At 35.5% G+C, this 72,089-nt stretch overlaps 2 protein-coding genes across 3 annotated transcripts; one reads left to right on the plus strand and one right to left on the minus strand.

Annotated features, from left to right (window-relative positions):
- The first annotated feature begins 14,644 nt into the window (after positions 1 to 14,644).
- On the plus strand, positions 14,645 to 19,266 carry LOC103928083 (inositol-tetrakisphosphate 1-kinase 3). Of its 2 annotated transcripts, none has more exons than XM_018642771.2 (10): positions 14,645 to 15,181; positions 16,325 to 16,406; positions 16,637 to 16,669; positions 17,052 to 17,172; positions 17,271 to 17,363; positions 17,702 to 17,821; positions 17,918 to 18,094; positions 18,274 to 18,329; positions 18,421 to 18,505; positions 18,633 to 19,266. In XM_018642771.2, the coding sequence occupies exons 1-10, from the start codon at positions 14,988 to 14,990 to the stop codon at positions 18,722 to 18,724; spliced, it is 1,053 nt and encodes a 350-aa protein (XP_018498287.2). In that variant the 5' UTR covers positions 14,645 to 14,987; the 3' UTR covers positions 18,725 to 19,266. The 2 variants fall into 2 exon arrangements, with proteins under 2 accessions (XP_018498287.2, XP_048431055.1); XM_048575098.1 differs by lacking the exon at positions 14,645 to 15,181 and adding an exon at positions 15,408 to 16,202.
- A 1,986-nt stretch (positions 19,267 to 21,252) lies between these two features.
- On the minus strand, positions 21,253 to 46,474 carry LOC103928072 (serine/threonine-protein kinase TOR). The gene is made up of 56 exons (XM_048575063.1): positions 46,294 to 46,474; positions 45,586 to 45,924; positions 45,426 to 45,500; positions 44,918 to 45,189; positions 44,234 to 44,393; positions 43,966 to 44,109; positions 43,663 to 43,832; positions 43,354 to 43,558; positions 43,097 to 43,276; positions 42,377 to 42,529; positions 42,017 to 42,138; positions 41,812 to 41,911; positions 41,622 to 41,717; positions 41,250 to 41,380; positions 39,840 to 39,942; positions 39,581 to 39,763; positions 39,267 to 39,359; positions 39,105 to 39,140; positions 38,631 to 38,729; positions 38,440 to 38,538; positions 38,143 to 38,305; positions 36,391 to 36,515; positions 36,235 to 36,287; positions 35,375 to 35,498; positions 35,084 to 35,269; positions 34,343 to 34,495; positions 33,869 to 34,021; positions 32,922 to 32,993; positions 32,670 to 32,804; positions 32,502 to 32,563; positions 32,138 to 32,235; positions 31,844 to 31,953; positions 31,600 to 31,773; positions 30,860 to 30,925; positions 30,146 to 30,214; positions 29,934 to 30,044; positions 29,331 to 29,471; positions 29,107 to 29,238; positions 28,816 to 28,981; positions 28,522 to 28,736; positions 27,804 to 28,010; positions 26,396 to 26,509; positions 26,098 to 26,301; positions 25,797 to 25,877; positions 25,192 to 25,266; positions 25,038 to 25,104; positions 24,798 to 24,958; positions 24,494 to 24,667; positions 24,012 to 24,140; positions 23,839 to 23,922; positions 23,255 to 23,316; positions 23,073 to 23,145; positions 22,851 to 22,985; positions 22,199 to 22,372; positions 21,861 to 22,123; positions 21,253 to 21,483 (listed from the first exon to the last, which is right to left on the minus strand). Exons 1-56 carry the CDS (start codon positions 46,411 to 46,413, stop codon positions 21,465 to 21,467), a joined length of 7,410 nt encoding a protein of 2,469 aa, XP_048431020.1. The 5' UTR covers positions 46,414 to 46,474; the 3' UTR covers positions 21,253 to 21,464.
- Between the last annotated feature and the right edge of the window lie 25,615 nt (positions 46,475 to 72,089).

Below are 72,089 nucleotides of genomic sequence, written 5' to 3' on the forward strand. Positions count from 1 at the left end.
ATGTACTTGCCTTGTCATTGCCCAAAATGAGAAGAAAAAACTTGTTTAATCCTTCAAGGGTATTTCTTCCTATTTTGTTGAGTCACACGCCATGTGTACAATTTGTACAACACGTGGCGTATGCCATGTATGCCTTGACACGTCAAAACTTTAATGCATTGGTGAACATTTGTTTTACTGAAATTTCGATGTCTACACATATCCCATCAAAACAATAGATTTTACATATACTTAGAGTTTATTCTATACTTCCCATTAAGTAGAACATAAGCTTTTGTTGTATCAGCTATAATCGGGTTCATCTATTACATTCTTCTAGGGTTAAGGATTGTATTTGTAAAAAAATCATCAAAATCGAGACTGAAATAACTGTTATATCATGATTTTTTATTTCTAACAGTCGAAGGATTTCGTCTCGTTATGTAATCTACGAGCGTTTGCTTTTGGTGATTTTTGGCATATAAGATCTCGAAGTATATATAAACAAGTTTGATGGTTGGATCGTGGAAACTAGTTTCGTAGAATGCGTAGCTCATCAAAACAATAGATTCAAAAAGCACTTAGAGCTTATTCTATACTTTGATTAAGTAGAACGTAAGATTTTGTTATATCCACTACTGTTAATATTTTAAAGAGAGCATTAACGAAAAGGGCTTATGCTAAAGAGAGCATTAACGAAAAGGGCTTAGACTAACTTTTATTTAATGAAAAACCATCCTAAACTATTATTTTAATAAAAAAGGGCTTAAGTTTTATTCATAAGGACAAAACCCAAGCCCTTAAAAAACAAAAAATGCAGGCTCAACTAAAAGCCCAACTTGCATAACATTTATTATCCTAAAAATGACCCTGACGGAAATAACCCAAGCTCGTTAAAACATAACGGTTACTACATTCAATCCACCACTTCACCACCATTAATCGAACTAACCACCCCTACAATTTAAATTCCTTTCTGCAAAACCTAATTCCAACTTTAAACTCCAACTTTCAAACCAAAATCTACAACGACTTGTTGAGAACAGTAAATTTCGACGAGCAACAACGGCATAAGAACAACAAATTCCGGCCGAACAACAAGTTCCCGACGATCAACAACTTCGGATTGAACAACAAGCTCCTGAAGAGCAACCAGTTGCCTCCAAACAAAAGGTACTAAACTGAAATCCTTGTTTGCATGTTATTGATTCCATATAATCTATCAATTTTAAATTAGAAACTGCATTTTGATAACTAATCAATTATTTCCAAAACTAAAATTATGTGTGTTCACTACTAATTTTCAATTTCATGTTTAAGTTTAGGATAGTTCAAGAAATATTGTGTGTTATTTTTGCCTCAAATCCACATTTAGTTTGGGTTATATTGTTTTAGATCAATAGACAGTGTATATTTTCTTAGATCTCATAAAAATCGGGGGTTATTTTTCATCAATTTTACAAAATAGTTAGGTTATTACGCTTAAATTCCAAAAATAATTTTCGGTTTTGATCGTTTTGTTTTGACCCCTTTCATAAACAACATGGGTTGATTTTGTTTTGTTTTGATCCCTTTCCTTATAAATAGGGTGGCATAATTCATAAACAGTGCGGTTTATTTCACAAATAGTTTAACATATTTCATAAATATTGTGAGTTCATAAATACAGTGGATCATGTTTTGTTCTATATCCATATATAGTGTGGGATATTTCATAAATAGTTTGACATATTTCATAAATATTGTGAGGTCTATCATGTTTTGGTTACTTTCCGCCATTTGTGTGTAGTTTTTTCGAATGGGGTTTATTTTGGTACATTACATAAAATAGAGTGAGTCTATTTAGCATAGTTTCATAAATAACATACATTTTTTTTGTTATAGTTTAATAAATAGTATACTAACAATCTCCATTGTTGAAGATGAAAACAACGAAAAGACCTGCAAAGAAGGATAAAACAAAGAAAAATTAAGCCAAATAGAAGAAGGAATACCTCCAGTACAGATGCAACATGACCGTGTTTGTAGAAGCAATGAAAGTCTACAAACCTATGTTACAATGGTGTCAAGATGTCTGTATTGCACTAAAAAGGACACCATTTTGGAGTCTACTTAAGAAGTACATGGATGGGACTTTGATTATGTCAGACAGAAAGAGGATGTCCAACATGGACTTGATCAAAATCATTAACTGTTACAACCCAACAACCCAAAAGTTCAAATTTGGGTGTCATAAAGCACATGGGATTTCCAGCAATGATGTTGTCCAAATCTTTAAATTGAACAATGAAGAAATCGATATGCGGAATACAGACAAATCAACCAAATTTGGTGATGATGACCGCCTCATCAAAAAGTACTTCGTAGATGTCAAGGTTGCCAAGAAGAAGCATCTTGCAGAGACATATGAGAAAGCAATTCTAGATGAAACACCTGAGGGCACACAAGATATTACTTCACTCATATGCTGTTTACAAACTCTGGAACCTACATCACCTGAAGTTTCCTCAAAATCTGTATGAATTTGCAGCAAATAAACAAGTACAATTGGGCCAAAGGTAAGGGACTATTTGTTTAAGATGCTTGGAAAAGCAAATAAGAAAAAGATGGATGAAGGAGAAGAACCAACCATTAGTGGATGCACCATCCTTGTTTTGGTAAGTAACCAACGTAGTTAATAAAAATAACATGAATTGTTTCTTACAAAGTTTTGCACAAACTAACATCAATTACTTAATTCATATAGTACTGGATATGTTTTCACACAAATCTAATAGAGACAATAGAAGGACAAGAAAACATGATTCCAGTGATCGCAAGATGGGACATAAGCATGACATACAAAGCAATCAAGGATATCCAATGGAACAAATTTAAGTAATCACCAATAATCAATACATTTCACTTTGAAAATAGTATTTTCCAACATAAAAATAATTACTTACATATAAAATGACACCTATCTAATGTGAAGAATCTACAGCCACATATAAAATAATTACTTACATATAAAATGACTCCTATCTGATGGCATTCCTTCTCAACAGCCACATGAAGAATCTACAGAGAAACGACGACAAAAAAAGAATGCGAATAAAAGAAAGCAACCTGATACTTAAGAAGATGAATCAGATAGAGAGGACATACCATAAAAGGTACAAAACAATATCCAAACAAAAAACTATCATATATGACCAAATGACATCTATAAACAATTAACTGATTCTACAAAAAAACAAAAGGTTCGTTCAATGTGTTCGTCATACTCTTCCATAAATAATTGTGGCTTATTATGTGTTTGTTCATAAATAGTTTGAGTAATTATGTTGTAGTACCATAAATAGAGTGTCTACTTAATAAACAGTCTTAGTTAATTTCATAAATAGTGCGCATATTTCATAAACAGTGATGGTTAATTTCATAAATAGTGTCTATATTTCATAAACAATTGTTGGTTATTATCATAAATAGTGTTTGTTTTTATTCTTTCGAATCATACCCTTGCATGTATGCACATTATGCAACTTTTGAATAACAAAAAAGTCATTAATATCACACTTGGATGCATACACACACCAAAGAAACCATCAAATTCCTTCCTAGAACACTCAAATCTAATGCAATTCTTATCGTTCTTCAAATATTTCAATTCAAAACCACATTCAACTGAAAACTTCTTCAACTTATCTCGGAAATCAACATAGCATCCCCTAAAAACTTGCCCCTCAGATTCTATATAACTATCTCATTCACATGACTTATAATTATGGATACCATGAGAACCATACTTCCCTAAATGATCAGTTTCGCTAACAACAATCTTAGAGTTTGATGTATGGCAAGATGAAGATATGCTTTTTGTAGGTAACTAAACTATAGAACCATCACATTTATCAATAACCAATACTTCTATGATGGATTTTCCAACAACATCAAGAACCTTCAACATATTCATAACATCGGCATCACAATCTAAGACAAGTAGGATCTTCATTCAAAGCATATCGCAACTCAAACCAACCTAGCCTCAAACCCTTAAACCTAGAACAAATATCAATACAAATCTGATCGAATGTAGAAGTTGATGAAATAGAACTAATAACAAATAAACTACCATATGTAAACTGATCTAGTTTACAATTCTCCATAACTAATGAACAAAAAAACAAACAATTACAAATCAGTACACAAAATATTATATGCAGATAATAAAAAAAAAAAAAACAACTGTAAATCACAACAAAAACTATTTAATATTTTGTTGCAAAACTATATAAAATCGACTCTCAAAATCTGCATATTGAAGAACTCTACAATGCAAAAGCAAAGTCATTCCAGTCGGTTATTAAGTAAACTTACAACATGGTTTTTGGTTAAAAGTTAAAGTTTTCAAGTCATTTTGGTTAGTTTTCCTTATTTTAAATTGATGATCGGCGTCATTCATTATATCCTATCAGAATCAATTCACTCCAGATCTTAGGGATCAAGTCATCATGGCCATTGGGATAAGATCTTATGATCAAGAATCAAGTTTCAATTTTCTTTACTTTTTTTTTTGTGCCCCCATTCCCTAACAGACCTCTCACCAGAAAACCAGCCCTTTCCTAAAAAATTGCAACTTTACCCCTACTCCAACCTGTTGCTAACAAGAATACCCTCCAGATATCCCACACCAAAACCAATTTCACCCTCCAATTTTATCAAGACATTCATCTCATTTTCCAAGCCCCAATTTCAACCTTACAACAATGTCTTTGACCCCAACAAATTAGACCACCACAAAGCAGACCAATTGCAATCTTCCCCACTGCATCACAGCCAGTGGCAAAAGCTACACAGGGACAAGGAGGGGTGGCCGCCCCTCCCTTTGTCAGAAATCAAGCCTAGAAGCGGTACTTCCGCCCCTCTAATCCAGCCGGAAGTGATGGTGCTCAACAAGGGGTTTCTGTTGCTGCTATGCAGCAAAGTTAGATGTCGCCGTTTTAGTTAGTGATTAGAAAAATTTTAAAATATTTCTTAGGCAATGCCACAGTTCCATTTAGTTGATTACAAAAAAATTAAAGTAGGGGCCACTAGTCCTCGTTACCCCTTTGCGTTCACACCATTCAATCCTACCCCCTTTTGAAAACCAATCAGAAAGCACAGAGGTGCATTTTGCGCCTCCCAAATTTTTAATTTCTAAATTTATATATTCCTAACTCTAATTGATTAATTAATACGATATTTTGTTAATTAATATAGAATCTAATACACTAATATAGTTATTGATTATTAATTAGAGATATGAATCCTTCGAATGATTATTGATGAATGAAATTGTTGTTTAGTGTAGAAATTGAATTCTTGATTATTAATTAATTAATTATTGATATTGATTGAATTCTTATTTTTGGAATTTTATATAATTATTGGTATTGATTAATTGAATTGTTGGTTTAATTACTTAGTAGTCATATAGTATATTTTACTCTAGGATTAAGAGTATTAAGACTTGTTTTTTTTTTTTTTTTTTGAGAGCTTTATGAAAAGGATTTGGATTAAGTTTAATTTAACCAAAAATCATCATAAACTATTATTTAACTAAAATGGCTTTATATTTAATCATAAAGACAAACTAACTTATATTAGGCCCTATAAACCGTAAGACACAAGTTAAATTAAAAAGCCCAACATGCAATAAATTTTTTTTTTCCAGCCATGCCCCTAATAGAAACTTCATTCCGTCAACCCAATTCTGTTAAAAAAACTTTCCTTTATTTACAAGTATGCCACTACCTCATCAAAACCAAAATATCATTTTGTTAGAAATAAATAATAATTGTCATAGTGACCAACCAAAATCTACAAATGCACATGGAGAGAGAGAGAGAGAGAGAGAGAGAGAGAGAGAGAGAGAGAGAGAGTAACAATTTCATAGAACGAAGCAGAAGGATGAAAAGGAATGGATCACAAATCAGAAATAAAAATCAAAAGAAATTCATCGTCATTAGAGAATCAAATCGAATTGGAAAATCACATTCCCAAGCACGGAAGATTCAAAAAAGTCATGCAATATTGCCATATTGCTATACCAAACGCCATGATTCAAAGACCATTACCTCTTCAGCAACAAATTGGGCCAAGGCAAATTCGGCACCACCTACTTCTACACCCACAAGCTCACCGACACCCAATTCGACTGCATGTCCATCCCCAAGCGCAAGCTCCTCTGCCAGGGGGACTACGACGACATCTAGAGGGAGTTTCAGATTATGCACCACCTCTCCGAGCACCCAACCATCATCCAGATCAAGGGCACCTACAAGGACTCGGTGTCCGTGCACCTCGTCATGGAGATCAAGTTCGTCTCCTATAAGCCAAGTTAAATTTCATTTCCTTCATTTACAGATCAAATCCACTTTTTCTTGTTCTTTCTTTTTATTGGAATTGGAAATGGAAATGTTGATCTGCCATTGATTTGAAAATTTTAATGATAATTTATTCAACTATTTAATTTGCTGAATTGAATTTCTTGTGCCTTGTTGTGTACTCAATCATTAGGATTGCTTGATTTATACGTACATACATACATACTGTTATTGGTTGAAGTTGAACAAACATAAACCTAGGCTCCACCTACGAGGGAAGGCAAAAGAGCCATTTACCGGATATTGTATTTTTCTAAATGCCATGTTTGGAAGTTGCCAAATTTATTTATAAGTTTCTTCTATATTACGCCTAGCATCTTTTAGAATCATAAGAAATAGTGTGCATTTTCTTTAGTTTCATAAATAGTGTATAGTTTTGTAATAGTTCCAGCAATAGTGTGCATTATCTTTGGTTCAAATCCAGAATTAGTGAGTTATTTTGTTCTATTTACATAAATAGTGTTTTTTTTTTTTTTTCATAAATAGTGTGAGTTATTTTGGATTACTTTCAGAAATAGTATGTGTTATTATGTTTTAGTTCTATAAATAGTGTGAGTTATTTTGGTTCACTTTCAAAAATCGTGTAGGTTTTAATGCTGTTATTCCATAAATAGTGTGGGTTATTATGGTTTACTTTCAAAAATAATGTGGGTTATTTTGTTGTAGTCAAGAAATAGTGGTTCACTTGCAAAAATAGTGTGAGTTATTTTGTTATAGTTTAAGAAATAGTGTTCATTTTTGCTCCCTTACATAAACAGTATGTGTTACCTTGGTTCGGTTTCATAAATAGTGTGAGTTTTTTGTTGTAGTGTATGAGCTATTTTGGTTCGATTTCATAAATAGTGATAGCTTTTTGTTGTAATTCCAGAAATAGTATGAGCTATTTTGGTTCGGTTTCAAAAATAGTGAGTTTTTTTGTTATATTTCCAAAAATAGTAAGAGTTATTTTAAATAATGTTGATTATTTTGCTATAATGCTAGAAATAATGTTTATTTTGTTATCTTCCAGACACAGTGTGGGTTATTTGATTCATTTCATTAACAATGTCGTTTTACTCTTTTATGAAAAAGACTTGGACTAAGTTTATTTTAACCAAAAACCATGCTATAACTTTATTTAATGAAAAAAAATTAAATATTAATGAAAAACCTTTAAATTTAATAAAAAGGACAAAAGAACTTAAATTTTAATGAAAATGACACAATTTTAATACAAACAAATTTAAAAAAAAAAAAAAGATATGACGTGCGGGACCCGTGCGTCCATCACATACATTGTTTATGAAACTATACACTCTTTATGAAACTAGACCAATAATTATACACTATTGATGAAACATGATCAATAACTAGACACTATTTATGAAAGTGGACCTATAACTAGACACTATTTATGAAATTCAATAAAAAAAAAGACACTAATTATGAAACTGTACCAATTACTATACACTATTTATGAAACTGGACCCAATAACTAGGCACTATTTATGAAACTTACGACACTGTTTATGAAACTTACTACACTATTTATGAAAAATTCCGATACTATTTATGAAACTTACTGCACTGTTTATGAAACTTAAAGGTACTACACTATTTATGAAATTGAACGGTGCTACACTATTTGATGACTCTTCAGTTTGGTTGAAGAAAAACATTATAGATCTAGAGAGTCATCACTTTGGTTGAAGGCTATACCTTAGCAGACAAAGTTGCAATTTTGTTTGCTACTTTGCATATATATGCATACATGTTTCTCATCCTTTTGAAAAGGCATGTAACATCATACGTGGTGTAGTATACAAAAAGAATGTGAAAACCCTATATAAAGAAGCGACATTCGGCATGACCGTGAGAATTATTTGTTTCAATCTCTATCCTTCTACAAGCATCTTGATATGGTGATCATCTAATCACCCCATGTATGTGTTAAGATAAAGAAGAATGTAGTGATTATTCCATCATTCAATTTTACCGAATGTGAAAAGCGAGATTATGTTTAGCCATGTCAATGGAAGTAGGAGTGTGTTAAGATAAATAATAATGTAGTGATTATTCCATCATTCAATTTTACCGAATGTGAAAAGCAAGATTATATTTAGCCATGTCAACGGAAGTAGAATTGATCCATATGAAATATATCCATGGGTGTACAACTAAAATTTTTCAAGATCGAAGGACTACATAGTCTACGACTTTCAGGTCCATATGCCACATCTTCTTTAGCCATAGTCGTAAAACAAACATTGAATGATTTAATGAGTTCAAGCTATACTCTTACACGAACTTCAGAGCCAAGATTAACCAAAGTCCTAAGACTGGTCACACTATTTTTCTCCAAATTCTATATGTTCTTCCACAAATCCGAGCTTTAATTTAAATAAAAGTCAAGAAAACACCTTCGACAACCAAAAATCACCAAATGGGATTGCATATCCGGATTGTCGAATTCAAAAAAAAAAAAAATCACATTTGAGTAAAATTTAATTAATTAAAATGAAAGAGGGAAATTGAAAAGGGTACTAAAATTTGTGCAGCTCGAACACCTTGTCTCTACAAAACAAGAATCACTTCCCCCCTCCCCCCACAACACCAAAAAAAAAAAAAAAAGACAATTTAATTTGATGAGCAATTAAATTTGCTACAATTGTAGCTTGGTAATGTCGGCAAAGAAAATCCCACAAAATGGCTTTCAATAAAGTAGTTAGGAGAGGGCCTATGAAACAGTACCGTTGAGCAAAAGCACAAACGATGTCTGGTTTGAGGTGTTTGTCGAAGAATTCTTAGAATTTTTGAAGTTTGTGGCGGGAGATGTCCACGAGCCCTAGATTCGAATGGATTAAAATTCAACATCACAAACCTTCTCCAACTTTAATGTCCTCTGAATATCGACTTCCATCGACCCGGCAGTCAATATTGGTCACTCCGTACTGCATCGCCGCCGAGATGGAGATAGCTTAAAATGAAGTTTGGGGGTCTTATATGTAGCTTTTGCCTAGTGGCAAAGATGGAGCTGCAATGCGAGATTAAAAAGAAAAAAAAATGGAAGGTTTCGAATGTTGCAAAGAAATGGGGGAGAGAGACAAAATAGCAAAGAGATCCCTAATGAAGAAATATATTAAACGGACAAAAGTTTGCAGTCATGGGCAAAATCAGAAACTAAATATTTGGGCCATTTAAATTGGATTGGTTTATTGTTGGTTTTGTCATAACCATTAAATAAAGTTACAACATGGTTTTTGGTTAAGATTCAAAGTTTTAAAGTCCTTTTCATTAGTTTTTTTTTTTTTTTTCCCATTATGCAATTACGTAATGAAACGATACAATAAGAAACAGTGCTTAAATTCTCCTTCAAATATTCCGTGTAGTCCTCCTTCAAATATTTCGCCTTCCCATTATTAGAATTGGTAAATTATGGACGACATTACTATATAAAAGAATTTGGTTGTTGCCATTTTTTACCGTTGCACTCTTTTAATTTTACTCCTTCCCTCGAAAATTCCTTACTTCGCCACTGATCACAGCCTCAACTTTGATGGATTTCGGAGCATCACACCGAAAGATGATAAAAGCATCTTGGTATGAAAGACTCAGAAATAAGAACACAAAATTAAAAAGAATTTGATTGGGCTGGACTGGGGCTGAAGAAGATTGAGAAGATGCAGTGTTGGTGGGTGATTCGAAGAGGGAGAAAGAGAGGAGTTGAGGGGAAAAGAAAGAAAGGGGAAGAGATAGCAGTGAAAAGAGAGCCTTGTTTGACGTGAAATAATTTGACCGTTGAATTTGTCTCAACGATGATATTAAGGCGTCCGTGAGATCCTCATGGGACTGATCTGAAAAGGATCCGCATCCAAAAAAGAGGGTCAAGAAGAGAGTAACCATTTCAGAGTAACCAAATTTGGTCAAGACCCATAGAATAATCTAGGGTGATATAGCCTAACAACAAAATTGAGAAAAATAAAACTCTCTGCAATAAACGGGGACGCCAACTCTCTACAACGAATGGGGAGAGAGACTCCATAAAGTAAAACCCCTTATTTCCGAAAATCTAAGAAAATAATAAGAGAGGCAATTCCAAACATGCCCCAATTCTCATCCCAAAGGACCAAGCAAGGAAAAAAGTTAGGTCCCCTTTGGGTGAGGCAAGCAAACAGTGTACAAGCAACATTTTCTTCGATGCCTTGCTGTTGAATCCGATTAATGCTATTTTGTTTCACGTGTATCACATTTGCAAGCGAAAATAGTTAGCAACTTTTTGTTTCATTTATCAATTGACAATTATATATGTTGCTTTAACTAGAATATTGTTGGGATTATGTCATTTTCCCCTCAAGTTTGGTGCTAGTTCGAGCTATATATTTCAGCAACTCCAGCTCAAAGATACCCATATATTGATGGAGGCAGTTAAATTCTATGTTCCATATATAAGATAATGACTGATACCCAAATCGCTTTCCTTCATGATATTATTATATATATCCAGAAATTCCATCTCAAAAGGATTCCATATACATGCTAGGGTTCTATATTCTATCTTCTTTTTAGCTAGGAATATTGTTTACTTTTTCCACAAGTTAATCAAACCATTCGGAATCCATACAGCTAGGGCTAGTCCATATCTTGCTCTTATGATTCTTTGTTGTCTGTATCATTCCCATGCATGCATGTGTTCGAGTTAACATGCATTATCACAAGGGGACGACTAAGAAAACGCGTCCACACTACAGATATGTCCCAAGGGAAAGCGAGGCACGTGAAAATTGTGTTGCTTTTTCCATGCATGATTCAAGACTAATTAGGTTCATTGTGTTACTATAGCTTCATTCAACTATGTACCCCTGTGGAGTTTATGGATTCGAATGTAGGTAAATGTATCATTAAGTATAATACATACATCGCTACTACTGTTGTACGGAAGCACACACAACAACAGGTTGCCAACGGGTCCCATACTCACAAGTCGAATTGCCAATATTCCTTCCACTTTAGCCATCCAGGAGCAACGGGTGTGGGATTTTTATCAAAAGGTCTCGGCAATATGTGTTTATGGAACCATTCTTTATAAGCCACTAGATGGCTCTCCTCATGGCCGATGTGGGACAAATTTGTGGCTCTAATCAAAAGCCACCAAAGCCCAACAAACTCCTCCTGAGTCATTTCGAAATTGACCTCCATCTCTAAATTGACGTCACAATCCAAATTCATACTCGTGTAAAATTTGTAACCTCAAGTATAGCTAAAGATGATTTATCCCCGCATCTAATGCTAAAGTTCAAGTCATGCCCTCTCCATTCTCAGGTCTCTTAGTTAATAGTCATGATGGAGCCACTCGGAACAATATTGCAACCAAATATCAACGTCATATTAACAACGTTATATTGACGCATAGGTCTCAAATATAGATGTATATATCAACAATCTCTACCAATTAAATATCCACTAAAAATAAACGTTGTTAACATAATGTTGATATTTGATTACAATATAATTGTTGACGTCAGTACCCAATACCGAGTCATCTTGCTGTGCAAGCAGGGAAAAGCCGCTTAGTTTATACCAAAAACGAAAAATTCATTGAAGTTGCATCAGTCATAACCGAGGACGAATGAATACTGCAATTGGGGTTGTCGTCTTGACTTGGACATGGTGACAGACGACGACTGAAGAAATCAATATCTAAACAAGGCCTCACAGTACTGATCGTCTTATCTCATGCATAATATTAATTAATTAATTCATTATAAAATGATAGCTAGCTAAATAAAGTTGTCTTGTATCACTTAGTACTACGGTCTAGTGGTATTCCTTTTCATTTGTAAGTAAGAGGTCTTAAATTTGATTCTCGCCAAAGGCGAATTTGAACCACATTATTGCTAGCCTATTGTGAGGCTAAACCCACTCCCTTCCTCTTAGTGTAGATATTATCGTTTGTTCAAAAATAAAATAAAATAAAGTTGTCTTGCGCTGCTAGTGGTGCATAAATATATATAAACATACATACATATATATAGAGTACAATCCTCTCCGGATCTCCAAAAACGGAGCTTAAGGATCAAATGATCCGAGGTGTTGAAATTTGATCCAACAGCTACAAACAGGGGTTCCTTCTAAAATTATAATAATTATAGCCGTTTGATCAAATTTCAATAGCCTAGATCATTTGATCTTTGAGCTCCATTTTTTAAGATTAGGAGAGGATCTGTACTCATATATATATATAACATTGATATTAACAACTCTGCAGTGGACTTGTTTTTGCTAGTAGATGGCTTTCGGTTCAAGTAAACCATATTGACAAGCAAAAAGAATATTTGTGACAGCCACACTAAGTCTAAAAGCATCTAATCTAATCCAAGAGCAAAAGATTAATTATTAGCGGAATTTTTCATCGATCAGTGATCACTATTTAACTTTTTCATACAAGTTTAAGTTCGAACTGTGTAAGTATTTTCATAACAAATTGGCATCTCTACCCCTATATATGTCGAGTTTACTTTTTGTCTCAAAAGGGTAGACGATTGTCATTTGTTGATATACACGACATACATAAATGGCCAACAATTATTTTCATGTGTCTGTGAATGACCAGTAATATATACCTATATGAATATACAAGCCCCTTATGCAAAGAAATTTCCATTTAAAAAAAAAAAAAAGGGATTAGGTATGGGCCCACAACACATCGAACTTTAACAATCTGAATAGTCTATTTTGTAAGTCTCGATTCATAAATCATGCTTACAAAAATTCAATTCAATCCGAATCCATTTGCCTATTTAATTATCAAGATAAAATTTCATTATTTCTTATATCACAAAATATTCGTTAATTTTTTTAAACTCAATTAGATGTTTTAAACATTTCCGATTTGGTTAATATTTTGCAAGGATAATCTATGAGGTGCAACTTGAAAAATAGATGGTTCGGATTGTTAAAGTTCGATATGGTGTGGACCCTACAACTAATCTCCATTTTTATATAAAAATAATAATAATAATAATAATAATAATAATAATAATAAGGATCCGTTCTCTTTAAAGGTTTCCTATGAATATAACTAATAACAAGAAACATCTAACGATGGATGACCAATTTTTTAGTATTGTCATTTCGGCAAATGGAGAAAACAAACAAGAAAAAAGATTAAAAATGATGATGCTCATGTTTGGGATTAAGATAAGTAGGCCTAACTCCGAGCATATCCTCTGCCTCTTTTGCAAAGAGTATATTCCTCCTTCCTCAAAAAACATTTCGTTAATGATATGATATTTTGTACCCTCAAAGGCCAATTCCACGGTTATGACTTCCCATGCATCTTGGGCTCGAGATTACCCATGCATGCAAACTCTCCCATCCCCTAAATTATAGTAATTAAAAAATAAAATAAAATAAATATAAAAAAACCTTCTTGAGCAATATTGCAGAACATGCACAACATGTGTGAGAGTGGTAGTAGTACATACACATGTTAAGTAGTTAAACAAGAACATTTATTATTTTACGTTATAAGATGAGATTCGAGCGCTCAAGAGAAAAAAAACGCATACACACAACATATTTATATAACATAATAGTTAAAATGTCATTGATTCAACAGTTAAAGTGAAGAAATGCTTACAGGCAATTTACATGTTTTCTCCTAATATTAAAATATTGAATATTTTGCATTAGAGTAAAGCAACTGACATTTAAATATGAATCCGAATTAACTAATCCTACATTTAAATATGAATCTATTCAATTAATGGCCATTGGTCACGATAATAAGTTGTTCCATTCACTATACCATATATAATAACAGATTTCCACTCAGAATCCTATGTTTTGTCGGTTCCTCTGCGAAAGCATAAAAAAAAGAGAGAAGTTACAGGGAAAATGAGCGTTTGGCCGATTCCCACAAATCATGTTTATTAAATTTTTATTTATATTTAAATGTTATAATTATTACAACCACCGTGGTTCTGTTGTTAAGGACAAATTTTAGAACACGGCATATTATATGTTCGATTTCTAGACATGATGGTTAAAAGAAGTTTAAAATGTTTCTGTGTGTCTTTTCGATTACAAAAAGATAAACTTTCGTGACAAATCCATCGGTTAGTCATTTTCCAAAAAAAGAAATATTATATTTATACACACAGTGAGTAATGAGGCGCATCTCTCTCGTGTGTCGCCTGCAAATTGAATATTCCCTCGCAATATCCACTCCTTCCTCCTCCATTTCCTCCCTCATTTTACTCTCACTGTAGAACGAACAATTCCCACAACCCCACTCGCGCACGCGCCCGCGTGGAGCATCTGATCCGTTCGTTAACTAGTCTCCGCAGTAGGATCCACCTCTCACGACGCGCCATTCGCGCATCTATATATAGTCGCGTGCAGACGCCCATTTTATATATATACAAGAGATAAAACCTTGGTCTGAGACAGGGACAAGCAAACCAATTGTTCCTCACTCCTATCTATCTATATCTCTCCGTCCCTGTTCTTCCCGCTTCCGGATTCGTATTTGGATTTCATTTCCTGGAAAAGATTGGGAATTTGAAACGCGTGAATCGATTTCTGAATTGGGGTTCTTTCGGATTTTGATTTGGTGCCGAAATGAGGCTGAACGGCGAGCTTCCTCCGTGCTACGACGGAAGAGCGGAGGGGGAGGAGAATGGAGAAAATGAGAGAGAATTGAATTCGATCGTCAGCGTTGGGATTTCTCAGCCGCCGAAACTTGTCGTTGGGTACGCCTTGACCTCCAAGAAGAAGAAGAGCTTCTTGCAGCCCAAACTCGTTGTCTTGGCTAGGTATGTTGTATAAAAACCCACCAATCTTTTTACCATTTGCACACACTACACATTCTTATCATGTGTTTGCATATATATATATATGTGTGTGTGTGTGTGTGTGTGTGTGTGTGTGTGTGTGTGTAACTATATATTTGTATGTATGTGAAATTTTGAAGCTTTGTGAGGTTTTGTTGTGTAGTTTCCTTATGTGTGCGTATCTCTTGTTTTCTAGTTTCAGTTTGCATGTCTTTGATTTTATGAGCATAAAAGAAGAAACAAAGGAAAAAGAAAGTGGCTTTTTTTGGGTTGCAGTGGGTGTGTGATTGGAGGGGGATATGGATGTTTTTGTCTATATTGTTTGAAGCTTTGGCAATATTGATCAAGGGAAAAGTGTGTTGCTTGGCTTTTCCATCCAAGCTTCTTCTCCAGTGGGTTTTGGAATCTTGGTGTTTGGTGTTTCTGACTGAGACAAATGGGGGGAATATTCCATCACATATACCATTTTGGGGGTTAAGAGGAACCCAAAGTCAATTCTTGGTGCTTGCTTCTGTTTTCCAAAAACTTCTAAAAACAATAATGATTTTCCCACTTCTGTCTTACTTAGAGTACTTATTTACAATCTTGTCCTTCATCCCTACGTAATTGCACATATGAATTTGGGACTAAGTGGGGTGGACAATTTGCCCCTTCTTTTAGGTGCCTTTACATTTGTAGTTGAATGATTTGAATGAATCTTTTGCTACTTACCTGTTTGTGTAGCAGATGAGTTGCACATAAACAGGTTTGCTACTGTGCAGATTGTTACTTGTGCTCGAGAGTCAGACTCTTGACGAGTCGCAGCCATAAGCTTGACTTGCTATTTGTACATTTTCAAACCTTGTATAAAGTATAGGACTGCAAAGATATTACCTACGTCCTTCAGTTTCGTGATAAATTTGTCTTAAAAGAGTTTTGAGTTTTAACTCATAATTTGAGCATCGTAATTGAAAGGATTTTCTAGCTGCCTCCTGCCCTTTCACATCTTTTGAATGGTTCTTCGGTGTGTTGGTTTTTTTTATTTTATTTTGTCATTATTATAATTTTTACGCTGCTGAACCCAAGTTTTGAAACTGGTGCAAACTGATTGGACACTCGATTTAGTAAAACATTTCTGGGGTGCAGGAATAAGGGGATCTTCTTCATTGCAATTGATGTAAACAAGCCACTTTCAGATCAAGGACCCTTTGATGTTGTTTTGCATAAGGTGAGTGCTCATATGTTCTTTTAGACCTTTTCGTTCTCACCTGTGACAGTTTTTCCAATCTTAAAAGCATTTTTTCTAGTTAAAGGCTGCCTCTGGTTGTATGATTTGGACTCGTTGATCATACCATTCAATATCCCCCTCCCCTTTTGTTTTACTAATTAATTTGTTCATTGTATTTTGACAAGTATATACCATATTTAATATATCTAACAAAACTTTGTTCCTTCCAGTTGTCGGGAAAAGAGTGGTCCGAGGTTATTGAGGTTTGTCCATACAAATTCCAAGATGCTTTCTTGTCTTCCTTCTCCTTTGTCGTGTATTGGAAATGAACTTGTGGTGCTGTATGTACTTATGAATGATATAAAAGCTTGCTTTGTGTTAATGCTGGAATATTGTTTGTGAGATGGTTTAAAAGATGTATTGAATGCAGTGAGTTGGAGACTAGGAACTCCATTGTTGTTTAAAATGCAGGTTCTGGTTAAAATTTGTAAATCCTTGGGCCAAGTACAACATACCAGTTTTCTTTTGGTCTATCCTTTATTCATGAAAAGTCAATCTCATCTTCCCCATTAAACCACCTGAGCAGAGTCCTGGGAGTTTATCTGTCTCTTGTTGGTGTTTACTTTCCCAGCCTTTCCTTTGTAGGATTACAGACAAAAACATCCAGAAGTAACTGTTCTTGATCCCCCAAATTCAGTAGAACATCTATACAACCGCCAGTCCATGCTTCAGGAAGTGGCTGATCTAAACTTGTCTGACTGCTATGGTATTTTTTTCTCCTTTACTCTTTATGAAAACTGTGGATTGTATACAGGAAAGGTTGTGGTTAGATTTTCTGACCAGTTTTCATTTTGGTTCCTATAGGCACGGTTGGTGTTCCAAAGCAGTTGATTGTCACTAAAGATCCAACATCTATTCCAAATGAAGTTGATAAAGCTGGGCTAAAGTTGCCTCTGGGTACAGTTACTTTATCTTTCTTCTTGTGTGTTTTGGGCGTGTTTTCAGGGGCACTGGTTTTTTCTTTTAGTGTTAGGACACAGTTTCCTCCTCTGAATGAAACCGATTATGGCATCTACATACCAACGTGATGGTTGCACAAGGATTTATTGATATAGCCTAGAGATCCTCTGGATTTCCATGGCTAACGTTTTCATGGTATGTATAGTCATAATGATTGGCAGGAGGCAGGCTTCTTTGAACAATTTGGTAGGGGAGCTTTGTTGTCAGCTATTGCAGACTGATGAATCCTGACTTGGATACTTCAACTATTGACCTCTGTTTATTTTGTATTTCAGTTGTCAAACCACTGGTTGTGGATGGTAGTGCCAAGTCACATGAACTATTTCTTGCTTATGACAAATGCTCCCTCTCAGAACTCGAACCTCCCTTGGTCCTGCAGGAGTTTGTAAATCATGGTATAATGTGGCAACTGGTACTTGATTACTATATCTTTTTCAACCACGTTGTAGTTCTAATTATACTTTTTCTACCTCGTGTTTGCCGCATTGTAGGTGGTGTTCTCTTTAAAGTTTATATCGTTGGGGAAGCCATAAAGGTTGTAAGGCGTTTCTCTCTTCCAAATATCAGTAAACGTGAACTAGAAAAGCTTGCTGGTGTCTTCCGTTTCCCAAGGGTTTCATGTGCTGCGGCTTCAGCAGACGATGCAGACCTTGACCCTAGTGTTGCTGGTAAAATCCTTTAAAAATGTTTAATATATTGGTTGTTATAATAAAAAGATTTTTCCCTCTTTTCTTCAAACTTGTATGATTTTCCTTGCTGTTTGCAAAATGCTGTTTCAATGATACATTGCTAAAACTACCTTATTGGTCCTTGGGCCCCTTACTTAAAAATGGCATTATTGTTGCAGAACTTCCTCAACGGCCTTTGCTAGATAACCTTGCAAGGGAGCTCCGCCAACGATTGGTAACCTCTCTCTCTCTCTCTCTCTCTCTCTCTCTCTCTCTCTCTCTCTCTAGTTGTGCAATGGTAGAAGTTAACACTCGACTTTTTCTAGGGCCTTCGGCTATTCAATGTTGATATGATTCGAGAGTATGGGACAAAGGATGTTTTTTATGTCATTGACATCAACTACTTTCCAGGCAAGTACAGTTTGTTTGCATTTACTCTACATCCTCGCAAATATCTGTATCACGTCACTTAATCTACTGTATGTTGACAGATGCAAAGTTTCCATGGTGTGTATTGAATGTTTTGAACGAATTACAGGTTACGGCAAAATGCCAGACTACGAGCACATATTTACAGATTTCCTACTAAGCCTTGTGCAGAGCAAGCATAAGAAAAGACTCACTACGTAACCAGTGCAAGTACCCACTGTATATGATGTTTCGCGCAGACAGATGTAGGCCTCCTCGGAATTTGGGGAACATTCTCATCTTGCTTTGGCGTCTTTAATCACCGATTGGTACGAAATGCTCCTTGCTCAAGTAACACTCGCCTGTACAGAAGGTTCTTGCTGTCCGAGGCCTATAAATACTTGTGATATTTTATGTTGTTGCTGGGCTTAGAAGTAGCAAATGTCCCTCCTGTACGTGTGAAGGATTCAGCCCGGCGACACCGCCCCCTCTACCGGAACTGTCTGTGTTATAAAGCAAGTTCAATAACAGACGAATAAGAGAAGCTGCGTTGTCATCTCTCCTACTCTTCGTCCGAAAATTTACTTTCCGATTCGAGTCAATTGATTAGATGTTTTCTCATCTCATTGCCCCTCTTCCGACTCCCACTTCTCTGTCAGTAGGTTTCTTACATGAATTTTGATAGAAACTGCTGCTCGGTATACATTACTTGTACTTTACTGATTGATTTTTGAAGTGGAAAAGAATTGGAAATTTGATTAACATGATAGAAATCAGTCTCAATTTACGAAAATTAAATATTGGCTACATAACGATCAGATGTAGGTGATATAGTGAAAATTTGATCGTCATTTTAGCAATTGAGATTAATTTATTTCTAGCTAACTTGGAGTTCACCACCACAAGAAATTAACGGTTGCATAAATGTAGGGATGCAACTTGGGTTGGGCCAATCCGAACCCGTCCACGTCCAACCAAACTTTAAACCCGAACAAGTGGGTTTTTTTTAGTTATAACCCGTCCGAACCCAACCCAATTTCAACCCGTTCATTGATTAGGTTGAGTTGGGTTGATCATTTGCTTGTCCATCCCCAACCCAACCCAAATAACCAACCCCAATCTAACCAGATTGTAACCCATATCAATTAATGCTCATACTACACCCAAGTGAGCCAAGTCCAAAAACCAACACACTTTCTAATATTTTTTTAATAAATTACCCTTTATAATTACTTAAGCTTTTAAGGAATAAGAGGTTTTGATTAGTCAACTCATATTTGTAGTCTCTAAATCCTAAAGCCTTATAGTAAATGGATTTATGAAACTAAAGTTGGCTAGCTTTGATGCTATTGGCTTAATTTTTTTAAGAATTCTTGGAAAATAAGTTGTTACAAGATTAAACTTGAAAAAGTTAGGCAACCCGAATCTAACCCAAGTAAATCCTAACCTAATTAAACCCGAGCCCAAATAAACCCAAATGAAACTTAACCCAAACATGAGCTTGAATTGTAAAAGTTAGGTTAGGATTGGGTTGACCTTCCAACCCGCCCAACGCGCTCGAGTTGCACCCCTACATAACTAGGTCAACTTACGGAATACAAGTAAGAATCTACAACGCACTAAAATGCCCTTGTTGACGATCATTTACTCCAACAACATTTAGGGTTTCACGAACAAAGAAATATCTCACATTGGGTAAATTCTTAACCTTTCCTCCTTGTTGACGATCAAGTGGGTTAAAGTCTCAAATGTTTTTTTTCGGGTATTAATTAGGTTTGATTTGGTAACCAAATCGTTTTTTTGTTTTGCGTACGTTTGATCACAATACCTGTGCCCAGGGTTTAGATGCTTTGCGAAATTTGTGGAACATGTAAAACCGTGGCTGAAGACGGGGGAAGAAACTGTGTTAACCCTGCCGGAGCCACCCATGTCGTTTTGTGATTTCCCCGTCATGTGAGAGGTTTTCTCTCCCTGCTGTGAGAGTCTCTTCTTACTTTTCCGTTACCCCATCCGCAGCCTGCCCTAGCTAGCTTCCTTTTCTTTTTTCAGTTTCTATTTTTCCTGCTTCTTCCGCTTCGATCTGCCATTTCCTCCAAAAATCAAATTTCTCAGCCATCACTTCCGATCTCCCTTTCCCGTCCCCTTTTTTCTTTTCCCACCATCCATCTCCATGATTTTCTTCCATCCTTTTCCTACCCTTCCCACCTGGTTGTGCCGATCTTAACATCGGAGTTGTCTTCTCCTTCACTCGTGCGATTTTGGTTAGCTGGAGGTGTCGGGTTGAAGTTTTGGTATGCGGCGGTTTCTCGACAGCGCGTCGGTGGCGGCAATGGTTGCAGGAATGTAGGGTTTTCTGTTTGGTTTGTCTGTTTCTGAGCTCAAAACTGTTGGTTTGGAGTCCGTTTTTGCTTTGTGATTATCTTGTAACTGGGCACTCTTGTGTATTTTTCTCTTTGTACTTTGCTGGCCTTTGCCCTGGAACCCATCGATAAGAATAAAATAAGTTAATGGCCCAACCTACCAAATTGATATTACTAGGAGTCTCGTGAGGATAAAATAAAAAGTAAAGTGAACAGTACCATTAGCTTTTCGTTAAAACTTCCTTAATCCAATGGTAGAGGAGAAAGTACAACCACCAAAAAACAAAATAATCACCTACCATTGGACTAAAATCAAATGACGAATGGCGGGAGACTACAATTTTCTTGGTCTTGGAGTCTAGGAGAACATGACTCATCACTAAGATGCAATAACATCAAACAAATCGAGTCTCGCACTTGAAAACATTTGCACTTAATAATTTATTATTTACACAAACAACATATCCACCAGCCACCTTATACCACTGGTTGGCACATATTCTACAAGAAACACAGCATATTCCTAAGCAGGCCACGCTGTGGCCCACGCGGTATGTACAAAGAATATATACGTATACACATTATGTACAGCTGACCGCTGCTTACCAAAACGGACACCACCTGCAAGAAGCACAAGAAACGTCGTTAGACAAACGGACTTTCAGCATGACTTCCGCATCTAGATTGATTGGTTTTCAACTTTTCATCCGTTATGTAATAATTTAGCCATTCACTCGCCAAATGCTGATCGAGCGACAACGAGTGTCGGCATTAGGTGGCTCTGATCCGACCAAATTGGTGTGTCAGATGCGACATTTAGGGCATCGAGATCCCAAACCAATCATAGGTTGTCTAAAACCAATAAACTTCATACGTCAAAGCCCCATTCATGTCGGACAAGAAAGGATTGAATGAATACACATGCACACGTGTTTTAATTATTCTAAATCTATGTTTAAAGAAACTGGAGATGAGAGTAAAATCGGGAAACATCTTACCCGACATAATTTTGGCATAAATTTTCGTGAGATGATGCTTGGATAATCAACTTTTGAACTTGCAGCTTAACAGATAAACCATGTTCAACTTCTCGACTCTCTCCAGAAATCAGCGTGCTGTGGTCAATTGCATGAATAGAACTGGAAGCTACAGTGGAGGCAGTAGAAAAGTCACGTCCAGTAAGTTTATTACTCATCCGAGCCATGACAACCACAGCACGCTCATTCAAGACCTCATTAGCATCACCCAGTTGATTGACAGCCTGCACGGAAAACAATATAATGCGCATAACCAAAAGCATCATTTTGAAGCATCCCAAGCTGAATTTCTGAAATACCTGAAGAAGTTCCCTTTCACGAGCACCTCGTTGAGGGTGGGGAAGCTCTTTATTTTGAGCAGGTTCTTCAGCATCCACAACAGGAGTAACATTATTATTTCCAAGCGTTGACATTTGAGGAACTTCATTGAAGTTGAAGAGACGCCAATTGATGAGAGGATCGTGGACAAAGGCCTGAAAACAGGTAAAACTAAATATTAGCTTCCTTACTAAAGGATTCAAAGGAGAAACAATTTACTGTTGTTCGTTCAATAGGGCAGCATCATCGGTATTAACAAAACCACACCCATCCACAATTCCACCCCATTACTTTGAAATTTTAGATTACTATTGCTTGCTGTGAATGGATGCTTTTCAATGGCATTATATGAAGACCCAGCTATGGGTTATCTTGACCTGGATGTTATCACCTATATTGCTGTAAATAATAGTTCATATAACTCTTTGATCAATTTTCCTTGCAGGTTTATTCAGAAAATGGCCGATTATTATCCTAGTCGAATCGGTGACAAGTAAAATGCTTCAGAATGAATTTACCCTAAATCCTAATAAAATAATATACATATATATATATGAATATATACATATACATATACATACATATATATATATATATAAAGGCTTAATGAACACAACAATCTTGTCACCATACCTCCATCATTGCCATAACGCTATCTTTATGTGTTCGTAGAACTTGCATCACATTTTGACAAGTTGAACGGAAGTTGCCCTCTATACCACTAACTTCCATTGCTTTCACAAGCATTCTAGTCAACCGAAAGGGGACCTGAAAATACATAAATATTTATAGTGATTATATATGGAACTGTGTTTTAAACATTAACTAAAGGCACATTGCAATTTAGTGTCATGCCTTCTCAGGAAACTTTTCCCGGTTCATAGAGGCCTCAAAGCAGTCCCCAAAATCAATGTGCAAGATCTTCCCACTGTAAGCAACAGAATATGAGATGCTCCAAATTTAACAAGGGAATATCAGATCCAAGTTACCAATCCACTACTAGTTGGTCCAAATTTCATTCATCAACAGTTACATACCTATAGCGGTTCAGCATAAGATTGCTTGGGTGGCGATCACCTAAGCCAAGAAGGTACCCAACCTGATATAAAATTGAGTTAGTCCATAATTTCACAAGCAGAAACATGTGAGATGTTTAATGGCCACATTATGGTTATCCACCACCCCACAAATCCCATAAGTCAAATCCGTTCATTTTCATAGGTACCCATGAAAGGATCATCCATAGAAATTTTTTCCAAATTGGAATAGTATCATTTAATTATCATCTTTATCATTTTTATGTTTATTGAAAACATAGGTGTTATGTATTTAATATTTATTCGGAAACAACTAGACCTTTGGCAGGGATGATCTTTGAAAGATACCTAAAGATATGGTTGGAATCACCATATCACTTGGCAGTTGGTACCACAATGTGGTCCTAACTTCTCTTAAAATGAGGGCATTCTCATTCGGCAATGTAGTCTTAAACTTTTCTTAAAATCAGCGCATTCTCATTCTCATTTACATACGTATGCATGAATACTACAACGAAAAACACATATATGCTCGTGTGTGTGTGTGTCCACCACGTGTTGCTAATAACAAATAAAACACCTACCATGCTCATGACTGCTAAACTTCTCGTATAGTTTGTCCTCCTCTCCAGCCATACCTCAGAAGTGCGACTTTTCAGCCAAAGAACCTATCAAAAGCAGCTCTATACACCTTGAGAAAAGGCACTCAAAGCAACCAATAAATACATGAAGAATATGCAGTTGGTAAGAACCATACCCTTGCAAGGTCATTTCCCTCTGTATTTTGCAGGGCATACTCAAATACTTCCACTTTAGCTATGAGTGGCAAATGATCATAATCCGGAGCAAAACTTAGCATATACTTGTGTTCTTGATTTAGAGTGATCTGAAACCAAGAAAGCATTTATAACACTCCGATAAATACAACTACACCAGTCTAGGAACACACCCCTTTACATACACAGACAATGCAAGCCTATGCTAACACTCTCTCTTAATGTAAGGCTGGAGACACTCCGCTACCCCCCCTACATGGGCAGGAGATATGAACTGACCATCAGAACAGCTGACTTTATCCATGGGTATAATTATCCTCACAAATCAGCTTAAAAGGAAATACTGTCCATATATTTATAACCATGATTCTCACAGTTAACAAGAAGACGTGGTGCTATGTTAACATATATATATATAAAAAAAAATAAAAAAATAAAAAGCAACCAAAGGGAACCAACTCACCTTTCTGGCATCTCTGTACTCCCTGATGAGATGGTGAAGCGTGTCACAATTTGGAACCCAACCAATTAGTCCACTGTTTGGAGACAATGGAATGACAGAATATCGTTCAATGGAGAGATCCTTTTCCTCAGTTTTTCTTGAATTCTCCAGTAGTGTATTCACCAAACCAAAAAGCTAAAAATGTCCATGTATTATTAACAGAGCGAGGAGAAATATTAAGGTCTATACAGAAAAAAGAAATACAAACTTAGGAACCTTGGTATCCAAATATTTAACCATTATTTAGGTAAAGAGGAAGAGATACCTGCATGACGCGTTCATCTTGGCGCAAATCTTCATGTCCCTTCAGCAAGAAGGCATAATCCTCACCATCACTCCCATGAATCGTCAATTTCCTTGGTCTTTGTTTGGATGTTATGACAACAAGTTGGCGTGCAAATGATGCAATTGTTACAACTGGAGATTCTGCAATACGAAATTTATCAATTTATTAACTCAGGTTGAATGCCAATACATGTCGACTATTGTGAAATTGTGTGCTTACCAGCACGATATGTGCCAGGAACAGCAAGCTCCAAATTACGACATTCCAACAACTCTGGTGAAACGGACTAGTAACCATATGTAGAGAAAATGTCAGTGCATATATAATGACAATGCAAGAAGTCAAACATGAAAGGAGAAAAAGATGTCCTTACCTCTAAGTCCAGAGTAGTAAGACTCTGCAGCTGCTTATCTATTCGTCTAAATACATGATAATAAAGATCCCAAGCCTGATCAATGCATAATTTAAATAATTAGTATACAAAACTCAAAAAAAAAAATTGATGCCACAAACCTATGCATTGCTGTAGAGAAGCAGTTAACATGCATATTAAATCCATTAACTGTATAGTTATACAACTGAAAAATTGATGAAGAAAGTTTAACACAGTTCATACTAATCACAAATAAACAAACTTTAAAACTAACGACAAAACAAAAGGCAAGTGTAGGCTTGAATGTAAGTGAGATTAGTTGGAAAGTGTAACAGGTAATTTGTTGGAAAGAGCAGGCTCACACAATACAACTGACTTCAACAGTGGAGAAACAAAATAATAAAGGAAAACCATGAATTGGCAAGTATGTTTCCATTGTATCTAGAATAAGGATCCAACTCACACACACACGATAACAGATTGACCATTTATGACCTAACAGTTCGAAGATACTAATGAATTCAAGTCATTCTTGAAGAAAGAAAAGGCTTAACCAATTCAAAAAGTAAAACCACCGAACACTTTGCTCTAGGAAATCTTCATACCTGAGTAAGCTCAGCATCTTTCCCTGTTCTCTTATATTTCATGCAACAGTCATAGGCCTCCAGCAATTCATTACGATAAGCCTAAGATTCACACCATGGTGATGTAGTCAAAAGTTAACTTCCAGCGAAGGTTTGAAGGGTGAGAAAGTGAAACAGCAGTTTATTTCATGTAGGATTTAATACTCTGATTTGGCGTTTAATTTCACAGTTAATTATTCAAGAGGTTGGAAAATTAATGTTGACTGGCACAAGATACAGAAATGATTTTAAAACCAAGTGCAGCTAAAGCGAAGAAACCAACCTCAATGAATGCTCTCTCTTTTATGGTGGTTTTGTTCTTTTTAGCTCCTTCCTCAAGCATTTCATGCAGTGGCTCCAATACTTTTAGCATTCCTTCAATGTTATGTTCGCCAAAATACAGGCGACTAGCTTCTTCCAGAGCCTCATGCCACATTTCATGCCAAAGTATTGCAACCCGGATTAGTTCCTTTGACACAAGCTGTGCCTGTAGCCAAAATCAACTTTCTGTAAGGGTTTTCTATTGCCAAACAGGGAGAAAAAACTTGGAAAGTTGATGGAAATTAAATTGAACTATTCACCTGATCCACAAGCACACCACTATGCTGTCGAACTTTGTCAACCACTTCTTGAGCTGCAGCTCTACGTAAATTACTTATTGATTTACATGCTACAAGAAGAGGGTACATAAGAGCCTGCAAAAGGAATTGAGTTACTATAGTACTTCAGCAAGTCTCAATTATATAAATTGTTGGCATTTATAGTTGCTGCAAGACATGCTACAGGAACTTCACAAAATGAGACGGATAGTACTATTCACACACCCATTTTTACCTCCCACACACCCTTGTTAACTTTTGGCCATTGATCTTCTTCAATTTATTTGATCCAGCGACCATAAATTGAGAGGGGTGTGTGAGAAGTAAAAATGGGTGTGTGGATAGCACTACCAATGAGATTTAACGTACAAGTTAATTAAGGAGCAGCTATCACAATTGCATACAACATGAAATTCGACAACAGAAGATTGAATAACCATATAAGGCAGCGCAAAGGCACAACACACTTGGAGGCTACATCTCGTATATCAAGTGAAATCCATAATTATAAAGTAAAAAGGAGTCACTAAAATAAAGAACTAGTCTGACTGAAGAATGCTTTAGCTCATTTGTGTAGGTAGTTGACGGTTTTAGTTTCGGCTTTGTTTCCCTTATGGTATGTTTGGGTGAGAGATCTGTAGTACAGCACAATAAAAGATTAAAGGGAGGCACTTGAATAACTAATACATTTTGAAAGCGAATTACACATGACTACTTGAAAAGATTCATTCGTAAATTCCTTGTTTATGTCTTTCTAGATCAAGTGGTGCATTTCAAATCCTCCATCAATGTTTTGTAGTTCATTTCTAACCGATTTATCCTAAATCCCTTGGTACTTGCAAATCCCTCATCTTGTCCTTGGTAATATTTCAATTTATTGTATAATGTTGTTTCTTATCAAATAACATATACATGATTAGTTTTCCACTACACATTGTGAAACTCAGACTGAAAGTGGAATGCCATCCAAGAATTTGTCATTAAAAAATACCAAAAATCAGTAGAATAATATTCACATGCTTGATCTCTGTTCTTTTATCAGTAAAGTAGATAAAACTCAGACTGAGAATGGATCACTTTGTGTTGTGAAGGATTGATGCAAAAAGACAAATGACAAGGCCTCTCCCGCCCCTTCACATATAACAAACAATGCAGGAGATAATCAAGGATAGATCCTTTTTGAAGCACATGCTAGTTTTAATTGACATATTATGGTAAACGAACAAATACAAAAACACGCGTACGAAACTTCAAATAAAAAATCAATGTAAGAAATTTTACTGGTACATCAACATCTAGCCCTACAAACCAAATTCGCAATCTTGATATTCATAAAATAGTACAAGTACAAAATCATCAAAATACAAGTAAAAGATCATCAAAAGCATACCTGTGGATGACTTTGTCCAATTCGCACCAAAAGCGACTGTATCAGTTCCCTCACAGCATAGTTATTCGAATGTATCCTGGCGATTATTTGAGGCAAAACCACCAGCCATGTGTTAATATTAACATGTGCAAACCCTTTCTGTAGTGCCATTTGCACTTCTGCAGTAGCTCCATGGTTGAACCACAACGTAAGAAGACGAAGAATATCCTGAAGCACATAACAGAAATTATATGACAAACAATATTTGGGAAATAATACAGATATTCCAAATGAGAATAATATCTTTCCTTTTATGCTTTTATCAGGATATACAAATGCATAGTCAGATATCTATTACAATCCTCACAAATCACAGATAGCAGAAGATACTTAGATTCCCACCACATAACCCAATTTTCACAGCATGAATGCCTTTCTCAGATTATAGAAATCGCAGTTTGCATGCAAGAACCTGAAGTTGTAAAGCCATTGAAAATTTGCAATACATAGAAACCAGAAAGTTATCAAAAATTACTAAATTTCAAAGAAAGCAGGTGATTTTGTATAAAAGAGAAATTTTTAGAACAGAAATCAAGTGAAAAGCCCAGCTCTTCAAAGGCAGTACAAAGACAAATTGAACACAATCATACAACATACCCAAATCTGGCTCAGGCTGAACAGGCAAGTCCAGAATGGCATTCGTGTTGCAAATAAGGCTTGGTCAAGTAACAATATTTACCTGTAAACTATCATCAACACCTTTGGTATTCGCTGAACATGCTATTGAGTGAAAATATCCAGTGACCGCTGCAACAACAAACTGTGACGCGACACTTGCATAACCTCTTACAGTATAAAGTGACATCACTGCTGTATTAAACAGTGCCCACGTGTGCCATGCCTTGGCCCATTTATTGGCACATTGAGTTGCAGTGCGGAAGGCATTGAGAATTTCTACACAAATTATAATTAATCAACAAAAGATTGATAATTTCTGCAGCCGTTATCTGGAACTTAGATAAGCAAAAAATACCTTGTATAGAATCATCATCCAATCCAGGAGAAAGAGCCCAATTCCAGGCTCCCAATTTGAGATACACACGGGCAATAAGTGGAACACTTGGACTACTAGAGCTCATCAAGCCAGTCGGTGTAACTGGTTGAATACTGGGTGGACTTGAAAGCTCTATTGCCAAATTCTGAACCACATTGCAACAGACAAACAATTACACAATAAGAAATTTTGGAAGTAGGTAGTGCATAGGTAGTTGAAGCAGAAGTACTCGCTCATTAGTGCTTACACAAAAAGGGAAACATTTTCTACCTGTAGCCTTGCAAATGCTTCCTTGCGCTTAACATCCTCTCCAAGCGACCATTGGTATTTCAAATATGCAAGCATCACTTGTGGAGGCCCATCGTACCGCAGGCTTTCATGAGTAACATCTTCAGGATCATACTGAACACAATTTAAACAATGTTCAAACAAACAAACAAACAAAATGAGAATAAATGCAAGCTAACATCCTTTGATAATTATGCATCACCAACCTGTAAGAGTTTGACTAAAGTAGATCTAGCCTGACTAATTCGCCCACTTTTCCGACAAAGGGAAGCAAACTTAAGCCAAGTGTCAACATCTTCTGTCGGAGGTAGAACAAGTGCTCTAACTGCTAAAAGTACCTGCCATACCTGCATATTCAAGTATGGTCGCATTTAGAAGTAGCTGATGCAGCCAGAAAAGTTTCAGTACACCAACCATGAGATGTGTATTGGCATGCATATGTTCTTGAGCTGGTGTTAATTACTGATAACCCCAGTCTAATTGTACGGAGGCATGAAACAGAACTTGATGGAACAATCTAGTTCTCTTAGGCTTTTCTGGAATAGCAGCAATTACACAACTACTTTCTAGTATCTACGATATCAAGATTGTAAATACTATACTATATATTCACACAGATGCACAGACAATTTCATATTAATAAAATACATAAATACTGAGTTTTACTTTTTTTCCCAGCCATGACCAAGTAAATATGGCCATGTCAAACCTCATAGAAAAACAAAAGTAAGGGCTGCAGAAGTTTAACATAAACATTATCCTTTCATATTTCAGCTATAAATAACTAATTATAAATAAAGCATGTTCACCTCAACATTACGTTTTGCTCCTTGTATCCGCTCATTCCACATATTGCGAATAAGGGCCCGTCGTCCTTCAGCAACAGGGTTTCCCAAAGGAAGTGTGCAATAATCAATTACCTGATTATAGATTTTCACATTAAAATTCATGCAACAAATATATAAGGGAACAACCTCCTGCCTCGCAACCCCTCCCAAAATAAAAAAAACAAAGAGCAAACCTCCTCAAGTTCTGACAGCTGCTGAACACGGACCATATTGTTATATGCACGTTCATAGCTCTCCAAAACCTACAAAGTGAAGAAAGTCAATAATCACAATATCCGAAAGGAAAAACTATTATATGCGGAGTGCTACTGTAGTAGCAGCATATTACATCGCCAAGATAATGATATCGAAAGTAATTCTGCTGAAAATGGAATGTATGGCTTTCTCAGACCAAGTTTTTCAAACCATATAACATCAGTAATACAAACATAACTTATAAACATAACACACCAATATTATTATATAGTAAAAACTCCTCTTAACAGGAAGAAACAGCCAATCAAGTGCAAAACATAAAGGAAAGACAAAATCAAACCACCTGGAAACAAGCATATCGAAAGAGGTAACAACTTTGTCCTCCCAATCTCTGCACCTAAGACTAGAAAATCCAACATACTGAACACTTAGACGCAGACACGACTCTAACAATAGATGTCATTATTTCCTCTTCTCCTGTATATAGGCCGTTTGTAGTTAAGCACAAAGGTCCCAAACTGGTAAAGCTCAGATCAGACAGACAATATATTAGCATTGAAATCAATATGGTCATTATTTCTAAATCCCAACAGAAGGCTTTAACCTCAGCATGTGAAACCCAATCACATCGACTCGTAGACATAACACACAAATGAAAGAGTTAATAAAGAAAAAAAAAATAGAAGACTCACCAAAGCAGCAAGCTCTGTTGCCAAGCATTTCCTAGCTCTTTCAACATACTCGCGTGCTTCATCATACTGTGTCCGGAAACAATAGAAAACAAAATAGAACAAGTCAAATACAATAAGAAATAAAGAATGTTCCCAAAGTGTTCAGGCACCCTTTACTGGTTGCTACTTAATATATCCTTTAGCTACATTGAGAACTTCAAATGTTTCTCCTCTATAAGCAACATATATATATGTGTGTGTGTGTGTGTGTGTGCACTGTGCACAAATAATATAAAAACTAAGAAGCTGACTTGACTGCATAACAAAACGTGAAGTTGGAAATCCTCAATGATCACAGGTCCATGATGGACAAGAGACATTCTGTTTCATTCAAATAAGTGGTCCTTCTAACCAGCAAATACAATGTATTATAGTGTCTAATCTCTAAATAAAAAGTTCAACTAAAGTAGATTTTTTGCATATATTAAAACAAGCTATATTGACTATTTATTAATGAAAAGCATAAATGTTTCCAACGGTTTTAATATTCTAATGGCTTGTAAGGCTGATCCTTGCTGATTCACAAATATTCTTACTCAAGCTAGGTTTAATAAATATTAGAGAAAACAGTAACACGAATATTCCATGACCTAAAAAAGGTGATATATAACTTTTTTTTTTAAATGCCATAAAGTAGAATCTATCAATAGAATTATATATTAAATTATCAAAAAGTAGATTATAGGAAAAGTTAATTATACCTTTCCTCTTCGAACTAACAAAACAGCTCTAAAGAATGTGCCATTACTGCTTCCATCACCACTAGCAGCAGTGTTCCCCAAGCCCCTAAGTTTGGTTTCATCACCATCATCTAACCGTGACACATATTCTGCCATTTGATCCCACTCCCCCATGTTCCAAGCAGCATTAGCAGCCTAGCACAAACAAATTTGTTAAATTAGGGAAGTAAGGACATCAACAAGCCATGTGTAATCACAAACCAACCATTGGTGCCATTTCCAATCGAGCAGCCGGTTCAGCTGGGGTCCAATATTCCTTGCACAGGTTGTTAAGCTCCTCCCATTGTGCCAAAGCAGCAAGGCATCGCATCCGACCTAAAGAAGCCACCAACACAAAGCATATTCAAAATGCAAGGAAAATTGATAATATATATATAAAGATAAATGGTCACAAGATCCTAACAGATATAAAGATATTTAATAATATTAAGCAGCATATTTAATAGCACATTAAATATAAAGCAGCATCCAAAACAACAATAAAATAAGCAATACAGACCTAAAGTGGCATCCAAAACAAGATGTGGACTCGACGCTTGAGAGGCTTTTGCTGTGTAGGCCTTGAGAGCATCATCCCATCGCTGCAACTTCTCATACCTAAACACGTACAGAGATGCAGTCGACCAGGTATTATGAGTCATAATCTTCTGCAATGTTAGTTGAAACTAAAGTTGCTTTCTTTAAAATAAATGACAATTCAGCAAAGGGCATGGAAAAGGCACAACACAATTACAAAAGAAAATTTCATTATTTTCAACGGAAAAAAGGCTCCTGAAAATCCTATTGTCAAAGAGTGGCAGGAAAAAAAAAGGGTTTGTTACAAGGGAAAGAAAATTCTTGGAACGTTTACTACTGAAAGTTACCATGACTCTTTGAGTTGGACATCCATATTTTGTTGGGCAAAGGTCAATATTCCAACTGCAGCCTGAGAAAATACAAATTTATTCATAAATGGCAGCCAATATTCACAGAAACATCAAACCTCAAAATATAGTACGGAAGTGGTATAAAGATTTTCTTTTCCAGAGAACCTCATGCTGGTGTAACTGGTTGTTTATATGTATAAGTGCTTCAACTACAGCAACAGGGTTGGCATCCATCTTCTTGGAGCGCGCTCCTTCAAATTCCATTTCTTTGTAATGCAATGCCTTTGCAAATGCACGACACTGAAATGTAAAATAGATAAGCAAGCATACATGAAACATGTAAGAGAGAACAAAAAACTGGCACCACCACCACCCAACCTCCCCCAAAAGAACGTAAAAAAATATATATAACTACACCTTTTCTGCAAGAGCACCAAGCAGGCGAATGTCTATAGGAAGAGGCTTCTCATCATGTTCCATGAACTCTGCCTTCAGACACAATTAATTAAACAAAATCAACAAAAGTCAAACCAGAGAAACAGAATCTCATGCAAGAGAAATTTGATGCAGGACATAGTTTCCTTTCTTTTCTTCTCCTTGTTTCATACAGAACCTCTAGTTGTTGAGTTTGTGTGTGTGTGTGTGTGTGTATGACATACAGAACATACATGATTCCTTTTCTTCTCCATGACATATATGACATTTAGACTTAGAGCAGAAATATGGTGATGGTTAACATTCCTAATAGAATTTTATTTTTCATTATTTATTTGACAAGTGCTTGTCTAATTTTTTGTATGTTCGAATTTGAACTGTAGGTTTTTTTTATGGACACTTTTGCCCATGAGATCCCAATATAATATTTCTCTCACTTAAAATCAGTCCCACATAGATAGCTTGAACTCGACTACAAATGTGTGTGTGTGTGTGTGTGTAGGAGATCCTTTTATAAGGGAAAGTAAGAGATCACATTGGTGGGCCCAACTTAAATGTTATCTGATGATGCAAGCTGTCTATGGTTAAGGATCATTCTTACAAAAAGTCAGCAAAGTTTGAAATAGTTTTGTTATCAAATTATGATCAAACAAATAGACAAACACGCTGTCTCCAATACAAACTGAACTAATGGGGATAAATTGATAATAATCATGTTATGCATAACATTTGTTGGCAAAATGTTACTGACGCGTTCCTGCTTTAACTATAAATGGACACCCTCAACAGAGAAAACTATATACATTCGTACATACAAATATGTAAATGTAATCATGCAGCAGAGGCTTTAAGCATTCCAAGCTAATATCACATGATTCATGTCCTGTTACATTGATTTTAGGAGTAATAATATAATGAAAAAGATATACCAAATTAAGAAGTGTTGCCAAAATTTCAGGAGGTATATTTGGGGATGAAAATGCCATCTCCAAACTTCGAACTAACTGTTTCTGACTAGTCTCATTCAGCTGTGCCCAACAGCTGACAAAACCAGCTGCAAATAGCTCCCGCCCAACAAATGGCTACAAAAAGCAGGATATCAGAGCCCAAACTCCAAAAGAAGTAATATAAAAATAAGTAAATATGTAACACTCATCATATGCTTGTTTCCCATGTTTTCAATATGTTCTAATAATTATAATCTATGTCTTTCTATTTTGCAATTTGTGTATCCCAATACAATTATGTATTCTTTTAAAGTATAAGTTGACATTTATTTATGTCATATAACAAATTTAATTAAACTTAAAAAAACAACCTAGGCCCCGCCCATACATCTAGGTGCTTGGCCCTTTGCCTGCCACCCGACTAGACCCTAACGCCATTTAGAACCTTGGTATTACCTGCAACTGTGCAAGCCTTGCACAGGTTCGTAGGGCAGGAGAAGGAGATTCCTTCAGAAGTTCAATACTAAAATGTCTCATCCATTCTGCCCAATCTTCTTTGGTACTGCGCTGAGAAGCCTCCCCAGCAGTGCGTAATCGACCATCATTGACCTGTATATAATTTGTAGAAGTCAAAAATCAACTTACAGCCAAAATAAAATAAAAAAATAGTAGCATAAATAAATAAATATGCATCTCAAAGACATAAATAAGCAGCACAGCAAAACAGGAACAGTTAATACTAGCATTGAATAAAATATAATAGATCATTTCATAATAACCCTAGCCAATACCAATAGCAAATAAAAGGAAAGATTGTCATGTTTAACAACCATATTACGTGCTAAGTTAGATGAAATTAGCATCAACGTAAAGATTCACCAATTACATAAACAAAAGTTCAAAGAAGAGTTTCTGCAGTAATATACCCTATGCACTGTGTTTGACACCAACCTCTATACTTGCAAAACAGTTGCCACTAAATTTGAATTGGCTACGCAGTACACGATCTGCTCGACATGTCATTCCTAATAAGTAATATTTACACCTAATTGCCTAGGAACTGCTAGCCACTGCACTCAGCATGTTCATATATCTAAATACGATCTCACAACATTGGTCTTCCAAGAAGTTTTGACTGCAGCAGTGAGAAACACTATTGCACACAACTTATAGAACATGTAGCCACGGGAGAGATACCTGATGGCCTCGAAGTTGTTTCTGCATATCTGACCCATTATCATAAGGGTCAATCTCTAAATCATTCCAACGGTCAGTAATAACCTCTACTGGAAGCCGTCTGCTTAATCTTTGAAAAGTTGTACTCCCCAAAATTAGAGGTTCACGTCGCTTCAACCGCCCTTCAATTTCCTCGAATTCCTTATGCTGAAATGAAATAACCTTTTTCACTTGAGAAGCAAAAGTAAGAAATCACAAACAATTTCTTTTTAAAGAAAAAATAAGGCACTAAAGGCAGGGAATGAGGAAGACCCTTAAACGATATTTCAGCAGAAGTTTGTGTATTGATGGGATAAAAATTGTGAAGTCCTCCCCAAGGGCATGAGCTAGACAACAAAGGGCATCAACAGCATCGTTCCGGAGCTCATCATTCTTGCTGTAATACAAAAGTTTAAACTGCTATGATTGGTAGATAAGTATTCCACGGTACTAAAGATCCCAGATCAGTCTTAAGCCACAGGTTATAACATCAAACAGAAGAAAAGGTTCTCCCAAATTATTCATAACGTAAAACCATTAAAAACAACCTCAGAAATATTCAGGGGATACACACCAAACAAGAAGGAACTCATGCATACTGATCCACAAGTCACCGCCCCCCACCCCAAAACAAAACAAAAAAACAACATACACACAAAAAAATTGCAAAGCTCGAAAAAGTGAAACAGAACTCACATCCTCAACTTTCAGGCAATGCAATCACAGAATCAGAGTGACAGAATGAGCATTAAGTTAAAGAAAGATAGAAGTTTAAGTCCTGACTTTCAAAGTTTAACCATCCATATTATACATTACAAAATGGTCTCAAACAAATATTTATAAAATAAATATACGAGAATTACAATGAAATGGAAGCAAGCCGTCATTAATTGGAATTCACTTCAAAGGAAGGGGAATCTGTTCTAAAACAAGCAATAGTAGCCAAAAAAATAGATTTAGTAGTTGCGAAACACCCAGAACAAAGTCTGAATCATCTAGAAAGTTTCAACAGAAAAGGAGGATGTGTTTAAGAAACTTGAAGATAATTTTCAACCAATGTCTAAAAAGACCAACAGTTGCACAACAAGATCGGATCATAAAGCTAATGGACAGGTGATGAAAAGGAAACGGACCCATCTAAGACTAGCTTTAAGTGATGCACGAGAGAAGATATGTGACCAGCAACCTGAAAAATAATAATTACACATTACAATCAACATGTTGTCCAAGAACAATATATCCAAATATAACTGGAGTAAAAAAAAGAGAGTAGGGGGTGTGATGACAACCTGCACACGAGGGATCAGTTTCGTCAAAGTTTTAATAGCAGCACGTCTTATGTCCACAGAAGCATCAACTTTAAACAAGCGAATGAGTGCAGGAAGAAGAAGATGCATATGTTCATCCAATGTTCCTACATTTTGAAACTGAAATGAGTCTATACAGGTTGGCATATATATACTCAAGAATAGCAGCTTCACATTTTCATCATGGTAAAAAATGTTTAATAAAATGCTTTTTGAGCTCCAAGCCTCCAACAGAGGAAACCATAATGTTCTTTGGAACTTAAAAGTCCCATACAGCCAGCCTGAGCAACCTTTGAAACAAAAACCCAAAAAGTCTTTGTATTTCCAAATCTAAAAAGATAACAAGCAATTTTGCACAATCGGTTAATCCAAATAGAAAAGGCATGATAAAGCTATCAGTTATAAATGCAACATTATAAGGTATCTAAAAATTTGATGCCCATTCACTTTAAATCTCCATCAACATCTGATGACTAGTCTATTTATCAGAATGCAGACACAAATTAAACAAATAAACCCAGAGCCTTGTGCTTATAGATGGAAGGCTTTCTTCCATCAGTCTATAAACTTCATACCCAATCACTTTGAAGTTGCCAAGGTCAGTAACTACTCATGGTCAACAATTACCTTCCAAATTGTTAACCAATAGTTGAATACCACTTGATGCTTATTCTTAGATTGCAGAATTCGAATCTCAAGTTGTGCCTATATGCAGTAATTTTGCTCTCAAGACTTTGTAGTTACCAATGGAACCAAGTTGTTCCAAATTTTTAATATGTATCTCCGACAGCTACATTAATACAGCTTATGAACAAAACAAAGGTACAGTTTTTTTTAACAAGGAATCATATTATCTTCAGCAATTTTCTTTTTAACCCTGCAGTTATTAAGTCATCCATAAATCAAATCCACTTACTCTCACTTTACCATGATTTAAAATCATGCATTTAAACCGCCTGGACATGTTTTTCATACCTCTCATAATCAACACAAAGGAACTGTACAGATATAATAGGAGCACACATTTGCCCACTATTTTGGGTTCCATCTAGATTCTTGAGTAAAAAAAAAAGAAACCAATATTCAAGCAGGATTTTCAAATATGAATATTCTATTCGTGAATGTTACAAAGAAGGGGTCAAATTTTCTATGTCTTGCACGTATTTTACATGTAACTCACTAAATGAAATTCCTTCTTTTTCATCTGGTTCTTTCTTGCACTACTCTTGGAGAACTTGCATATCTACACAACCACTACTTAAATTCAAGCCACCATTTATTTTTTTTAAAAGGATTTTCTTAATAAAAGAATGTACAAAAAGTGGATAAGAAATCCACCAACTAAAATCAAACCTAAAGTACTAAACTAGACCTCTCAAATAGGACTAATTTACAAAAATTGAACTTGAAACTAACTACAGTTGCTAACCATCCAGCATTATAGAAGAAAGAATAATCCCTAAACTCAGTCGAAATAGATGCCCAAAGGTTCCCCAGTATCTAGCTTGGTCCCATACTTCACCTACTCCCACTCCCATAAAATCTTCCAAAAATCTTCTATTACACTCCATCCAATTCTTCAAGTCGCCAATTTAATTATCAAAAATCTATGATACTTTCATATCATTAACAAACTAATCCAGTCTTACAAGGACTTTTCTTATGAGACTTGAAATATAAGTTTCAAATATCAATAAATATCAATATATTAAATGAAAAATGAAGAGTACTAACCACCAAACACTTCAAGGGTACGGAGGATGTCCAGAACATAAGTATAATCGTTATACCGTTCTGCATCACTTAGAACTTGAATACAACATGGAAGAATATCAGGAAGGTACGTTCGAAATTCATCATTGAGAGCCAAGCAAAGCTGCTCCACCAGATGCAGAACCTGAGAAAGATTACAAGAGAACAGAAAAAAATCACAATGGAAGTTCTTTTTAAAAAAAGTACTACAATTTCAAGCACAAAAGATCAATCTCATTATACGACCAATTGTAACCAATAAGAAAAGGCCAAACTTACTGGATAACCAGGTTGAGGATGGCCAGCAGCAGGAAAACTGAAGGTTGACCATAGTTCTGAAATTAGAACGAGCAACTCATGCAGATATTTCCGAATATGCTGCACAGCACATCATACCATATGTGATCATCAAGAAATCATCCACAATCATCACATGTATGAAAACTTAAAAGCCGTCAAGACATTTATACCTGACGCACAATAGACACTAGTGTGCCAAGCTTCCATGTTATAAAATCCTTTAAAGCATCATCACATGTCCGGACTATATGTAAGAGATCAGGCAAAACCTACAGATAGGAAAAATAAAGACGCACCATTTAAAGCCAAAAAGAAAAAATCAAAAGTAAATGCACCAGCACATGAACCATCGATAAGCTAAATAACAGGTCTAATTCGAGATGAAAATGGACAGTAGAATAGTCATGATAAATGAATCTTGTTTCTTTTCGAAAAATTGATAAATGGAAATGCAAAGGCATGAAACTTAACATGTATTTTGTACAAAAAAGGAAGAGAACGTTAACACAATTCACATCCATCAAACTAAGATTTAAAAGGAAAGTACACGTGCTTTTCTGTACACCTGCATTCACACAAATGTTAATACATGTGCGTAAAACCTAAAACGAAACCAATCACAATTGAAATGTTTGTACACTGACCTTTGGTAAGTATGGAACACAACCAAGACCCATTGACTAACCTCACAACAAAAAAGATAATATTAGACATAAAAAACTACACAAATGGTAAGAATATCAAAATACAATCTTATAAGAAGAGTAAATCAAAAAACAATAACCACATGACTATATGTTAAATACCTTGAATATGAACATAAGAGATCCGACCACCTTTAGGTGGTAAGTAGCAAGAGAAGGGTCCCTAAGTATACGCATGAGCGAGTTGATTGCAACCTGCGGTCATAACATTGTAACACAACGACAGTCATTTATCATATTGATGTGCACATTATATGAATGGATTTTAAGTTGTGGATCCAATCACCATAGTCCATTGATTGTGTGGACAACGCAAACACAATCAGCGACCATGAGGAGCATCATTGTAATCAAATATATATTTATACACATCCATATAATAAAATACAAAGGTCCTAGCAGGTTTGATGTGCTACCGTAGAATAATAGTCTTCTGAGGTTGCAAATGATGGCCACAGGTCCATAGGCAATTCATCCACAGACTGAAAGTGTTGACCAGATTCACTCGCATTACGGGTAACATCTCCATGTGACCCAGGCAGGCTTTGTTGATTTCGTTTATGCACATGAGGGTCTAGAGCACCCATAATTCCGAGAACCTGGTGAAGCCCAAGAACAGGTTAACATAAAAAGTTGGCTACGGTTAACAACCAAGCAATCTAATTAAGAAGTTACCTTTAGTACTTCACGTCTTGTAGACCATGCTAATTCACCGTTCAGTAACTTCAAGAGCAAGCCAAGTAACAGTGGATATTCATTGTATGGAGTTATGACATACCTGTCAAAATCAAAGAACAAAGGTTTCCTAACACAAACCAAAATATAATACAGGACTTCACAAAACCCGATGCCAACAAAGTATCTCAAATCAATGCTCCATGTTACCAAATATGTGGACCGAGTCTATCTTCTATGGTTCACAACGCCCAAAAGTAAGTTGAAACATTATATTCTAATGGAAGTGGTTGGCCATGCACACTATTCTAAAAATCCCAGCCTGGGCACTAGGCAGCTAGCCACCACCCTGATTAATCCCTTGGTATTTCAAAATTAAGAGAGAGCGCCTAAACCTGTTTAGGCGCCCACCTTGACGGCCTAGGCACCCGCCTAGCCCGTCCAGATCCACCTAGCACGCGCCTAGGTTGCAACTCTCACTCAGACAGAAAATAGAAAACTTTCATTTTGCATTTTGTTTTTTTCAATAAATTGTTAAGAGACTTGTTGAATACTTAGATGAAAACACATTATATGTTTGTTCCCCATGTTTTCATTATGTTCCAATACTTTATAATCTATATGTCGGTTTACTTTGCAATTTATGTATCCCAATGAAAGACACTTATTTATACGATATAAAATAAATTTACTTAAATCCGCCGCCCAACTAGCGCATAGCATCTTTTAGAACCTTGACCACGCATACATCAATTTCTGGAACTAGAGACACAACCCTTGTTTTACCATCTACCAATTCTCCCTCTCCAGCAAACAAGCTTCTTAAAACCAAAGAGATGCAAGTATAAAGCAGTGACAAACCGACTCCAGTAAAATAAGGTAATCCACTGTCTTCCTAGCTCACTACAGCACATGCAAGACCTAATGCAATATTATCTATTATCGGCTCATACCTCAAGGGAAAGACCCCTAATTTAAGGATAGTACTACGTCATCTAACCATGGTTGGTGGGCTTCTTAACAGCTTAATATTTGAGGTTGGGCATAAGAGATTTGGTTGCCAAGAAATCTTTGGTTTGGAAGGGAGGAGGCATGGTTTGCATAACCTCACATACTAACTTGAATATTACTAAAACAACTCAACAAGGTATCAGAACCTAAGAGTAGTGGTGCTACCTACCCTATATTCATTTCTTTTTTACTATATTGACAAAAAGGAAAATGAGCCCAAAGTTTAAAGACCAAATTGAGAATTAAATATTTATTCAATCAGATACTTGCATCAAATAATTATATAAGCATAAGCCTCAGTGAAGCTGTTTCTAACTCAAGATTAAAGATGAAAATGAAAAAAAAAAAAAATACATAACAGAACCTATCATAGAGCAATGTAACAAACACAGTGCATACCCAGTGCTCTGTACAACTTGACCAAGAGTAGCGACAGCCACTTCCCGTTTGGTGACGGCTGCTCCATCCAATAAAGCATCAACAATTAAAGGCATAAGCTCAGGAATGTATTTTCGCATTGCAAAACCACCCTAGACAGAAGTCAAAAACAAAACAGAAAACACTATTTTGTATCAGCACAACACAAAACAATTTTATAACAAAGAAAAAATTTATTTCTCGATTTTTTTTGTATTGCCACCAAAAAGAAACACATTTTCATGTTCCTCACCAACTATGCATCAGACACCTCAATCCCACCACCTACCAACCTTCAACACACATAAAACAAATAAAAAAACACCATGATAGGTTAAAGACAAATATACCCACCACTTTAGCCAGATCCCCAACAGTTACAAGAACTCCACTAATAATGCCATTATTTGCGTTCACACCAGTGCCATCAGTAAGTCTTGCAACAAGTGCCTGAACAATCAGACATTACTATGAGATAGGGGGAAAATACAATTAATTAATGATAAAGGACTAAGATAAACAATCACTAAATGACTTATTAAACCTTGTGTATCGGAGCAACGTATGGAAGTATTAGTCGTTCACAGTTTCGTATTAAACAACCCAGTAACTTCGCACTTTCTTCCCGGCATTTGGTATCTGCACTGCTGACATAGCAAAACAAGTCAATATCTGACACTTTGACAGTTAATTCTAGCATTGATATCCATAACTGTATGTAACCAAAATTGATAATCCTTTCACATCACCTCTGCCCCAGGTAAGTCAACAACTGTATCAGATGCCGACGAAGTGCTGGAAGAACATAAGCAGGGTTTTTTTCTGACAACCTCCCAGCCACAGAAATTGCAAACTCTCGAACATCAAAATCCTATAACAACATTTTTTTTTTTTAAGATGGGAAACACAAAGGAACAGAAATTTTCACAAACTCTATTTCACAAGTATACATTCCAGCAAAATCATACATCAAAACTGCACAGTTATATGGTAGAGAAAGCAAACTAAAAGAAAATAGTATCTAATATCACATGCATAAGCAGCAAAGCTTATGCTTCCAATATAACAGATTAAGTCATGAACACATCTATCCAGGGTAAAAAAGACACCTCATCATTTAAAGCAGCAAAAACTGCGCTCAGACTATCAGCCTGCGCCAAAAAATCATCAAAACCTCTATTCCCATGAAGGGAGGAAAATATTGAATGACGAACAATAACATCAGCATCTGCAACAGCTTCACTGAGAAGCTTTTCCACAATCTGCAGAAAGGCCGATTTCTAGTTAACACGCATATACCAAGAACGAGAAAAAGAAAATTAATACTACTCAATGAGATTTTGAGACTTCACATGATACATTACTGTAAAGACATTGACAAATTATAATTACAATAGCAGACTGTAAAAAAAGATATCCAAATTCTTTAAGTCTAATGCATATCTTCAAAACATGTTTTGTGTAATCACATATTACAGAAGGCAACATGTCCACTAGAACCGATCTAAAATTTAATGAGATACAAAACATTTCTAAAGAGTATTGCCTTCTATAAGCCTCCAAATTGCAAAAAAAAGTAAAAAAGGAATGTCCCCACAGCCAATGGACATCCTTAATAGTTGTCATATGACCCATATCAGCACATTTGAACTGGAACCTAGAGGTAGGTGTTTATAGGCAAAATACGGAAAGACAAAAAAAATTTCATTATGCTAAACATACTATTGAATATGCTAGATAAGCACAAAATTGGTTTTACAGTCTACAAACAGTTCAAAAGAAACACAGGTTGGAATGTTTAGTATAAATTTTAATGTACAAATACAAACCTCCTCAACAAGACGTCGTCGCTTTCCCCGATTTGCCCTACCAGAAGCATATTGCATACCAGAAAAGGAATTTGCAACTAATCTGCAACAACATAGGGCAGCATCTTTCCGGATGGCTCCATCATCATCATCCAAATATACAACAACTGATTCTCTTGCAAACTCAAGAAGGTCATGGCCCTAATTCATATATCAGCTTCTATGTGAGATTAAAGGTGTATTTGGGATTCACAATGGACAACGGTATTCACACAAACCTTGAAATTAAAACGAGCTAAAGTCTGCAAAGCAAGCTGCACAAGGGCTGAACCACTGAGGTCTGACGCTTGCTGAGTGACGTTCATTAAATTTCCTCTACCCATGCCAACAGCCGACCTTCCCTGAGACTGGTGCGATTTTGAAAGAACCGCCGAAATGCAGTCAAGTAACCGATCTTGGATGGTAGGAAGCAAAGATGTAATACTGAATTAACAACCAATTGAACAGGGAACCAGTCAGTGCACATGGAAGACATAGACTAATCGTCAAAATTGCGCAAGGAGAAGCTCTTGAAAAACCCAGTGTACCTGGTAGTAATTTGCTCAAGTGCCTCAACAAGCGTAGGGGAAAGGCCAGCAGAGAACATAACATCCAAAAGACCACGAACATGAGGTTCCATAGCTGGCCCCATTGCTTTTGCTATGTTTCCAACACAAGCCAAAGCCTCAAGAGAGGGTCTACCTCTACGTGGAGCAATCTGGAGAACAAATGATTAATACCAGTCACAGATGTGTCCACTATCACAATTATAACTCAACCTGCAGCCTACATACACAACACAGCAGAGATAAATATGATGGTGAGGACCACAATCACTCCAATCGACATACCGCATCACGTAAATGAGATGTTATTGTCGGCAAATAATGGACAAGTTCCCCGTCCAAAGCACCAGCCATCTCCCCAAGGGCAATAAAACCACTGGAGCGTTCTGCCGGTATTCGCAAAACTGCAAGAATATGATTCATACATATCTGCAAGAAATAGCATATACTTACACATTTAGGATGACGGAACAGAAAATATAAATGAAACAGATTTCGCCCAAACCATTCTGCCCACCATTTACAATATAATAATAAAGGACAGTTGACAAACCGTTAAGTAGTTTGTGACAAATCGATCACGCAGAAAATGAGCAATTCGAGGTAGCAGCGAAGTTATGCTCAGGCGAACCAGCCTGTCCCGGTGCTCAAGATATCTAAGGACAATTTCGGCAACTTCCCTGTACCTAGACATCATAAATTCACCTGTATTCCTGCCCAGATGAAATTAACATTTTTAAACTGATGAAGGAGCAGTTGATGGCTGGGTCAAAATGTCAAGATAGCACAAAGTAACACAGCACATGTACACTTTTACAGGACTTAAAATAATTTAGGTTACTTGCTCGCACATTGCAACCACATGTAACCATTTTGGTTTTCCTAGGCTCCACCTAATAGAATAGAGTCACTACTACAACAGGGTCACATAAAATTCTTGCAAAACCTTTATTCAAGCCAACAAGAATCCATTACACATTCGTATAAATGAATGTGCACAATAACAAAGTCTATTCCAAAATGGTAGTTAGAATTGCATGAACATATGTTCACCTGTCTCTTGAAGAACTGATCATCAACATGAGCTAATATGCATTTTGTACAGATGTGGTAGGGTTTCACTTACATTTGGCCAATCTTGTACATATGATACTTCTAGTGAATGACAATCATATTCACATTAAAAAAGATAATAGAATTACAAATGAAAATTATCATCCCCACGAACTCTACCAACCTTAAAAGTTCTCCAACTGCAAGCAAAGAACCATGTATGCTGTGAATGGAAGCATTTTTACCCAACCCATCTTGGGTAGCCTCAAACATACGATAATACCATTGCACACGCCAGCGTGTCTCACGTTTCTCAATAACACCAAGGCAAGCACGTAGAGCTTCCACAGCTCGCTCTCGAATAGGCAACACTGGATCCCTCAAAGCAACCCAAATAGCATCAACAAATTCAGGTACATGAACATTGAACACTGTTGAAGCATTTTCTGCCATTTCCTATAATAAGAAAACATAGAGTTAACTATTTCCTATATCAAAATCTAATGAGAATAGCTAAAAAGAATTTTAAAGTTATAAAGTAAAAGTTCTATGATATGAAACTTTTTTTAAGAGTAGAACTTTGATGGGATGATATGAAAAGTTTCTTCACCTCTAAATGGAGTGTCCTCGGAGAAACAACCTCAGGAGCGCTAATAAATAAATGAGTACAAAAGTAAAATTGTTGCACTTACTTTCAAAATCAAGACAGCAGCAAAACGGCGATACTCGACTCTATCTCCCCGCAACCAATCCAGAGCAATTTTTATCTAAGAGGACCAAGGCTTATCAGATACTTTACTATTCTAAATCATATTCTTTCATGTCAAGGGGGTACACAAAAATGCAACAAACCTGGCGTTCCACTTCATCTGCAGTCATTGCTCCCCCTGCCCTAGCAAGGTGGCCCAGAACTCTACTAGCAAGGACCAGAATATCAGGATCACGCTTTACCTCAAAAACAGTCCGTATGTAATTAGCAAACTTCGAAACCTTGGAGGAATTCTCTCCCAGCGCCACATCTATCAACTCATCAATAGCTCTTAGAGCTCCCAAATTTTCTGCAACATCACTGCTATCCAGTAGAGATGAAATTCGATCATACAACTGATCCATGAAACGCGAAAATGCCTCTCCGTTGAGGTCACGGGCTTCTTCTTCCAGATGCTTCTTCAATGCTAATGAAGCCCCATCCTAGGAAACAACACAGTTTAAGCAGTTTAAGTCCTCTGTTATCAAACAAGCATAAAAGACAGCAACTTTTCCCGGTAATCTTCGAAAACCATCGGGCCCTTGAAACTATTAGCGTTGCTGATTAGAGCGAGTGAGAAAGTTATCGAATTTGCCTATAGTGAGTGAGGTGTGCTTAAAATTGGCCTATTATATTAGCTCCAATAACACTAACATAATACGTAACAAATCGCACAATTAATAGCTTGCACTATCCACTAAACCTATTAGTTATCCACTTAACCTATTAACAAGAAAGTGAAAAGTTGGAACGTCTAGGGAACCAAACAGAAAATAAGAAACAGAGAGGGATAGAGAGCACAAAGTACTTACCTTGGGGCTTCCACGGGTGCAGAGGTCAGCAAGGATGCGATTGAGCGCGTCAAAACTTCCTCCACTGGGTCCGGCAGAGCCGGGGCCGCAGAACCTGAGGGACTGCCCCGAGGCCGCCATGTGTCTCAGGCTCCCCAAACCCTAAAAGCCCCAACTTCTCTCTCCCACTCCCTCTCCCTGTAGCAATCGGATCTTCAAGGCATCGAAGATCCGCCGAGAGAGCGATGGCAGATTGATTCTTCCGCCGGAGACGATGGGAAATGTAGGCGTGCGAGTAGTTGCGGGCGGGCTAAAGCGGGGAGAGAGTACCAACAGCTCTCTGCAGATTACGCTTCGAATTAACGCAATCGAAAGCGAAAGGAGTAAAAAAGGGTGGTTTGGGGGGTTTTGGGGTGGGGGGCTTATTTGCGGCTGTGCGTGTAAATCTCGTTAATTCTTGGGTTTTGTGAACGCTCTAGACCGATCACGCTCGTTCATTACACCGACTCAAACTTTCTTGCATTTTTTATTCACTTGCTATAAAGGGTAAAGTAATTTTTTAATACAAAACAGTTTTCGTTTCAAAAAAGTTATTGTACACTAGTCCTGTTACGAAAAAAATATTTAGTTCTAAAAGTTATTGCAGAATTTACATTGATTAAAAACAAAATCAACATTTTCTAGTCCAACACAATATTTTGGGTATAATATGTATTAACATAATTAATTATTAATCTCTAGCTGCACGCATACGTGACAACTTTTGTTTTTTTTTTTTTGTCTATAATATTTTTTTTAATTTTAGTTATTTTTCTTTATGAAAATATATTTTAGAAATACTAAATCAGTAGATCGGGGTGTACTTTAAATTGGAATCGTGTCATGGGGGTGTAATGCGCCAATTTGTCCACTATTAGACTATTAGCAAATAAATTTATTTCTAGAAAAATAATAAACTTACTAACCACATATAATGTGCAGGTGGTAATTGACTCTTTTTATTTTATTATTTAGTTTTTTGTCTGATAATTATATTGTTTTTATTTTTATTTTTTTAATAAATAATATTATCTATGCTAAAATAGAGGGGTTGATCTCACGATATTATTTTTATTTTTAATTCTTTTAATTTTAGTTAATATTGTTTCCATGTAAATATATTTTAATAAATAATAAATTTACTAACTACATAATAGTCCCATTACGTGGTTTTTTTTTTTTTTAATCATGATGGGAGAAGGACAATTTTGGGAGAAAGCTTTACCCTTTTTCCCTTCTCTTTTTATTTACTAGTTTATGCTTTTCTCTTTTTATATACTAGTTTATGTTCTCACACAAGTGTTTGTGAAGTTTTTTTATTTTTGTTTTTAAAATTGAAGGAGAGATGAGAGTGAGAGAGGTTTAAAATTAGAGGTGTTAAAATCATTTGTAGGTGAGGTTTAGGCAAAAAACAACAAATATTGTTTTGTGAAATTACTTTGATGCTCTTAACTTTTTTTGTTGTGATAGAAAACTAAATAGTCTTTTTGTCACATCCCTGCCCGGGCCCCACCACATCCTGGGCTTGACTCCACTGTAGCACGATATTATTCTCTTTGGACCCCGACCACACCCTCACGGTTTTGTTTCTGGGAGCTCACACGAGAACTTCCCTGTGGGTTATCTATCTTGGGATTACTCTCGTGCGAACTCGCTTAATTTCAAAGTTCCAATGGAACTCAAAGCTAGTGAGCTCCCAAAAGGCATCGTACTAGGTAGAGATGGAAATATACATATAAAGCTTACAGGATCCACTCTTCTGGGCGATGTGGGACGTTACACTTTTCACCTTCTTTTGGTTGACAAAGAATATTCTATTAATATGTAGTTTAGATATAGATTCAAGTTAAATGTAATGTAATTGGCAATTAGTTGCAAGTGTAACTTAAACGACAATGACATTACCATAATTTGAAAAAGATTAAATTGAAAAATCTTCGAGAATATTTTGCATCTCCTCTCTAATTTAACTAGTATTTTTTTGGTGGAATAAATTTATACCTTTGATGAACTATAAAAAAGTAGAACCCTATTGAATGAATTGCCTTTATGTCAAATAAATGAAAAAAATTGATGTTTTAGTATATAATAGAAATGATGCAAACGTGTTGCTATAGATTATAAATTATATGGAAGATTATATTTGCAAGATATGAAAGATTGTGTGGTAGAAGATTAATACTACTTATATTCAAAACGGTGAAAAAATTTTACATATAAAATATTTAATCAATTTAGCCCACACCTTCTACACTCTAAACCAACCAAAATCCAACACAATACCAAGTTATGTTTGCAGCCTCTATTAATTAACAACCTTTAGGGTAAAAAAAAAAGTCCACCCCAATTGAGATTACAACGCACCTAATAAAAAACTCTGATTATAAACATCCATCAAATGATTTTACATCAGTCCCTAAACTTGTAAAACATGGTTTTTACGCAAACAGAACAACGAAAAGTAGAAAATGTTAGAACCAAGTGGTTTTCTTAGAGCTATTATACTACAATTACCTTGTACTCTTGTAAGTATTTTAAGTGTTTTTAACCCTACTTTTGCATGACACATCCCGACCCGGAATGTCCCCTAAGACCCCAAATCGAGTTGTGTTGGCCGACACCTGGAAGGTGACGAAGTCATAAAGTGTGATAGTTTATAAAATGTCAATAAATTTGAACCTAACAGTGCCTAAATACCAGAGTGCGCTACGAGTGGGAGTGAACCCATTTCACACACGATATCAGAGTATAAGTAAAGTACAGTAATGTGGCTAAGAATCATACCCTTAAAAGTAGCCACCAATACTAAGATTAGCCATATATCCTCGTCAATACGAACTCAGCAGTTAAAACCTGAAGGGGCTACAACACAAAAAGTGTGAGTAAACAGTAAAACCAAGCTTCCCAAAACTATTACCTTTCTATCAGTAATAACCCCTCACTGTAATTCCCTTATCGTTTTCTATAGGATAGTACAACACACACACACACACACACACACACATATATATATATATATCCACCTATGCTCAAAAATGGTCAAAACCACGAGTATGTCATGTCCATAAACTCTACAATGCATTAACAAGTAGGCCAAATGAACTTAATCAACATAAAATGATACATCAGCCAGAATCACCTAATGTGACACGTACGACTGTACTCATCTCATCAATCAATACTAACATCTAAGTCGGGAGTCATCTCTAGTGACCTGTACGACTTATCCATATCTCATCAAGTATCCCTGCACACGAGTCGGAACCACCTCTGGTGGTCTGTACGACAAGATTGGGTGTAAATAAGTACGCTCAAGTGCTATGATCACGTGAAAACTAGGCGAATAATCGCAGGTCACCTACGAGTCGGAACCACCTATAGTGGTCTGTACGACAGGCCTATGCACCTACCTTGAGTCCAAGGTGAGCGTAAGGTGCGGGAGGTGAACATCACGTGAAGGACTGTGCACTGACCACTGGCGGGAGCACTAACACCGGGGTGCAGGTATCCATATCTTATCAATCAATACTAGCATACAAGTCGGGAGTCACCTATAGTGACCTATATGACTTAATCTATAACTCATCAAACATTCCTGCACATGAGTCGGAACCACCTCTGGTGGTCTGTACGACAAGATTTGGTGTAAATAAGTACGCTCAAGTGTTACGATCACGTGAAGACTGGGCGAATAATCGCGGATCACCTACGAGTCGAAACCACCTATAGTGGTCTGTACGACAAGCCTATGCACCTACCTTGAGTCCAAAGTAAGCGTAAGGTGCGGTAGGTGAACATCACGTGAAGGATTGTGCTTTGGCCACGTGCGAGAACACTAACACCGGGGTGCAGGTCTATAAGCTCTCAATGCATCTCAATATAACATGTGAAACTCATGGCAACCAGTACGACAATATCGGAGTTGCCTAACACATAAATGTAGTCATGCTATAACGCAATCGATTCAACTAATACCATAAACTCACCTGAACTTATCTGGGTGTCCTGCGTTCACCTTTGCACTTGAAAGCATTCCCAATAATTATATGCAAGTAATATACATATGGATATACCATGATACAATATAATACTCAACCATGTCGTAGCATTTTCAATTATAAACAATATGGTGTGAAGTGTACAATCAATAACGCCCTACTCCCGAACTATTTATTTTCAGGGATAATTATCCATGACAAGCCAATTAACACTAATTGAACTAACTAATTCACAAATCTAAAACTTGCCTTTACCCTTCGCATTACTCAATTTCCCAAATAAGGTTTTTGTCTCAAATATATTATGGCTGCAACTAATGTCTCGTTAAACTGCCTACGTACCATAAACAGGGATCAAGTCATTCGTAGTTCATATAGTACTTCAAGCATTCACAATAATTATATATGAAGGTAATATACCTAATCAATTTAAAAGTGTCGATAGAACTCTCAATAATATGTACGATAAAAAGGAAAATATCCACTCACTTGGAGTCCACGCTATGATTCTTTAGTGCACATTTCGAGGCGTCCTAAATGATTGGTTCCTGTGACCAATTATCAAATCACATCTCAGAACTCTTATCCATAAAATACGTAATTCACATAAAACACAACCTCAACGGCATTCTAAAATAGTTTGAGACCCATTGACCACAAGTCAACAGTCGATCAAAGATCGACGGGAGGGTCTACAACCTTGTATAACTTGACCTGAAAGATCCGCATATCAGATTTCCAATCCGCAACTCCAAACGATCCACAATATGTTTCTAGAATAACATATTAAAATTTCATTACGATCCAACGGTCAGATTTCCGCCAATTGCCTAAAACAAGTGGCCGTGAACATTTATTTTACTAACTTACAAATCCAATTCAGGAAGATCTGTAAGTCGGATTCTCAATCCATAAATTCCTATGATCTTTAAATATTACGTATTATAATGTATCCAATTTTGGTGACAATCCAACGGTCAGATCGTCGATTTACATTTTTATCAAGTAATGTATCGTAACGAATTTAGGTTCCAACGATCAACCTACATCATTCAAATGACAAAACTGAATTCAAGACATTCGACATAGCCTAAAAATAGCATTGGCGGCTCACTGGCCACGCGCCGCCGCGGGTGGCAGTCGGCTGCCCCGACTCGCCGGAAAATCCAACTATTTCCAAAAATTCTCAAACTTCACAGAAATGAAGATCTCAGTGAGTGGAGCAACTTTCATTCCTGCCACGAAGTCCAAAAATGGACGAAAGATGGTCAATTTTTCCCACAAAGCTGTTGGGTGCCTAAAACTTCCTGGTGTCGATTCGTCTTCTACAGTGGTCCAATGGGGTCAAGGTTGGTTGGGTTTTGCTCCTGGGATGATGGGCTACAAAGCCCAAGTGGTGGCATCGGCCATCACTTTGCCGATTTGCCGAAAAATCAAAAAGGTTGCCCGGAGCACCGTGAGAACCGCCAACTTTCGTGGCCTCAAACCGCCACATACCGTGGTTAATCAAGGTGGTTCTTGGGTGGGTTTTGTAGAGGGGAATGAGAGCTTCAAGATGGTGGTGGTGGCGTCGAAAAATTCCATCGGAGTTGACCGAAATCGGCCTTGGAAAGTGGGTGGTCACACAAGTCGGGCACGGGTGCACGGGAAGCTTTCCCATTTTTTTTTTCTTTCTTCTTTCTTTCTAATTGGCTGCAGGCTTTCCTCCTCTATTCTAATTGGTTCCTTGTCCCTTTAATTTAATTGGTCCACTAATCCCCCAAGGTGGGAATTCAAATATTTAAATAACCAATTTCAAACGTCCATAACTATACCATTATAATCTGGACTCGCAACATAAGTCATACGTCTCTCTAGACGATGGTCAACATAAGTCAAAATCTTTGTTTCTATGGCATTTTCGTAAATTCACGTTTTTAAAATAAAATAAAAACATAAAATTTGGAACGGGTTGTCACATTGCAGGTGGTAAAAATCTCATCACTACACCAACACAAATCTAAAATTATATATATATATATATATATATATATATATTATCTAAATGTAAATCAATTCTTAGCTAATGACATGTTCAATTCCTTATTTCCTCATATGATTATGTAGCAATAGGATTAGTAAAATCATTAGTTAATTAACATGTTTAAACACCCACAACTTTTCCATAAACAATGTGAATGCAAAAAATATATTCCAGATATGATTAATTATCAAATTTACAGAGTATAATTTGTTTCTTAACTTTTTTTTGTTTTTGTTCCAAAAAATAATGCAGTATGTTACATTGCCTTGCAAGACAAAAATCGACTTGCCTTAATGGCTTGTGAAACATTGGATTCCACTTATGTTCCAATCGTTGTTAGAACTATTACATTATAAATTATAATGTCCAAGTTAGGGGTCATGTCAAACCTGATTAGTACAAAATCATTTTAGGATGATCTTGCTAAATGAGAACAAAAGTTAAAGTAGTCTAATTAGAGTGAACAAATTATGTTTCATTATTTATTCTAAAGTTGGAGGGGAATTGGCATGTTCACAGCTACAATAAAAAAAAAATGGCCCTCAACTTCTCTTATTTACAAGAAGGCCATTAGATTGGGCTGATATTAGGGTTTGGCTGTTTTGGGCTGCCTATCATATATTTCTTGGGCTTATATATTTAGCCAACAAAGACCCAACCCTTTGGGAGCCAAAATGCCCACACTGCCCATCAAAGCACAAATATATGGTCGTTTGTTTTGTAAGAGGTAAGGGTGGGATCATATTTTTCGTCTTTAGGGTTTCAAACGAGTGGATGGGTTAGAGAGACTTTCATTCCCTTTGTTTCTGAACCAAAATGAGGTCAATTAGACCACACCATTACGGGGAGAGAGGGGTAAAGACAGAGCGAGAGATAGAGAGGGGTAGGGAGAGAGAAGGAAGGCTTAAGATGTCGATGAGCAGATCTTTGAATTAGTGACTTCGAGGGTGCCAATGAGAGAAAGCAAATGGGTCGTCAGGATTTTGGGGAGAGAAACAGAGAGGGAAGAGTGAGGATGGTGAACAGCTGTCGTCCCTCAGTCCAAGATTCATTCCCGATCCTCTATGCTCTGTTGCACATTCAGATAAGTCACTTTTTCCTTTTGATTTTGTACTAAAATCTAAGTATTTTAATATTTATTACATTTATATCTACTTGCATGTTGTGATTGAGAGGCCATAATTATTTTACAAATATTCCTGTACTGTTTGGTTAGGTTAGGCAGCATGCTTTTCTATTTTTTTTAATCGATTTGGGGATTTTCTGCTCTTCTGTTTATTTATATGCTCTTTGTTTTGTTTCTCACTCTCGGTTCCTCTGTATTTTTGTTAACTGTTCAAAGGTCCCTTTTGTTTTTCTTTTTAGTCGTTTAAATTTTGTCTATTATTCTATATGGGCTTCCATTTCAATCCTAGTGTCCTTAAATTTAATGGAATGTTGTTAAATATTTTACATGTTTTAGGTCGGTTGTTTTTAAATGCTGCATCAGTTATCTAATTTGCTCGAAATTTCCTTTATCTTGCAAGAAATGTGTTGAGCTTTACTTTTTAAGTTGAAATTGGGAAGCTTTTTTATAGTTGGCGTGTCCAAAACCTGAATTTTATTATTGGGTTTTCACTTCAGTTTTAGTGATCCATACATTCCCTTTTTTCCTTTACAACTGTCTGAAACTTCTTAATTTTTAAAGCCTCTGTAATTGCAGTAGTAACTTTGAATTGGTTGTTCTAGGGTTTTACTTCCCCTCTGATTTGAGTGATAATCCTAAATTGGATTTTTCATCACTCCAATTTGATTGGAAAAAGTGATTTCTGTATGCATGTATCTGTATGTATATATGTTTGTATATATGTGTGAGTACAAGTAAAAGTGTACATATATATATATATGTCTGTCTGTGAATTTATATGCATGTGTATATATGTATGCACCTATCTGTGAGTATGCATGTATGCTTCTATCTGTGTGCATGTATGTGTATATGTTTTTGTCCAAGAATCTATGTGTCTATACATGGGTATGTATCTATGTATGCATGTGTGTATGTACATGTATTTGCATGTCTACACATGGGTATATATGTATGCATCTATGCGTGTATGTACATGTATATGTATGTATGTGTCTGTGTGCGTGTAAGTTGTGCATCAGCTTCTTTGTTGCCTAATTTTAATACGATTTTTTTTTCAATTGTTTGAAGATGAGAAGACTAATTATTCTCTTATTTTTATGGATTGCAGGAAATGTCCTGTCGACTCGGGATTTTGGTTTGTAGGTTTCATTCGCTAACCCTAACTTTTTAATGTTGTGTAACAATTACTATTTGTAGATTCATTTGTTGTATTGTTGTATTGAATACTTTTGTATTCTTCTACAAAAGGTTTTTCATTTCGTATTTATTGTTGGACAACAATGGGATCAATTAGGAGTCTTTAACTGTTTGTAGATTAATCTACATTTCGTTTCTCGTATGTGTCTATCTTTTACCGATTGGTTTTAAATATGAATATGTGTGATTGTGTTGAGAAGGGTTAGGCCCGAGCCAAGCCCAGTGCCACCGGGGCGGTTGTCTAGGGCCCAAAAACAAAATCCAAATAATTAGGTTAAAAAAAAAAAAACAAAACAAAACAAAATTTGTCCAGAGCCCAAAATAGGGGCTAGATGGAAAAAGTCCAAGTTTGACAATAGATGGAACGGGCTAGGTTTTGGGCATAAAAATATATAAAAAATTAACATAAAAGGGACCACTCGTCCCCCAATTAACCCTAACACATTTACCATTTTTCCTGATTCCCCACCCCACTTTGTTTCCCCACTGCCCTGTTGTCTCTATTCTTTTCTCCCAATTCCATTGGCAGCAAGTGCAGCATTTTGACTCCCAAAATTCATTGTTTCCCGATTCCCAACTACAAGTTGCTGCGCTGCAGCTTCTTAGCCCGCCAGGTCATTCTCAACAACATTCACCAAGCCTTTTGAGTTTTGAGGTAGACCTAATTTTTAAAATTTGAATTATTAATTCATAATTTAATATAAAATTTTGCAAGTGACATAGAATTATATGATAATTGATATATAGAATTGTTCATTGAGAAATTGAATTATTTGATTTCATTCCAAATCTAACTTTTTGGTTTAATTTTATCAATTTTTATAATATGTTAGACTATGTGTTAGTGCTTTTATAATATATAATAATGTTAGTGTTTTTATAATATATAATATATGTTGGAATGCTAATTTTAATAGGAATTTTTTTGTTATATCATGTGCAAGTAATTTTTGCAAACAAATTATTGAAGCCATATCTTTTAGAAAACAACTTAATGGTAATATAAAAAAATAAAAAAAGGCAAAGGATAACGAAATTGTTGAAAGTTTAAGAGAATCTTTTAATAAATTATTTTTGTACAAAGAATGAGCTGGTTGAAAATTTGATAGAAAATAATGTTGGTGAAGAGCCACAAAATATTGTTAGGGAGTCTCATGATCATGACATTGGTAGTTATGTGGAGGAAGATGTTAATGACGCGTATCATAACCATGAAAATGGTGGTGCTGTAAAGGAAAATGTTGGTGATAAGTCTCAATACTATGAAAATGGTGATGATGTGGATTTAAATGTTGATGATGATCATACTGGTGTAGAGGAAAATATTGAATCTCCTGAACTTATTTTTCATTTAAACATTTATGATTCAAGAGTTTGGAATGGTTTTAATGTTGAAATGAGAGATTTGTAGAAAATAGACCAATTCGATAAACTAATCTCACTTATCCTAAGGACAAACTCTCTAGAAAAATTTCCTCACATTACTATGATCGAAAATTGCGAACGGGTGAAATTTATAATAGGAAATGGCTCGTGTATTCAAAAGAGTTGGATAAAGTCTTTTACTTTTTTTTTTTTTTTGTCATTCTTGATTGTACTCCTGATGCAAGTCATGTGGAACAAATGACTTTAATTGTGTTGATTTGCCAAGTAGGTCAATAAATATAAGAGAGTATTTCATGGAGTTTTTAAGTGTGGAAGATACAATTGGACAAAGACTTTTAAAGCAGTTGCAAGATGTCCTAAATCTCTTGATCTTGATATTGATATTGATATTGATAATGTAAGGGGATAAGGTTATGATAATGGATATAACATGAAAAAAAAGCACCAAGGTGTCCATAAAAGATTGCTAGACATAAATCATAGAGCCTTTTACATGCCATGTGATTCTTATTGTCTTAATTTAATTGTTTGTGATATGACAATTTCATGTCTTAAATCAAAATCTTTTTTTGGAGTATATCAATGCATGTATACGATATTTTCCAACTCTACAAAGTGTTGGAATATTTTGCTTGAACATGTTGATGATTTAACTTTGAAATTATTATCAGCTACTCGATAAGAAAATCACATTGACAGTGTTAAAGCAATTACATCCCAAGTAGCCTAGGTTAGAAATGTTTTGTTTAAGTTGGTGGAAATTATTGAAAATCCTCAATTGAGTATAGATGCAGGATGTTTAGCATCAGGAGAAGTTTCAAGTTTTGATTTTGTATTAAGTTTGATTATTTGGTATGATATTTTGGTCAAAATTAACATGATGAGCACAAAATTACAATATGAAGACATGCATCTTGATGTTGCTATTAAGACATTGGAAGCACTTGTTAGTTTGTTTAAAACTACAGAGAAACTAGTTTTGCTTTAGTCATGAGTGATGCTAAAGAAATTGTATTTGATTCGGAAATTGACCTTGTTTTTCAAACTAAACGTTATAAACCTAGAAAAAGATATCATGATGAAGTTGATGGTAATGAGCAGGAACAACAATCTACAAACAATCATTTAGAACAAATTATTTTCTTGTTATAATAGATGTTGCTCTTCCACAAAATGGGTGGAGCATCTATCTATTTTCTTTATATAATGAAAAATCTTCTGGGACAACAAAGAACATAAATAGATATTAGGTTTTTAAATTTGCTTTATTCTTCACATTTTTATTTTAATGCAGCAAGAAAGAAATTGTAATACATTGTAAAATTAAGAGGTTGCCGAGAAAAGTAAACATTGTTCTGTAGGAATCAATACGATTGGATATATAATAGTGGAATAAATAGTGAGGAAGGCAAAATGACATGATACACATCATAGTTTGAAGTTCATCGGTTGAGAATAGGTTACAGTAGTGGTCCATGCATAAATATTTTCTGAAGGTACTTGGGTCAAACTGTCAGCAAATAATAGTTTCATTAGTAAATGTGGACTGGTTGAAGTTGGGTTCAAAATGATAAGAATAGTTTGCTGATGATGATAAAAGAAAGATTGGCGTATGGGACCTTTAGTATTTCACCGAAAAGAATATCATGAATTTATCCATAGGATAAATGTCAAGGCATTCAAGATTTTTCATTGAAAATTTGACACAGTTTAAAGGCATTACTTTAAAGTTGCTTTGCAAGTAAAGAAAACCTGACCAAGTTGATATCAATCACAAATCCAAATGAATGTTAAATAATGAAGCAAAACACTTAAAACAAATAGGGTTTAACAGGTTTAAAAACCGTGTGCTAAACATCATGAAGGAGAAAAATGTTGTGAAAAAAAAATGAAAAGATAGGTAAAAACTAAGGACAAGCGAAAAAAAAAAAAAAAAAGATGTGAATACGTTTGTTTTCCATGTCAGGTTTTCGGTCGATGGAATTTCGATGTATAGAACAATGGGATCAATTAAATTTTTGGTTCTTGTGTTGTAAGATCAATCCCACCTCAAAAAATAAAGAGTAAATTTGTACTGATACCACAATGATAAAAATGGATAAGTTCATACATGGATGGTTACAGAGTTATCGGCTGACCTGGTTTACGAAGAAAAATAAGAAAAACTTGAATATTGACAAAAAAGATGAAGTTTATTTATGTTGTAAGTGACTATATGAGTATCTATTGAATAAAGATTTTTTAGAAACGTAAAAGGAAAAAAAGTTGAAAAAGAAATTAAAAGTTGAGAGTGATGAATGTTATACCTTGAAGATGGCGAGTAGATGCAGTTCTTTCAGATTGATTCCAATTTGGTTGTAGAAAACTGAAATAGATTCAAATTTTAAACATTTTGCACCAATGATTGAATATGGAGAGACAAATACTTTTTCCAATGAATAAAAATGAGTGCAAATATAATCGTTTCACATATGATAAGGCAGGGGAAACGACGGTCGACATTTTGGAATCTGATGATCATATGTTAAGAACAATCGATAACGGTGATTAATACAAAATTGTAGCCGCTAGTTGTTGAGATTGAAACAGAGGTAAAACATACTGATGCTAAATTTGGTTTTAAAGGTTGGTAACAATTATGGAATGATGTTGGATATGATTATAGCCAATGATGAAGTTACTTTTATAATTATTTATGGCTAACATTGCATTCATGGTATAGTTAAAGGCTCTATACATTTTTAGCACCAATTAAGTTTGGTTCCAATGCATATGGAATGAAAATAAAATGTTGGGGTTAACATTAAACTGGTAGGAACAATTTAAAACCAAAGATGTCGCTTGAGAATAGATTGGGCGATCAAATTTATCCAACGAAAGATTACAAATTGAGGACAATGGGTTGCACAAAAGTGAAAGACAAGCGGATAAAAAACGAAAAAAATAGAAAAAAAAAGGGCAGGCAACAACAAAAGTAACAAAAAGCTAACAAACCAAAATACTTGACACATTGAAAACTAAGTGTCCAAACGGATTATATACCTTCAATAAACACCGGTGCTTCTTGAAAGTGAAGAAGAACGATATCAGACAGCGATATCAACCATCTGATTATAGAGACAAAATCTGCAGGATCACAAAAAGAGAATTTAAACGTAGAATTTATCTGTAAATCAAAAACTCCAAAAAGAAAAACAATAAATAAATAAATGAGGTACACCAAGAAAAGAAACCTTACCAAGCTCAAAGCTCTAATGTCTAATCCAAATTAGAGAACACTAACCCAGAAGCAAAGTACTTTACATTTCTTAGGGAATTACTTTGTGGTGGAGGCTATATATCATATATGTAAGTGATAATTTCAGCAACCTGTTGCTGAACCTCTGTTTATCAAAATGTAATAAAGTAAAGCACACAAAAAGACATTGTTAAATCTTCTTCACTATAAAGTACCTGAACATTTTTTTTTACTCACACCAGGGACATCACAAAATAAAGGAACTAATAGCTCGACTAATTTGTTAATGTCTTGTAAACCTTCTACTTGTTGTTTATATGAGGATATGGCTGTAACAAAAATAAATATAGTTAAAATAAATTCAACCAATATGGCATGGGAACCATGGGAATTAATCATATGAACTAAGTCAATTGATAGAAAAACATAGCACAAAATGCATTAAACCACCAAGAAAACAGAACCAAATTGAAGTCCAAAGTTTGGAGTAAACAACACACATAGAGACTTAAAAATTAACAGAAAAAATAGCGACAACCATTATCAAAAATACACCCAAAGAGTTAGTGAAATGAGATACAAATTATGCAAGCATTCATAAAATAACATGAATAAATAGAGGACAAATTAACAACTCACCCCATAGAAATCAATCGAACACCGTAATCTTCAACTAACAAAACAAACAGTCAAAAATAAAAAAAAATAAAAACATGCAAGAACAAAAATTAAACAAAACCAAACACCAAATCAATACAAACCCCCAATTTATTTCATTCTCTTTTCCTCCAATCAGACCCCAAAATCCAAATGGATTTAGCCCCAAGGGAACTCCGATTTCTCATCATCCCAGGTATACTCAGAGAATCCACCTCCATCCATTACATAAAAATTAGAAAATTAAAAAAAAAATAGAAAAAAAAAAGTGTACCTGATGCCGCTGCTATTAAACAGCCAAAAAAATTAGATCACCCTAGATATCAAGCAAATATATAAGCAATTCAATAATCACCTAAAAGAAATTAAACAAAAAGAATACCGAAAAACGAATAGGGTACCTCATACTCTCAGTTCCAGTCTTGGAGAGCTATTTTTGGGATTTTTTTTAGAGAAAGTGGAATTAGATAGAGTGGAATGAGAGAGACTCCCCAGTTGCCTAGATTTTCCAACTTCTTTCTCTTCCAGATGACCAACGTGTATAGAAACCCTAAGAGAGGACCACAACTGTCAACAAAACGAAATCATTAGGGTTTCATCGAAACAAACAAAAAATCCAAAATAAAAAAAAAATGAAAGACAATCATTATAAAATATATCTTATATAGCTGAATAAGAGTTGTCCTCAAACTGGGCTGGAAATCGGCCAAAAATCCAACCATACCCAGGAAATCCTAAACAGAAAAAATGGCAAACACTGCGAATTCTTGCCCCGATTACAACTTTGGAAACCCTGGAAACCAATTCTATTAGTTTCCACAAAAACAAAAAAAAAAAAACAAAAAAACCCCAGGTTTAAATGGATGAAAAACAGCCCCGAAAGCACAAACCACAGAAAATCCCTTAAAAAACGAAAATCAAGAACTCTTTCCATGAAACAGAGAACAGAACACCAAAGAAAATTAGAGGATTCGAAAAAACAATTGCAGGTAAAGGCACTGAGGGAACAACAACCTAAGCGGCTAGGAAGACTCTCGAAGTCAAGGGAACAAGGATGGCCGACGCGTGGAAAATAGAGGCAAAAAGGTCTCTTCAGCGCACCAAGCAAGCAAGACAAACAGAAACACAGCAGAGAAGCAAAGGCATTTCCATCATGACACTATTAATGAACAGTGTCGTTCCCAACCCAGTTTTAGTATATATAATTTTTGGCTTCTTGTTTGATGCACCAAAGTTATGAGATCTTGTATTTTTAGAATTTGTATTAATGTTATTTTGCAACCCATTTTGACCTAGAGACTTTTTAGCCATTTCATTGTTACATTAGTTACTTAGTTATTTGTGACACTATGTGTACACCTTTTGGTTAAGCCATGCATGCTTTAACTTCTGGCATGCAAAGAGTAAGAACTTCAACATCAACTTGTCATCTCAAAAGCTTGGTATGCTTGGTGGAAGTGTTACCAATATTTTTCCCATAAATTCAACACCTAGCCTTTACGTGTTAATCTCTCATATGTGGATTGACACCTCCTGCTTGCCAATCAGATGAACCAATCCTTTTATATATTTTATTGTATTTTTTACTTGGCCATTACGATTTGGTAGCCGCCTTATATCCCTATAAATAGGAGCTCTGCTCCATTTGTTTTCCAACTACAATTTCTATGCATTATGTAGAGGTGGTGTGTATATGTGTGTGTGTGTGTGTATATATATATATATGTTTAGAGAGAGCCAGAGATTACAACAGAAAATAGAGTGGAAGAAATACATGGCATTAGGAGTGATCAAGGAGTTTGCTCAAGTACATGGAGCTTAGTTATTGCGGAAGTTATGTGGATCTTCGTTTTAGCTTTGGAATTGAGGTGGGGGTTTCTTAGGGAACTTATCACTATTAGGATATTTGTCTTGTTAAAGCTTTGTGAAATATGTGTTATACTCGATATATCTTTATAATTGATAGAAGTGTGTATTTTAGAATATTCATATTACTATTGTCAATAATGTGGATATCGAGATAATGTTGATTAAATGCATATATTATTGCATATTGGAGTGGAAGGATTTTATTGGAATAAGAAAAATTCGTGTTTCAATTTTTTTTCACTTTTACTCACACGCTGGGTTGTGGGGTCACATTTTTCCATCGACCTCTGGTTCGGGACGTGACATAAGTTAATTTCATTGGATGATCAAGAGCTAAAAGAGAGTTATATGATTCTTGAAGTACATTTGAAACATGGAAATACCATGGATGTAGATGGAACTGACTTATGTTTCGAATTACAGGTTTTGCAAATGATGTTACCTGAAGAAGCATTTCTATCTAATAACTCTTGGATATCCATGAAAATATCAAAAATTTTCAAAGAAACTGACATGTGTCCTAATGTCTTGATTGCTTATTGTGTACTGTTAACTGTACTTATGATTGTGGCATTTGCAGAAAGAAATTTTTCAAAATTAAAATTATTAAAATCTTACTTGCGGACCACATTGCGAAGGATGAGATTGAAGATTTGGAGTATGATAATATAATTGATGATTTTGCTTCAAAAAATGCCAGAAGATAATTTCTTAAAAGTTGAAATTTAAGGAGCTTTGCTAGGAGTGATTATATATGATTGTACTTTTGATTGTCGGGGTTTAGGTACTATGTTCCCTTGTATATTTTCTCAAGCAATATAATTTGGGCATGAGGGCCTAGCCCCCCAACTTTGATTGGGTTGCAGCCCTCAACAAATTATTTTTTAAAACATATGTTTCCGTATTAAAAAAATGGCACATTTTGAGCTTTTGCATTGGGCACCAAAAAACTCAGGATTGGTCCTGAGAAGAGTACCATGTTGATGTGCATGTTTTGCATCTTCCACTTTGGTTTGATGATAATAATAATAAAAAAATAGGAAAAAAAAGTGACATCTTGATAGGCAGTTTAGATGTCAAAAATTGTTTCCATACCAAACTTGAGCTATACATATGTAGTAGCCATTGCTTAGTATTTATATAAGACCAGAACACATTGGCATAATGCAAGTTGCAAACAAAAAAAAAATGACAATTGAAAACCCTAACAAATTATCGTACCTATTATGTAGAATCAAGTTTCTCGCATAGAGGTGCAAACCCCATTTCCTCCACATAAGTAGAGAAACCAACATCAATAAAAAACTGAAATTCAACAACATAAAATACATGTTTAATAATGGCTGCCACTCCTTTTTTTCTTCAATTTTTCTTTTAGGGTTGGGTGTAGACTCCTTAAAATTGCTTTTGCAAAATTTTAACACATTTACCTTACAAGCTAAAGTGATTTTTTTTTTTTCAAAAAGAAATTATTTATGTTGTATTTAATTTGTGATTCAAAGCAAATAAAATGGTGAATGAGATTGATCAAAGAGAACACTAGATTCTAGGAGGATTTTGGTTAAAACCCGAAAGAAGAACAACTTCGAGTGACAAAACTAACAATTTTAGAAACTGCTCCATGGCCCAACACGTCCAAGGCAATGAAAATAGAAAAAACAGGATTGAGTTAACCTGTTTTTGGCAAAGGTGTAAATCAAAACAAATTGGTTCAACACTATATATTCCCCTACAAATCGAAATAATATGCACCAAATGAAAAAAAATCTTTCAAACTTTTTTGGGTTGTTCTATTGGATTTGCAAGTTTAACCATCCGAAGAAGGTTGGGATGGTGTTGCTTTGGCTCATCGGCACCTCAACGGTCTTCTAGATGTTAAATATGTTGGTACGGATGTAATTTTAATTTTAAAAAAGGGCAGTGTAGGCCATTTTTGTTGGGTCATAAGCACAATATTTTTTTTCGTGGATACATTTTTTGTTGCATCAGACTTCAAAATTAGCCCTTTTGAATGTCGATGGGCCGTTGATGTAAAGTTAATTCAATATAAATGCAAGTTAAAATACTTATTCTACCATAACGGCTAACTTTTGTCTTTGATTTTCATATTATGTTAAATCATTTTTGTCGATTTATGCTTTTTTGGGATTGGCTAAGTTGGGTTCTATATTTTGTAGACTAAAGTAATTGAAAATGCAATATATTGCTTTTGCTTTTAGGTGATTTGATGTAGATTTTATGGGCCTTCAGATAATGATGATTCATTATTAGATATATTTGTTGGAACTGAAGTTGCAGTCTGTACTCTATGCACCATCAAATCTTATTCTAAGGCTGCTGCCGTTTCAATATAATTCAGTGAGACATGCTAACATGCTAACATCAATGATTTATGCTTGTGGGCAATTTTCTAGTTACATTCTATAACTCCAAGTACGTAAAAAAAAAATAGTTTCTAATTAGTGAAAAGAAGCCTAACCGACCTTCGCAGAAATCTCAATAGAATGTCTAAACCCCTCTTATACAGCCGTATCATCAACACTTCTAAAATTTGAGTTTGATGAAGACTTAGAATTTGTTGGCAACAACTTGACAAAACCCTTTATTTTGTGAATAAATCAAATGTATTCAAATCCCAATAGATGATATATTAAACAATAGCAAGCAACTTTAGGTGTTATATGAAAATGAAGACCAAAATTACCAAAAAAGAAAAATCGTGTTTGAACAAATAATTTTAATGAGGAATAATTACTTTTAAAACATAAACAATTGAAACAATTTAAGCATGTTGTGAAGGAAATTATCCCCAGCTCAAAATTTCCAATTCTCACCAACTCACGAATGAAGTAAATCATGTTATTTCAATGTTTGAGCTTCCAATTAGTAAACTTATGTCTTTAATCTCTAATGAACAAAAAACGAAACCCACCCATGTTTTAACAACTTCTCATAAACTAAATAGAAAACTAAAAGCAAGTGAAGACAGACAGTAAGTAAAACCTAAAAGCTTAGGAGGTGGATATTAATGTTGGACTAAGTGGCATCTCGGGAGCTCAAATCAAAGAACATAAAATTAATAAAAGAAAAACTAGTCACAAAACTCGAAAACAACTATTAATTCAAAACTATACGAGTTCTTTACACTATGTATCTACTTGACTTTTTAAATTTCATATCATATGAAATTCAGTCCTTAACTTCCCACTCCTTTTAAACAGAAAAAAAATTGTAAATTATTGTGCTAAAGCCAATACTAAAAAAAGGCTAACACTCATCTAAGAACATATACTTGTACAACTACCAATGTGGTTCCAACCTGCATGAAAAAAAAAACAAAAAGTGTGAGCTTCTACGATTATTAAACACTCAATAAGATCAATAATAGAAATTGCAACATGACAAACTTATAATGTGTTCAAACACATTAGTCGATAATATCTTTCTTCAGATAATGCCTATTAGTAAATGAAGCTAGTGTTGAGGCCCAGTGTTGAGGATCAGACAAAATTTTCTTTTCTAAATAAACCTTATTATATTGTTTGATCTTGAGAATTTTGGTCATCTTGCCATTTACATTTATCAACTATTAAAATAATAAAGTACATATTGACTTTAACATTTTTGAGATTCATTGAGCAACTATTAATAGGGCAAGAGATAAATAACATGACAACCCTATTCCTATTACCCAACTCAATCAACTACAAAAGAAGAAAATAAATTAATTCCTTGAAAGATGTTTTCATAAACTAAAAAAAGTCATACTCATCCAAACAAAAGTGGAATGTTATTTTCAGTCTCCTATGATATTGGAACAATGTGTTAGCTCTGATTTGAATCACTAATAATTTTGAGAATCTAGTTAACAACGTCATTTCTGCCAACAATTTGAATAGAAATATATGTTAGAAAGAAAGTTTTTGCACAACCAAAAGATTAATTAAAAAACATATCCAAAATGTATGTAAAAAATTGTACAAATTACAAAAACAACTCCAAAAATGAAAAAAAAAAAGAAGAAAAAATGTTGAACAATTGAATATATGGGATAAAATTAACATGTTACTATGATTCATCCACTTTTGCATATCAACAACAAACTCATATATTTTATACTCATGTTGTAGAGACATAAACATCTGATAGCCCATGTTAGGATCATTAGAGTTCTCTTCCAGCACATCAAAGACCTAGGAAAGAAATTATATTCAAAACATCACCAAGTCAAGCATGTTAACAATTATATTAGTCATATTTCTTTTCTAATATAATCATTTCAAAGTACCTTTCCGGGGAAACAATTGCAAAGAGAAAATAATAACTGTTTTTTATTAAGACACTAGTAAAATTAGTCATAGAATCACTATCCAAGCTTTTCATGTTCTATATCAACAGACACTAAATGCACAACCTCGTATGTCGATAGAGGGTTCAACATCTGAATTAGGGTTAAGCATATCACTAGGATATATCACATCCAAAAAGTGTTTGGGCCTGCAATTTGATATGCAATATTCTTATTGTATTTAAATCTGAATTTTGGAGAACCAATTAAATCTTAACAAATATAAGAATCTCCCTATTTAGTTACTTTTTCATAAGGATAATCTTATATAAAAGGACTCGAAACGAATTCAAAGTTGAGCAAGCTAAGGATTTAGAAGATAAAGATCATTTTTAAGCAACATCTAATAATAAGCATTTGTCTGTACTCCATGAAAATCAATACAATATGTAACACTATCAAATAAAGAAGTTAAACTAAAGAATGAAACAAACAAAAAGAGAGGTTTAGAACTCATTAATCTCACGTCTCTACTTCAAATTGATTTCTCCAAACACCTTAGTATCCAATGGAAGGCCATGACATTAATCATTAATTTCTTTCTTTAATCTTTCTTAAAGTTATGTAATGTGACATGTTTCAGACTTCTTTGCTATTCTTCATAGTCTCGTCAAATGTTTCACCAAATTTCTTCCATTTTGACTATATCATAAACGTATTGCCAGATCGACGTTCACAAGCACACACTCAAATGAAATTCAGAAACAAATTCATAATAAGAAGCACAAAATTCATGAAAGTTCCAAATTGAAAGCATGAAAGAGTTAGAGTAATGTACCAGGTCGATGTTTGATTCGTTATAGAGTTGAAAAATATCGCGGATTATGTATCGGTCAGCCAAATCGAAACCAATTTTCTTAGTTTTCCAAAATGTTTGAAGAATGTTCTGCATTGATAGCTTCTACTTCATATTGGAATGGACCAGTAGCAATAAATGACTCCACAACGCGTGCTTCATGGCTTGAAGTAGCAACCCTCGAACCATTTTCAATTAAACAAAAAATGCAGCAACAAAAACGTACAAAAACACTATAATTCAACTAACAACTAAAATATTAAAAAAAAAATCCGAGAATCACAAAATCGAATAAAATTATATAGATCACGGGTATACTGTCGAGATAGGATTCACGATGAAGCTTTAGCTTTTATGGGCAAACATTTTCTTCGAATCAAACTGAAAAATCGAATTACTAAATAATCCAATTGCAAGCAATTTAATCGAAATTTTCAAAGCAAAAATCCTAGAAACAACAAAAAGAAGAACTCAAAATCTTAGTAAAATTAGGTACAAAAATCACTAATCAGACAACCAAAATTAATAGAAGTGAATTACTAAAATTAAAATCCATATTCCAGAAGTGAAGAAAAATAGAACCTTAATATGGAAATTGAAGCTTTACTTTCAGGTCGGCAATAGCAAACGGAATCCAACGGCAGGTACCTCAAGAGTTAAAGAGATAGAAGTGAGAGATGAGTGAGAGAACATGTGGAGGAGTTTTTGGCAATTTTTCTTGTTGAAATTTCCATGGCTTCGTGTACATCTTGAAAACTTTGAAGAAATATGGCTGTACTTTTGCCTGAACAAAATAAAAATTTGAAATTAAGGAATGATTGTTTGGAAATTAAGGTTTAGGTTAAAGAAATGGGGGAGAATATGAAGGACGTGTTGCAGTGGTAATATGAGAGACTTTAAAGAATTTCTTGCCGGCTTTGCGCACATTAATGGATGGAGATGAAAACTAGTCGGAATGGGGTTTATTGGGGAGAGGGTGTGGTTGAATCTAAGTGGGCTACCTACATATCTCTGAAAAGGAGAATCAAACCACGTGTATTTCTAACAATAAATGGTGCAATGTGCAATTGTTTGGACCCAGATTTACACCATCAGCTCGTACAATCAAGACCATTGAGTAAGTATAGCTCCTAACCGTCGGATGGAAAAAGTGAAGATAATTTTGTTATTGTTAAAAGATAATCTTATGGTTTTTATCATAATAATTGTCTTTTAATATGAATGATTTGAATCTTCTTAAACCAGATAAATAGGATGTGAATTATATCGCAAGTAAGCAGCACAATTCAAATTGATTTGGGATGTCTGACGGCACTTGGAAGCTAAAAATGAATTTGAAATTCATTTGATCAGGATGCATGCATGAATGAGTTTAAGGTGATGGAATTATGATGATGTGATAAGCCTAGGATTTGATGGTCTTGGATAATAGATAAGAAACCTAGGTAAGCTAGGCCTTTTTGCATGTTGATGAAATTAACAGATGAGTTTAAATGCTTCTGATGGAGGTTTTTGATGAGATAAGAAGCTTAGGTGGGCTAGGTTTCTGATGTGATGTGATAAAGCTTAGATAGGCTTTATTTTGTTCGAAAAATCGTGAAACCTGAAGGATATGCCTTGGCATTTGACAAGAATCAATTTCAGTTCTGTTAATTAGAGTTGCAGTTGGACTCTACAAAATTATCAGGCTATGTTAAGCAAAAGAAAACCACTATAAATATAGAGTCGTATGCAACATTGAAGACTGACCAATTCAACACACAAGCTGCCTTGCGCAAACTCTCGCTCTACGCGAAACCTCTCAACAACCTTGAGATTTTTATTTTCTTTTTCTGCCAACACATCTTCAGTTTGGATAAACAACACTGTGAAGGCAACCGGTGACATATTCAATTTGGATAAACAGCATTATTGCCGTAGAATCAGCCGACCGTGGAGCACCTTCAGTTTAGATAAACAGCATTGAGTTGAGGTTGACTGATTATCTATCCAAGTCTCGGTCGAGAAGGATTTTCAAATCCTTATTAGCAGAGGTCATCTCATTAGCCTTCTTGGCGAAGTGAGGTGTTATAGATTACTAGGCTCGGCGCATTGAACGCCGAGTTGTTTTATGATTAGATATTCACAAGTAAGTTTTAGAGTTCGACATTCTGACTGCCGAATCACATTTACCATTAAGACATACATCTCTTTTGAGTACTTGTATCTGTATAGTTTGATGCCAGTTCGGCGTGCTTATACTCTTACGAATATAATCACCGTGACCGAACCCGGCGTTGACGATCCATGAACTTCGCAAGACTAGCAGCCTTGCCTTCAAGGTCTAGAACCCGAAGGCTCAGACGTGTTCCTTCCTTGGCCGCAGTCGCAAGATCAAGAAGTCAGCAGCGCGTTTAACGCAACATCAACATATTTTACTTCCCAGCCGAGCTTGGCCACACCCCGCACACAACCGAATGACGTAGTTAGCTTATTGATTACTCGGCCTGCGTGCCACATAGGCTTGGTAGTTTTTGGGGTCAACATTTTGGCACGCCTAGTGGGATACAATGCTAAAACTATGAAGTTCACATGATATATCTCGATCAGGCTTCATTGGATGAGATTTGTCGCATATTAAAGGAGCAAGAAAAACTCCTTGAGAAGTGGTGTAGAATTCTTGAAAGGTAAGAGGCCGGGGGGCAATTTTTCGCTCCAGCCACAACCAACATTCGACCTAAGAAGATTGTCAAGAGACCCGAAAAAGAACCTAGGCCACCTGTTTTTTTGGTCGAGACTACAAGTTTGGTAAGCCTAGAAGAAAAAGTTCCTAAGCCAAATACAAAAATTGACTCAGAAAATGATTCATCAAAGGAATGCTCCAATGATGGACAAGGCCGAGACATAGGCCTAGCTGAAAAAACCACACTAATTGATATGATTATTGGCGATATGGCCAATATGGAGAAATCCCGTTCGGCTAAGTTGCTTGAGTTAAAAGTCGAAATTGGTGAAATAATTATGCACAGGAAGCTTAATTTTCCAATACATTTAGCAGCCGAAAATAAGAAATATTTCGCCAAATCAAAAGTATTTGGAAGTGATTATTTATTCGGCCTAGAGCGAAATCAAATTGAGAATTTTGATATAAAAAGATCTTGGCTCGAAATAAAGCATCGTTGGCCTCCTCCTAATGATGATTTAGCCGTTTTTATTTTCTTTTGCTAAAAAAAAATAGAGAGAGAAGAAATCATAATAAGAATAAATTATTTTCTTAAATATACAGTTGTGCAAGCCGATATAAAGAAAATGGGAGGCAGACCACCAAAGATTTGCTAAAAGAACGTGATGCTCAGGCCAAGGGTTAAGAAAAATTCGGTTGGATCAAAAAGGAAAATGTGAGCCTCATTTGCTGGGCCACGACTCGACAATCAATTAATAGACGTGGCGTCAAGTGTTACTTGTGAGGCATTTTCCGCGTGGTTATAAATGCTTTCGACCGTTTAGGCCGAGAGTGAACAAACATGCGGTGGATCTCAAAGGCCGAGAGTCACCCACCAAGCTCAGTGGACTTCAAAATGCAAGGGATTTGTCCTTATGTTATTTGGTGGAACCATGCATGCTGGAGACAATGATGGAAATCAGAAAGAGTGCCAACATTAAGACTATTGACCTTTTAATCACAAGAATTGTAGCATTGACTATGGGGTCATTCGGCCTGTAAAACATTGGACCATGTCTCTTCAACCATAGGTTGTTCTTTGGACAAAAGGAGATATGACCGTGTTCCTTCGGCAAGTTACTAAGAATCAAGGGTATAACGGCAGGTTCCTCTCGGCCCAATACGTAGATGGTTGAAGCACTTATAAGGTTTCTGGCGGAAAAGTCTCTACCGAGCCATTCGGCCTGCAATAGATATATATGCTTACATGAAAAAGTGTTTGTGTAATGTGTGCTGCCATGATTGCTGTGTTGCTGACTTTGATGGATGACAAGCCGAGCTGTCAGAAGTAGTTTGTCTTGGCCCCCAATTTTTTCGACTCCAAATTTTTCTTAACCTTGGCAGTCAAAAGCTGCGGTAGGTTTCTATTGGCTACAAACAACTAACTTCCTTAGCCATGTGGCTTACAAGCTGAAGTTCAAGGAAACTGGGGGCAATGTTTGGACCTAAATTTACACCATCGGCCTGTGCAATCAAGGCCATTGAGTAAGCATATCTCCCAACCGTCGGATGGAAAAGTGAAGATAATTTTGTTATTGTTAAAAGATAATATTATGGTTTTTATCATAATAATTATCTTTTAATATGAATTATCTGCATCTTCTTAAACCAGATAAATAAGATGCGAATTATATCCCAAGCAAGTAGCACAACTCGAATTGATTTGGGATGTCTGACAACACTTGGAAGCTAAAAATGAATTTGAAATCCATTTGATCAGGATGCATGCATAGATGGGTTTAAAGGTGATGGAATTATGATGATGTGATAAGCATAGGATTTGATGGTCTTGGATAATGATGAGATAAGAAACCTAGGTAGGCTAGGCCTTATTGCATGGTGATGGAAGTTATCAAATGAGTTTAAAAGCTTCTGATGGAGGTTTTTAATGAGATAATAAGCCTAGGTGGGCTAGGTTTCTGATGTGATGTGATAAAGCCTAGATAGGCTCTATTTTGTTTGAAAAGTCACGAAATTTGAAGGATATGCCTTGGCATTTGACACGGATCAATTTCAGTTCTGTGATTAGAGTTCTAGTTGAACTTTGTAAAGTTATTTGGCCGTGGCAAGCAAAAGACATCCACTATAAATATAGAGTCGCATGCAACATTGAAGACTCTCCAATTTAACACACAAGCACCTTGTGCAAATTCTCGCTCTACGCGAAACCTCTTAACAACCTTGAGATTTTTATTTTCTTTTTTCACCAACACATCTTCAGTTTGGATAAACAGCAGCGTGAAGGCAACCGGTGACATCTTCAGTTTGGATAAACAGTACTGTTGTGAATCAGCCAACCATGGAGCATCTTCAGTTTGGATAAACAACATTACGTCGAGGCCGACTGGTTATCTATCCAAGTCTCGGTTAAGAAAGATTTTCGAATCCTTATTGGCAAAGGTCATCTCATTATCCTTCTCAGTGAAGTGAGGTGTT

Source organism: the organism of the source record quoted next, unplaced genomic scaffold (assembly GCF_019419815.1).
Source record: "Pyrus x bretschneideri cultivar Hongxiangsu unplaced genomic scaffold, Pyrus_bretschneideri_v1 Contig77, whole genome shotgun sequence".
NCBI classification, from domain to species: Eukaryota; Viridiplantae; Streptophyta; class Magnoliopsida; order Rosales; family Rosaceae; genus Pyrus; species Pyrus x bretschneideri.

Bases quoted from the DNA above. Each gene is read 5' to 3' on its own strand.
- LOC103928083 (XM_018642771.2), top strand. From the start codon at position 14,988: ATGAGGCTGAACGGCGAGCTTCCTCCGTGCTACGACGGAAGAGCGGAG. The intron at 15,182-16,324 runs GTATGTTGTATA...TCTGGGGTGCAG, and splicing joins AAACTCGTTGTCTTGGCTAG to GAATAAGGGGATCTTCTTCA. The intron at 18,330-18,420 runs GTAACCTCTCTC...GACTTTTTCTAG, and splicing joins GGGAGCTCCGCCAACGATTG to GGCCTTCGGCTATTCAATGT.
- LOC103928072 (XM_048575063.1), bottom strand. From the start codon at position 46,413: ATGGCGGCCTCGGGGCAGTCCCTCAGGTTCTGCGGCCCCGGCTCTGCC. The intron at 38,306-38,439 runs GTAAGTTTGGCC...AATCTTTCTCAG, and splicing joins ATCCTCAACCTGGTTATCCA to GTTCTGCATCTGGTGGAGCA. The intron at 23,923-24,011 runs GTATGGTTCTTA...TGCTTTTGATAG, and splicing joins AGGGAAATGACCTTGCAAGG to GTTCTTTGGCTGAAAAGTCG.